The sequence below is a fragment of the Callithrix jacchus genome, chromosome X (assembly GCF_049354715.1).
Source record: "Callithrix jacchus isolate 240 chromosome X, calJac240_pri, whole genome shotgun sequence".
NCBI classification, from domain to species: domain Eukaryota; kingdom Metazoa; phylum Chordata; class Mammalia; order Primates; family Cebidae; genus Callithrix; species Callithrix jacchus.
Genome location: NC_133524.1, coordinates 55503838 through 55575926, shown reverse-complemented (window position 1 = coordinate 55575926; position 72089 = coordinate 55503838). Strand labels below are relative to the sequence as shown.

Genomic DNA, 72089 nt, shown 5'->3' with positions numbered 1-72089 from the left:
TGCTTGCTCCAGGTCTGAGTTCAAGCCCTGGATATCCTTGTTGATTTTCTGTCTGGTTGATCTGTCTAATATTGACAGTGGAGTGTTAAAGTCTCCCACTATTATTGTGTGGGAGTCTAAGTCTCTTTGTAAATCATTCAGAACTTGCCTTATGTATCTGGTTGCTCCTGTATTGGGTCCATATATGTTTAGGATCATTAGCTCTCCTTGTTGTATCGATCCTTTTACCATTATGTAATGGCCTTCTTTGTCTCTTTTGATCTTTGTTGCTTTAAAGGCTATTTTATCAGAGATGAGAATTGCAACTCCTGCTTTTTTTTTTTTTTTTTTTTTTTTGCTCTCCATTTGCTTGGTAAATCTTCCTCCATCCCTTTATTTTGAGTCTTTGTGTATCCTTGCATGTGAGATGGGTTTCCTGGATACAGCACACTGATGGGTTTTGGATTTTTATCCAATTTGCCAGTCTGTGTGTTTTGATTGGTGCATTTCGTCCATTTACATTTAGGGTTAATATTGTTATGTGTGAATTTGATACTGCCATTTTGAGGCTGAGTGGCTGTTTTGCCTGTTAGTTTTTATAGATTCTTCATTATGTTGATGCTCTTTAGCATTTAGTGTGATTTTGGAATGGCTGGTACCGGTTGTTCCTTTCTATGTGTAGTGCCTTTTTCAGGAGCTCTTGTAAAGCTGGCCTGGTGGTGACAAAATCTCTGAGTACTTGCTTGTTCGCAAAGGATTTTATTTTTCCTTCACTTCTGAAGCTTAGTTTGGCTGGTTATGAAATTCTGGGTTGAAAGTTCTTTTCTATAAGAATGTTGAATATTGGCCCCCACTCTCTTCTGGCTTGTAGTGTTTCTGCCGAGAGATCTGCTGTGAGTCTGATGGGCTTCCCTTTGTGGGTGACCCAACCTTTCTCTCTGGCTGCCCTTAGTATTTTCTCCTTTATTTCAACCTTGTTGAATCTGACGATTATGTGGCTTGGGGTTGCTCTTCTTGCAGAATATCTTTGTGGTGTTCTCTGTATTTCCTGCATTTGAGTGTTGGCCTGTCTTGCTAGGTCAGGGAAATTTTCCTGGATGATGTCCTGAAGAGTATTTTCTAGCTTGGATTCATTCTCTTTGTCCCCTTCTGGTACACCTATCAAACGTAGATTAGGTCTTTTCACATAGTCCCACATTTCTTGGAGACTTTGTTCATTCCTTTTTGCGCTTTTTTCTCTGATCTTGGTTTCTCGTTTAATTTCATTGAGTTGTTCTTCGACTTCAGATATTCTTTCTTCTGCTTGGTCAATTCGGCTATTGTAACTTGTGCATTCTTCGCGAAGTTCTTGTATTGTGTTTTTCAGCTCCTTTAATTCATTCATATTCCTCTCTAAGTTATCCATTCTTGTTATCATTTCCTCAAATCTTTTTTCATATCTCTTTTCAAGTTCCTTAGTTTCTTTGCATTGATTTAATACATGTTCTTTTAGCTCACAAAAGTTTCTCATTATTCACCTTCTAAAGTCTAATTGCATCATTTCATCACAGTCATTCTCCGTCCAGCTTTTTTCCCTTGCTGGTGAGGAGTTTTGGTCCTTTCTAGGAGGCGAGGTGTTCTGGTTTCAGGTGTTTTCCTCCTTTTTGCGCTGGTTTCTTCCCATCTTTGTGGATTTATCCACTTGTCATCTGTGTAGTTGCTGACTTTTCGATTGGGTCTCTGAGTGGGCACCCAGATTGTTGATGATGAAGTATTTCTGTTACTTGGTTTTCCTTCTACCAGTCTAGCCCCTTCGCTGTATGACTGCTGAGGTCCACTCCAGGCCCTGCTTGTCTGGGGTGCACCTATAGCGGCTGCGGAACAGTGAGGGATGCTACCCGTCTCTTTTTCTGCTATCTTTGTCCCAGGATGATGCCTGCCAAATGTCAGTCTTTTGGATATAGAGGGGTCAGGGAGCTGCTTGAGGAGACAGTCTGTACTTTATAGTAGCTCAAGTGCTGAGCTGTGAGCTCTGTTATTCATTCAGGGCTGTTAGGCTGCTATGTTTGATTCTGCTGCAACAGAGCTCATTAAAAGAACCCTTTTTTTCTCAAATGCTCTGTCTTGGGGGGTTCTGGCTTTATTTTTGGATGTCCGTTGAGGTGTCCTGCCCAGCTAGGAGGCAGTCTAGTCAGTGTTTGCCTGCCGAGGCTCCACCCTGCTGTTGTGTGGTTCGTCCTGTTGCTGCAGGCTCTGTTCTTCTGGTGCGGTCTCTACCACGGCCTATGCCCTGTGGCAGAGTCTCTCTGTTTTAGTGGGTTGCCTCGGCAATGGCAGGCTGCATCAGCAGTGGTCGTGTATCTCAGTAGGGGCGGGTTGCCTTGGCAACAGCAGGCTGCATCAGCAGTGGGCATGTATCTCAGTAGGGGAGGGTTGCCTCGGTAATTGTGGACGCCCCTCCCCCACAGATCTTCTCAGGGACCATCTGCACAGGGAGCGTTTGGAATCGCAGTTTTGTCCGTCCCACTGGGCTACCCCAAACGCTGTGTCCCTGCAATCCCCTGGGCTGGCCCACTGTCCAAGTCCCGTTCAGTCTCAAGTCCAGCCCTCTTAAGTCTCAGGTTGCCGGTTCAACCGGGCACCCGGACAAGTGCGCCCTGTGGGGAGCGCTGGGTAGGGCCGGCTGCCGCCACCCCGGATGCCGGCTTCTCCAGGCAGTACCTCTGCCTGGCGTCCCGCGTCTCCTTTATACTTGGGAATTTCCCCATTCTGTGGGCAACAAAGATCAGTCTGGAAATGCAGCTCTGACTGACCTCTCCGCGGATTCAACGAGAGCTTCAATCCTGGGTTGTTCTCACCGCGCCATCTTGAGTCCTCCGTTATCAGCTGTAAATAGTCTTTTTAAAGCATTAGGTTGGTGCGAAAGCAATTGCTGTTTTTGCCATTTAATGATAAAACAAAAGCTTTAATGGCAAAATGTATTGGCAATAACAGCAAATACTGTTGTACCAACCTAATAGATGTTTTATGTAAGCCTCGTGGTAACCAAAAAGCAGAAGCCTGTAGTAGATATAAAAAATAGAAAAAGGAATCAAAGAATACTACAACAACAATAAAAATTATCAACCCACAAAGGAAGGTAGCAAGAGAGAAAGAAAGGAAAAAAGAATCTATGAAACAATCAGAAAACAATTAACAAAATGGTAGTAGTAACTTACATGTTTATGATTACTTTGACTGTAAATAGATTATATTCTCAAATCAAAAAAAATGGGGTATAATGGATAAAAAGGAAGGCTCAACTATATGGTGTCTATAAGACACTTCAATTTAAAGGACACACATAGATTGAAAGTGAAGGGAGACCATACAAAAATCAGTAGTATTTCTATATGCTAACAATAAACTATCCAAAATGAGAAATCAAGAGAATAATCTCATTTACAATAGCTGTAAAACAAAATTACTTAGGAATAAATTTAACCAAGGAGGTGAAAAATTTGTACCCAGAAAACTATAAAACAATGATGGAATAAAGAGAAAAATGCACAGATAAATTGGAAGATATTTCATGTTCATGGATAGAAAGAATTAAAAATATTAAAATACCAGATTCAATGCAATCCCTATCAAAATTCCAATAGCAATTCTCACAGTAAAAGAAAAACTAATCATGAATTTGTATGAATCCACAAAAGACATGAAACAGCCATAGAAATCTTGAGTGAATAGAACAAAGCTAAAAGCATCGCACTGACTCCAAAATAAATCCATAGTAATCAAAACAGCATGGTACTGGCATTAAAAACAGACACATAGACTAATAAATAGAACAGGATAGAAAATGTAGAAATAAACTCACACATTTATGGTTAATTTATTTTCCTTTATTACATTTCTTTTTCTTTTTTAAAGTTTTTAATTCCTAATTTTTGTGGGTACATAGCAGGTATACATATTTATAGGGTACATGAGATGTTTTGACACAAGCATGCAATGCATAATAATCACATCATGGAAAATGGGGTATCCATCCTCTCAAGCATTTATCCTTTGTGTTACAAGCAATCCAGTTATGTTATTTTAGTAATTTTTAAATGTCAAATTAAATTATTATTGACTATAGTCAACCTGTTGTGCTATCAATTACCAGATCTTATTCATTTTTTCCATTATTTTGTACTCATTAACAACCCCTACCTTTCCCCTGACCTCCCCAGTACTCTTCCCAGTCTTTGGTAACCATCATTCTATTTTCTGTCTCTATGAGTTTAAATCATATTGATTTTTGGATACTACAAATAAGTGAGAGGTGTGATGTTTGTCTTTCTGTGCCTGGCTTATTTCACCTAACATAATGACTACCACTTCCATCCATGTTGTTGCAAATGACTGAATCTCATTCTTATGGCTGAGTAGTATTCAATTATGTATAAATACCACATGTTCTTTATTCATTCATTGTTAAGATTCACTTGGGATGGCTGGCAAAATGTTAGCAAAATATTAAGGAAAGTTATAAATCAGTCTCAAACTTTTTGGAAGACTGAAAGGTTTTATTGGGACAGGCTGAAGGCAGCTGGTCCATTATGTTAGGGAAAAGATAGGGATGATAAAAGGCTTTCCCAGTTTAAGTCTGTTTACCCCGCATCCCTTTGTTTCTGTTTACTTGTGTAAACTTTGGTGCTGTACGGCCCTCTCAGGGGAAGAATACCTCAAAGGGGAATTACCTGTTAATAGTGTTTACTCTAGGCCCAGAACCTAAAGCTTTTATCATTTGTAAAACCACTCTTTTAACCATGTTTATTATCCACAAGCGTGTTGACTTAGAACCTCTGTTATGAAATACTTTACTGAATAAATGTGTGGATGTACAGGGGGTCTTGATCGATTGGCTGCATTTTGCCCTCTAAAAGCAGCCAATGACCATTCCTAGTCCACTTGAATCACTGAACCAGGTGTGAGAGTGCATTTATTCATCCGTTGTTAAGTCAGGGTCTGCAAGACAGACGTCCGCAGGTGGTGGTCAGTGTCTCAGGTGGTGACCTCGACGTGATACCCGTCACAGCAGGCACTCCATTACGGAGCAAACTGACTTGATCATCATTGCAAAGAAGGAATGACAGACCTCCCAAGAACTGGAAAGTAAAGAGATCCACGCAGTCAGGTCAAGTAGTCAGTAAGTCATTGATACCCACTGGAGATTGCCAAGCTTGGGAGGAATTGTTTCAGGCTAGGGATTCATCATGGGACAGCAGTTATCAGCTAAATAGGTAAAACTACAGAACATAATTCAAGCTGCTGTTTCCCAAGGCCCATGGTTCTCTGCAAAGAACATGCTGGATGTAAAGTTCTGGGAACAAGTGGGGAGAAATCATACACAAAGTCATCCAACGAATAGGAAAAGGGGAAAAAAGAAATGCTACAGCTACAGGAACTTGTCTTAAGCAAGCAGTATTACAGAAGAAACTCTTAGCCTGCCCAGTAATTGATGATAGGCAAGGCAATCAGGTGCATGTTTATTTTTTAAAAAATAAGAAAAAAGGCATTACAGGCCAGAGCTGCATGGCCAAGCAAAAGAAAAAAAAAGGAAAAAAATGCTCTGGTAGGGAAGCTCTGCCCAAGCCGGCTACAGCACGGGTAGGGGGAGTGAGCAGCACCAGCGGAAAGCAGCAAGCAGCACCTGGGAGGGGCCAGCATGGCTACTGTCCCCAACCGTGCCACTGCTGCTGCTCTCTGCAGGTGTCCCACAGTGAAATTTTGTGTGTTCTTTGTGTGCAAGCAGCATCTCAAATTGTAATTCTCTGCTAATATTTTAGTTAAATTTAAAATTATGATAATGGCCCTTGTTACTTCTCTCTTACCCTTAACGTGGCTCTTAAAATCCAATTTAAGTAAAACAGTAAATTCTGAAGGGAGAAAAATTACTGAGAGTCCATGAATTAGTAAGAAGCAATTAAAAGTCAGCCATATAGTTTTGCTCCTCAGTAGAAAAACATTTCCTAATTAACTGATAAGTTGCAAAACATGTTTTCTATCTTAAAAAGCAACACTACTAGCACAAGCCTTATTTACCCTTAATTTTGTAAATTTAGATAATAAATTTCATCAGCTGTAAAAGAAGGTACACAAATTAGTTAAAATGCAATTAAAATCTAAGCGTGTAAAACCACACATTACCTTTAAAGGAGAACTTTAAATCCAATTAAATAATAGTTGTTAAATTAAGAAGTAGAAATGTTGTGCCCATTCTCAAAAAGTGACAGAAATTTGTATATGAGTGTGGTAAAAACATGTGTCAAAGACTGATTAAAGATACTCTTTGCTCAGCTGGTAAGTCACTGTTTTTAAAATGGTTTACTAGTTTAAGGTCCATAAACCTGGTCAGCCTGAAAACTCAATTGCAAGATTTAAGCTAGTCTACCTGTAGCTTAAAAAGCACAAGGTTAAAGTATATTATTTAAGTCTCTGCTTCTAGAAATATTTTCAAATTTCCTTTTAAGCTTCATGTTACCAATTTCATCTTGCCATCTTAACAAATTAGGCAGTCAACTGCTAAGTTATAATCCTAATATCAAAATTCCTTTAAGAAAAAAGCAATTCGAAGCAGTATTGCTCTTCTCCATACCTAATGCTTTGATCCTGTTTACTAATGGATCAGGTAAACAAAGAAAAGCAGCAGTCTGATAGAGACCGCATAATTCAATCACCTGATCTAAGTTTACTAGCAGTTAAAGAACTGACATTGGAGCCCTCATTCTGGCATTACAAACTTTTTCTACTCAGCCCATAAATATAGTAAGTAACATGGCTTACTCAGTTCATCTATTATAAAATCTTGAAACAGCTTCGATTAAGTCTAATCTTGAGCCCACAGCTCACTGCCTAGCCCATTAGCTTATGGCAATAAACCAGCAAATTTACAAGTGATAACATCACTGCTTGACCAAGACAGCCAGAAACAGAAAAGATTTAAAAAGATAGCGTAATAAGAAAGAGAAGCAGAGAGAGAAACTGTTCTCCACATGGTTATACTAATTTACATTCCCACCAGCAGTGTAAGAGGGTTCCCTTTTCTTCACATCCCTGTCAGCACTTGTTATTGCCTGTCTTTTGGATAAAAGCCATTTTAACCGGGGTGAGATGACATCTCATTGTAGCTGTGATTTGCATTTCTCTGATGATCGATGATGTTAAGCACCTTTCCATATGCCTGTTTGTATGTCTTCTTTTAAGAAATGTCTATTCATACCTCTTCACCATTTTTAATTAGAGCTATAGAGTTGTTTGAGCCCTTTATATATTCTGGTTATTAATCCCATGTCATATGAGTAGTTTGTAACTATTTTCTCCCATTCTGTGGGTTGTCTCTTCACTTTGCTAATTTTTCCCTTTGCTGTGCAGAAACCTTATAACTTAATGTGATCCATTTGTCCATGTTTGCTTTGGTTACGTGTGCTTGTGGAATATTACTCAAGTTTTTGCCCAAACCAATGCCCTGGAGAGTTTCCCCAATGTATTCTTGCAGTATTTTCACAGATTAATGTCTTAGATTTCAGACTTTAATCAATTTTGATTAGATTTTTGTATATAGCGAGAAATAGGGGTCTAGTTTGATTCTTCCGCATGTGGATATCCAGTTTTCACAGTGCAATTTATTAAAGAGTCTGTCTTTTCCCCAGTGCATATTCTTGGAGCCTTTGTTGCAAATTAGTTAAATGTAGGTGTATGGATTTGTTTCTGGGTTCTTTATTCTGCTCCATTGGTGTATGTATGTGTGTTTATGCCAGTACCATGCTGATTTGGTTACTATAGCTCTGCAGTATAATTTGAAGTCAGGTAATATGATTCCTCCAGTTTTCTCCTTTTTGCTTAAGATAGCTTTGGCTATTCTGGGTCCTTTATGGTTCCATATACATTTTAGGATTGTTTCTTCTATTTCTGTGAAGAATGTCATTGGTATTTTGACAGGAATTGCATTGAATCTGTAGATTACTTTGGGTAGTATGGACATTTTAGCAATATTGAGTGTCTAAACCATGAACATGAAATATCTCTCCATTTTTCTATGGCCTCTTCAATTTCCTTCATTAATGTTTTATAGTTTCATTATAGAGATTGTTCACTTCTTTGGTTAATTACTACATATTTTATTTTATTTGTGGCTGTTGTAAATGGGATACCTTTCTTGATTTTTTTATAGATTGCTCACTGTTGGCATATACAAGTGCTACTTATTATTCTATATTGACTTTATATCTTGCACCTTTACCAAATATTTTCATTATTTCTAATAGTTTTTGTGAGCCTTTAGGTTTTTCCAAATAGAAGATCATATCATCTGCAAACAAGGATACTTTGACTCCTTCCTTTCCAATCTGAATGTCCTTGATTTCTTTCTCTTTTCTGAATTGTTCTAGCTAGGACTTCCAATACTATGTTGAATAAAAATGGTGAAAGTGGGCATCCTTGTTATGTTGCAGGATTTAGTTTTTCCCCATTCAGATTGATACCAGCTGTGAGTCTGTCATATATGGCATTTATTATGTTGAGGTATATTTCTTCTATCCCCAGATTTATGAGGGTTTTTATTATGAAGTAATGTTGAACCTCGGATGCTTTTTAAGTATCAATTGAAATGACTATGCATATTATTTTAATTTTTATTTTAAGTTCTGGGATACATGTGCAGGATGTGTAGGTTTATTACATATGTAAACATGTGCTGTGGTGGTTTGCTTCACCTGTCAACCTATCACTTAGGTATTAAGGCCAGCATGCATAAGCTATTTTTCCTAATGCTCTCCCTCCCTTGACTCCACCCCGTGATGGGTCCCAGTATGTGTTGTTCCCTTCCCTGTGTCCATGTGTTTTCATTGTTCAGCTCCGACTTTTAAGTGAGAACATGCAGTGTTTGGTTTTCTGTTCCTATATTAGGTTGCTAAAGATAATGGTTTCCAGCTCCATCCATGTCCCTGCAAAGGACATGATCTCATTCCTTTCTATGGCTACATAGTATTCTGTGGTGTATATTTACCATGGTTTCTCTTTATCTAGTCTATTGTTCATGGGCATTTGGGTTGATTCCATGTCTTTGCTATTGTGAATAGTGCTGCAATGAACATATGCATGCATGTATCTTTGTAACGGAATGATTTATATTCCTTTGGGTATATATCAAGTAATGGAATTGCTGGGTGAAATGGTATTTCTGGTTCTAGATCTTTGAGAAATTGTCACACCATCTTCCACGATGGTTGAACTAATTTACACTCCCACCAACGGTGTAAAAGTGTTCCTATTTCTCTGCAACCTCGCTAGCATCTGTTATTTCTTGACTTTTTAATAATTGCCATTCTGACTGGCATAAGATGGTATCTTGTGGTTTTGATTTTCATTTCTCTAATGATCAGTGATGTTGAGCTTTTTTTCATGTGTTTGTTTGGCTGCATGAATGTCTTCTTTTGCGAAGTGTCTGTGTCCTTTGTCTACTTTTTAATTGAGTTGGTTTTTTCTTGTAAATTTGTTTAAGTTCCTTGTACATTCTGGATGTTAGACTTTTATCAGATGGGTAGATTGCAAAATTTCCTCCCACTCTCTAGGTTGTCTGTTCACTCTGATGATTTCTTTTGCTGTGCAGAAGCTCTTTTAAAGTTTAATTAGATCCCATTTGTCAATTTTGGCTTTTGTTGCAGTTGCTTTTGGTGACTTCATGAAATCTTTGCCTGTGCCTATGTCCTGAATGGTATTGCTGGGAATTTCTTCTAGGGTTTTTATAGTTTGGGATTTTACATTTAAGTCTTTAATCCATCTTGTATTGATTTTTGTTTAAGGTGTAAGAAAGGGGTCCAGTTTCAATTTTCTGCATATGGCTAGCCAGTTCTCTCAGCACCATTTATTAAATAGAGAATCATCTCCCCATTCCTTGTTTCTGTCAGAGATCAGATGGTTCTAGATGTTTGGTCCTACTTCTAAGTTCTCTATTCTGTTTCATTGGTCTAAATGTCTGTTTGGTTACTGTATGTAGCCTTTTAATATAGTTTGAAGTCATGTAGCATGATGCTTCCCACTTAGTTCTTTATGCTTAGAGTTGTCTTGCTGTACGGGCTTTGTTTTAGTTACATATGAATTTTAAAATAGTTTCTTCAAATTCTGCAAAGAATATCAATAGTAGTTTAGTGGGAATAGCATTGAATCTATAAATTACTTTGGGCTGTATAGCCATTTTCACAATATTGATTCTTCCTATTCATGAGTGTGGAATATTTTTTCCATTTGTTTCTGTTCTCTCTAATTTCCTTGAGCAGTGGTTTGTAGTTCTCTTTAAAGAGGTCTTTCAGTTCCCTTGTTAGCTGTATTCCTAGGTATTTTACTCCTTTTGTAGCAATTGTGTATGGGAGTTCACTCGTGATTGGCTCTTTCCTTGCCTGTTGTTGGTGTATAGAAATGCTTGTGACTTTTGCACACTGATTTTGTACCCTGAGACTTTGCTGAATTTGCTTATCAGCTGAAGAAGCTTTTGGGCTGACATAATGGAGTTTTCTAGATAAGGATCATGTCATCTGCAAACAAAGACAATTTGACTTTCTATCTTACTATTTGAATACTCTTTATTTCTTTCCCTTGCCTGAGTGCCCTAGCCAGATTGCTTAAATACTATGTTAAATAGGAGTGGTGAGACAGGTCATCCTTGTTTTGTGCCACTTTTCAAGGGGAATGCTTTCAGATTTTGCCCATTCATTTTGATATTGGCTGTGGGTTTTTCATGTATCACTCGTTATTTTGAGGTATGTTCCTTCATTACCTAGTTTATTGAAAGTTTTTAACAGGAAGGGATGTTGAATTTTATCAAGGACTTTTGGCATCTATTGAGACAATCATGTGGTTTTTGTCTTTAGATCTGTTTATGTGATAACTTATGTTTATTGATTTAGGTATATTGAAACAGCCAAAATTGCATCACAGGGATGAATCCCACTTATTGGTGGCAGATAAGTTTTTTTATATGCTGCTGGATTCAGATTTCCAGTATTTTATTGAGAATTTTTGCATCAATGTTCATCAGAGACATTGGCCTGAACTTTTTTTTTTTTGTATCTCTGCCAGGTTTGGTATCCGGATGATGCTGGCCTCATAGAATGAGTTAGGGAGGAGTGCCTCAATTTGAATTGTTTGGAATAGTGTGGGAAGAAAGGGAATCAGCTTCTTTTTGTATTTCTGATATACTTCAGATATAAGTCCATCTGATCCTGGGCTTTTTTTGGTTGATAGGCTATTGATTATTGCCTCAATTTCAGAGCTTGTTATTGGTCTATTCAGGGATTCAACTTATACCTGGTTCAGTCTTGGGAGGGTGTATGTGTCCAGTAATTTATCCATTTCTTCTAGATTTTCTAGTTTATTTGAATAGAGTTGTTTATAGTATTCTTTGATGGTTGTTTATATTTCTGTGGGGTCAGTGGTGATATCCCCTTTATCATTTTTTATTGTGTCTATTTGATTCTTCTCTTTTCTTCATTAGTCTAGGAGTCATCTGTCTATTTTATTATTTTTTTCAGAAAACTACCTCCTGGATTCATTCATTTTTTTGAAGGGTTTCTTGTGTCTCTATCTCCTTCAGTTACCCTCTGAGCTTGTTTATTTCTTGTCTTCTGCTAGATTTGGGGTTGGTTTGCTTTTAGTTTTCTAGTTCTTTTAGTTGTGATGGTAGGGTGTCAATTTGGGATTTTTCTAGCTTTTTTTATGTGGGCATTCAGTGCTCTAAATTTTCCTCCTAACACTGCTTTAGCTGTGTCTCAGAGATTCTGGTACATTGTCTCTTTTCTCATTGGTTTCAAAGAACTTCTTGTTTTCTGCCTTAATTTCATTACTTACCCAGGAGTCATTCAGGAGCAGGTTGTTCAATTTCCATGTAGTTGTGTGATCTTTGAGTGAGTTTTTTAATCTTGAATTTTGATTTGATTGTGCTGTCTGAAAGACTGTTTGCCATATTAGTTCTTTTGCATTTGCTGAGGGTGATTTACTTCCAATTATGCAATGAATTTTGGATTAAGTGCCATGTGGTGATGAAAAGAATGTATATTCTGCTGTTTTGGAGTGAGAGTTCTGTAGATATTTATCAGGTCTACTTAACCAGAGCTGAGTTCAAGTCCTGAATATCTTTGTTAATTTTCTGTCTTGATGATTTGTCTAATATCGACAGTGGGGTGTTAAATTCTCCCACTATTATTGTGTGTGAGTGTAAGTCTCTTTGTAGGTGTTTGTTTGTTTGTTTGTTTTGACAGTCTTGCTCTGTCACCCAGGCTGAAGTGCAGTGGCATGATCTCAGCTCACTGCAACCTCTGCCTCCCAGATTCAAGCAATTTTTCTGCCTGACTGCCTGAGTAGCTGAGACTACAGTCATGTGCCACCATGCCCAGCTAATTTTTGTACTTTTAGTAGCAAATGGGTTTCACCATATTGGCCAGGCTGGTCTCGAACTCCTGACCTTGCGATCTGCCTCCCGAAGTACTGGGATTACAGGCGTCAGCCATCATGCCCAGCCTCTCTGTAGGTATCAAAGAACTTGTTTTATGAATCTGGCTGTTCCTGTATTGGGTGTATATATGCTTAAAATAGTTATCTCTTCTTGATGAATTGACTGTTTTGCTGTTATGTAATGTCCTTCTTTGTCTTTTTTCATTTTTGTTGGTTTAAAGTTGGCTTTTTCAGAAACTAGGATTATAACCCCTGCTTTTTTCCAATTGCTTAGTAAACTTTCCTTCATCTTTTTATTTTGAGTCTATGTGTGTCTTTGCATGAGATGAATCTCTTGAATACAGCACAGTGATGGATTTTTGGCTCTTCCTCTAGCTTGGCATCCTTTGTCTTTCAATTGGGGCATTTGTCCTATTTACATTTGAGGTTAATATTGCTCTGTATGAATTTGATACTGTCATCATGATTTTAGCTGGCTGGTTATTTTGAAGACTTGATGTAGTTGCTTCATAGTGTCACTGGTTTCTGTACTTCAGTGTGTTTTTATAGTGACTGGTAATTTTTTTTTTCATATTTAGTGCCTCCTTCAGGAGCTCTTGCAAGGCTGTCCTGGTGGTGATGAATTCCTTCAGCATTTGCTTGTCAGAAAAAGATTTTACTTCTCCTTCACTCATGAGAACTTCACTATGCAAACACAAGTATCAAGAGCTGAATAGACCACACAGAAGAAAGGATATCAGAGCTTGAAGACTATTTGGATGAAATAAGGCAAGCAGACAAGATTAGAGAAAAAATAATGAAAAGGAATGAACAAAACCTCCAAGAACTATGGGATTATGGTAAAAGACCAAGCCCATGACTGATAGGGATACCTGAAAGAGATGGGAGAATGGGATCAAATTGGAAAACATACTTCAGGATATCATCCAGGAGAATTTCTCCAATCTAGCAGGACAGTCCACCATTCAAATTAAGGAAATCAGAGAACCCCAGTAAGATACTCCATGAGAAGAACAAGCCAAAGACACATAATCATCAGATTCTCTAAGATCAAAATGAAGGAAAAAATGTTAAAGGGAACCAGATAAAAGGCCAGGTCACCTATAAAGAAAAGTCCATCAGACTAACAGAAGACCTCTCAGCAGAAACCCCTGAAGAGATTGGGGGCCAAAATTCAACATTCCTAAAGAAAAGAATTTCCAATCTAAAATTTCATATTTGGCCAAACTGACTTTCATGAGTGAAGAAGAAGTAAAAATTCTGCTGCCAGACATATTGGAGCTCCATTGTATGTTATTTGTTTATTTTCTCTTCTTGCTTTTAGGATCCTTTCTTTATCCTTGACCTTGGCGAGTTTGGCTATTAAATACTCTTTGGGTAAATCTGCTTGGTGTTCTATAACCTTCTTGTATTTGAATATTTATGCATTTCTCTACTTTTGGGAAGTTCTCTGTTATTATCCCTTTGAATAAATGTTCTACCTCATCTCTTTCTCTGCCTCCTCTTTAAGGCCAATGACTCTTAGATTTGCCCTTTGAGGCTATTTTTAAATCCTGTAGTTGTGCTTCATTCTTTTTTGTTCTTTTTTCTTTTGTCACATCTAACCGTGTATTTTCAAATAGCCCATCTTCAAGCTCACTAATCCTTCTGCTTGATCCATTCTGCTCTTAAAGGACTCTGATACATTCTTCTGTATGCCAATTGCATTTTTCAGCTTGAGTATTTCTACTTGATTCTTTTTTAATTATTTCAATCTCTTTGTTAAATTTTTTTTTTAATTTTTTATTGGATTTTAGGTTTTGGGGTACATGAGCAGAGCATGTAAGACAGTTGCGTAGGAACACACATGGCAGTGTGCTTTTCTTTGTTAAATTTATCTGACAGAATTCTGAATTACTTTTCTGTGTTATCTTGAATTTCTTCATGTTCTCTCAACACAGCTATTTCAAATTCTGTGCCTGAAAAGTCACATATTTCTATTTCCCTAAGATTTGTCTTTGTTGCTTTATTTCGTTTATTTGGTGAGGTCATGTTGTCCTGGATGGCGTTGATGCTAGCAGATGTTTGTATACGTCTGAGCATTGAATAGTTAGGTATTTATTGTAGTCTTCATTGTCTGGGCTTGTTTGCAGCCATCATTCTCGGTAAGTCTTTACAGATATTCAAAACAGAACTGAGAAGGTCAGGGCCATGTGAGCTGAGTAACTCTATGAGTCTGCAAAGCAGATATAGCTTAGATCACAACACCCAAGTCCTTTTGTATTGTTCAGTTTTTTCTGCTGAGACATTTGAGTTCCTTGTATATTCTGGATATTAGTATCCTGTTTAATGAATAGTTTGCAAATATTTTCTGTCATTCTGTAGGTTGTCTATTCTATCGGTTGTTTGCTAAACAGAAGTTAGTTTGATATAATCCTATTTGTTGATTTTTGCCTTAGTTGTCTCAGAATAACATTGTATTTAATCAATTGCTCTGCTTACTGTACCAATTTGTCAAGAGCTTAGTTGAGCTGCCAGGTGCCAGAGTAGTCAACCAAGACAATAAGCCAAAATTAAAGCATTATTTACTCTCTATGATAGCATAAGCAAGAAACCAAAAAGAAGAAAGCACCAGCTCCCCCATTGGCCTATTTTTCTTCAAGGAATGGTGCAGGTATCAGTCAAAGTTCCGATGTATCAGCACAGATGGTGTAAATCATCTCACTGCAGAGAGGAAGCCCTGAAAGTGAAGATGAGGGAAGGGCCAGCAGTGGAAAAATACTGAGTTCTGAGTCAAATGGGAGGAAAACATCATCAAAGTTTTTCTTTTCCCTCTGATGAGGAACTCTCAGTAGAGGTGCCAATGAAAGACCCTGGCTGGAGCCTTTCAATAGTCATCTGGATGTAGGTGCCTGCGTTAAAAATGCATTTATACACAAGAGCATGGTTATCCAGAAAGTTCTGATGCTTGAATGGAGCTCCATTCAGAGACTATAATGCACTACTTGTGAATCATCAAGGTTTTCCTTTTTCCTCTAATGAGAAACTCTCAGTAGAGGTGCCTATGAGAGACCCTGGCTGGAGCCTTCCAATAGTCATTTGAATGGAGGTGCCTGAGTTAAAAATGCATTTGTGCACGAGAGCATGGCTGTCCAGAAAGTTCTGAGACTTATATGGAACTCCATTCAGATACTATAACGCACTACTTGTGAACCAAGTCTAGGTTAGGAGGGGAACTTTCTTCATAAGGCCTGCGGGTATTTTTGTACTTGCCTATCGTTGTGCCAGAAAGATCACACATACGTTTTTGGCTAAGCAACAGACTCCTCAATGTAAGCTCCATGAGATCAAAGACTACATCTTGTGTCCCTGAACTCTCAATACTTATCACCAGGCATAGCATCTAGTTCGCAGTTATCTTTTAACAATGCCTAAATGGTTGAGCCTCTCTTCAAATTGAGAGGGAGAATTTTCAATTACACTCTACTTCACATTAACTAAGCATGTATTACAAAAATGATTGGAGGAAAGTTGGACAGTTTTCTTCACTTGTAAATCCAATCCCAGATGTATAGAAGTAGGCATGTATACCTACACAGTTATACTAATTGCTGGGGACACTAGAATGAACTCTTGTAAAGAGTCTGAAGTCCAATATAGGAGAGGTGTGTATCCCCCATGACATATATTAAACTGATATTTAATTGATTAATTGCCTATTTTTCCAGTAGATATGGAGTTTCTTAAGAATGGAATGCAATTCTTCCCCCTTGTCTCTCTATGGCATGGCACCATTGAGATAGAGAATGTCTTCTCAGTAAATAAGCATGGCCAGCAGAAGGATATAGAAGCAAGATGCCACCAAGGGACCGGGCATGGTGGCTCGGTAATCCCAGCAATTTGGAAAGCCAAGGTGGTGGATCATCTGAGGTCAGGAGTTTGAGACCAGCCTGGACAACATGATGAAACTTAATCTCTACTAAAAGTACAAAAATTAGCTGGGCATGGTGGCGGGTGCCTATAATCCCAGCTATTCAGGAGGCTGAGGCAGGAGAATCGCTTGAACCCATTAGGCAGAGGTTGCAGTGAGCCAAGATCATGCCATTGCACTCCAGCTTGGATGACAGAGCAAGACTCTGTCTCAAAAAAAAAAATTACCACCAAGGGATTTAATCTAAACTAAATCACATGTCATTAACTACCCTTGTTATGAAAAATAGGCCTATACCAACAGAATTTCCAATATATATATAGATTGCTACTTCTCCAGTTAAACTAATTAAGGAACTATGATAAAAGGCTTCAGTTTAAGATGTATGGTTCTTGCTGAATTTTTTCAAGTTCTTCCAAATGTACAAGGACTGTTGTATATCCTGGATCTGCAACATCTGCCTCCACTAAATGTGACCCTACCTGACAGGAAGGGCTCCTCTCAGTACAGTAGAAGAGCATATTCCTGGCCCTAGAAAGCTGTGCCTGGCTTTGTGAGGGAGTTGTTCTTGAATGTTCCTTTCTGCTTGCCTCCCTTTTGTAGAAGTTTTGGGTCTTTGACTAGCTGGGTATAGCTCCATTGAGGCCAGGTCTCTGGGCTTAGCTGTTTCTAGGGACTTTCTGAGATCTGAAGGAGCATCCTTCTAATAAAAAACAAATGTGTGTGCATATTTGTGTACACATGTGTGTATGAACAAGTGTGTGTTTGTGTGTCTATGTGTTTTGAGGCTGCTAATCTATAAAATGGGATTACAACATCTATTGTATAGAAGAGGTACTTGTATTTGCAATAATGTATATAAAGAACCACGGCTTTGTATGATTATGCGTTCTACAAATAGCAGCTATTGTAAGGTGGATAAAAAGTCATTTGTAAATTCAGTCGGGAGTTATTGGATACCTGCAATGTCAGGCACTTGTCCTAATTCTACACAAAAAGAAGTAAATGAAATCACCACATTTTCTACTTTTCTGCAGTTGACATTCCAGTGAGGCGTAGGGGAACAGACAATATCAAACAAACTTTAAGTTAATTTCTAAGAGCAGTGAATGTTATGAAACATTATGAACCAGGGTTGTGTGATAGAGAACAAGTGATGAGGTGACTGGTGGAGGAATTGACCCTTTGAGGAAAGCTGGTCAGGGAAGGCCTCTGAGCAAAGGGACATCTGAATAAAGGCTGATTGATAATGTAGGGCAGGCTAATGAAGGACTTCAAAGAGTAGTGCCACAAGGAGGAAGATAAATGAGCTGGGGAGAACCATAATGCTGGTGATGATGAGAAGAAGGAAGACAAACTGAATGTCTAGGTGCAAATAAACAAGTTCATTCATTCCTCACCATTAATCCTTTTATTCCTTGGATAAGCATGTATTGAGCATATATTCTGGCACTCTGTGCTAGGCTCTTTGAATCAGACACATTTCTGGTTCTTAAGGAAAAATCAGCAAAATGAAAAGGGAACTTATGGATTGGGAAAAAAATACTTGCAAATCATTTATCTGATAAAAGGTTAATAGCCAAAGTGTATAAAGAACTCATACAACTCAATAGTGGAAAAACAATTTAGGAAAGGGCAAAGGACCTGAATAGACATTTCTCAAGAGAAGACATACAAATGACAAATAGGTGTATGAGAAAATGCTCAACATCAGAAAACCTCTTCTATACATTGGCTTAGGCAAAAATTCATGGCAAAGAACCAAAAAGCAAATGCAACAAAAATAAATCGATGGGACCTAATTAAACTAAAATGTTTCTGCACAGCAAAAGAAATAATTAGCAGAGTAAACATACAACCCTCAGAATGGGAGAAAATAGGTACAAACTAAACATCTGGCAAAGGACTAATATCCAGAATCTACAAGGAACTAAACAAATTAGCAAATAACAAACAAATAATCACATCAAATGAATGAGTTAGGGAGAAAACCCTCCTCCTCCTCAATTTGTTTGGAATACTTTCAGTAGGATTGATATCAGTTCTTCTTTGTATATCTGGTAGAATTTAACTGTAAATTCGTGTGATTCAGAGTATTTTTTGGTTGGTAAGTTCTTTATTGCTGATTTCATTTCAGAAGTTGATGTTGGTTTATTTAGGGTTTCAACCTCTTTCTGTGAATCCATATTTTTTTGAAGTTCCAGCAAAATAATGCCAGGCATAAATGGATTCTGTCAAACCCTTAAAGAAGGAATATTGACAATTCATCCAAACTCTTCAAGAAAATAGAACAGACAAAAATACTTCCTGTGATGATTAATATAGAGTGTCAAATTGATTGGATTGAAGGATGCAAAGTATTGTTCTTGGGTGTGTCTGTGAGGCTGTTGCCAAAGGAGATTAACATTTGAGTCAGTGGACTGAGAGAGGCAGACCCATCAGACCCACCCTCAGTCTGGGTGGGTACCATCTAATTAGCTGCCAGTGCAGCTAGGAAACAAAAAAAGCAGGCAGAAGATGGTGGAAGGAGCCGGCTTGCTGAGTCTGCCAGCCTTCATCTTTCTCCTGAGCTGAATGTTTTCTGCCCTTAAACATCAGACTTCAAGTTCTTCAGCTTTTGGACTCAGACTTACACCAGTGGTCTGCCAGGGGCTCTTGGGCCTTCAGCCACAGACTAAAGGCTGCACTGTTGGCTTCCCTACTTTGGAGATTTTTGGACTCAGTCTGGCTTCCTTACTTTTCAGTTTGCAGATAGATGGCCTATTGTAGGGTTTCACCTTGTGATCGTGTGAGTCAATACTCTTTAATAAACTTTCCTTCATAGATACATCTATCCTATTACTTCTGTCCCTCTAGAAAACCCTGACTTGGGGAACAATCCAAGATGGCCAATCGCTAACATCTTGGGATTGCAGCTCTCAGTGAAAGTGCAGAGAACTAGAGGACGCCACACTTTCAGACAAATTCTGGTCGCTCACGGAGCAGAAGATCCCCAGTGGAGGAGTCACACGGGTCGCCAGCACAACTCTTGTGGCCAGCGCAGCAGTTTCTCCAGTACCTCGGTGCGGCAGCTCTCGGAGCAGAGGAAATAGGGCTGGCTCCCCTTCTGACTGAGGTTTGGAGGACCCACATGGGTCCCCAGCACGACTCCTGAGGCCGGCACAGCGGCTGTGATGGCACCTCAGCGCGGCAGCTCTCAGCGCAGAGTAAACAAGACTGGTTCCACTTTTGACCAAGGTTTGGAGCCCCAGGAAGGCACAGTCGCCTATTACAGACACAAGAAGGAAGCCAGACAGGAGAATCCTGGGCAGAAAAGTACCATCAGTCTTAACGCTTCTGTTCTGGCCCTGGGAACTAACAACTTGGACGTCCACTCAAGAGACCTAATCTGAAAGTTGGTAATTTCAAAGACGACAGGAGGATAAATTTACAATGATGGGAAGAAACCAGTGTAAAAAGGCTGAGAACACTCAAAATCAGAACACCTCTCCCTCTAAAGATGATCACAGTTCCACATCAACAATGGAACAAGGCTTGATGGAGAATGAGCGCCTCCTGATGACAGAATCACTCTTCAAGGAATGGATAATAACAAACTTCGGTGAGTTAAAAGAACATGTTGTAGCCCAACGTAAAGAAACTAGGAACTTTGAAAAAAGGTTTGATGAAATCCTATTGAGAATAGACAACTTAGAGAGGAATATAAGTGAATTAATGGAACTGAAGAATACAATACAGGAACTCCGAGAAGTATGCACAGGTTTGAACACTCGAATTATTCAAGCAGAAGAAAGGATATCAGAGGTCAAAGTCCAACTTAATGAAATAAAACAAGAAGACAAGATTAGAGAAAAAGGATAAAAAGGAATGAGCAAAGTCTCCAAGAAATGTGGGACTATGTGAAAAGACCAAATTTATGTTTGATAGGTGTTCCTGAATGCGACAGAGAGAATGAATCCAAGCTGGAAAATACCCTTCAGGATATTATTCAGGAAAATTTTCCTAAACTAGCAAAGCAGGTCAATATTCAACCCCAGGTAATACAGAGAACACCACAAAGATATTCCTCAAGAAGAGCAACCCCAAGGCACATAATTGTTAGATTCACCAGGGTTGAAACAAAGGAGAAAATACTAAGGGCAGCCAGAGAGAAAGGTCAGGTTACCCACAAAGGCAAGCCTATCAGACTTACAGCAGATCTCTCAGCAGAAACTCTACAAGCCAGAAGAGAGTGGGGGCTAATATTCAACATCCTGAAAGAACAGAGCCTTCAGCCCAGGATTTCATATCCAGCCAAACTAAGCTTCACAACTGAAGGAAAAATAAAATCTTTTATGAACAAGCAAGTACTCAGAGATTTTATTACCACCAGGCCTGCTTTACAAGAGCTTCTGAAAGAAGCATTACACACAGAAAGAAACAACCAGTATTAGCCTTTCTAAAAATATACCAAAAAGTAAAGAGCACCAACATAAAGAAGAATTTACATCAATGAATGGATAAAACAGCCAGTTAACATCAAATGGCAGTAACCCTAAATTTAAATCGACTAAATCCCCCAATCAAAAGACACAGCCAAAACCCAACGACATGTTACATCCAGACCTGTTTCACATACAAGGATACACAAAGACTCAAAACAAAGGGATGGAGAAAGATTTACCAACCAAATGGAGAGCAAAAATAAATAAATAAATAGATAGATAGATAAATAAAAAGCAGCAGTTGCAATTCTCTTATCGGATAAAATAGATTTTAAAGCAACAAAGACATAGTGGTAAAAGGATCAATGCAACAACAAGAGCTAACGGTCCTAACACCCAGATACATAGAGACTTAGATTCAATGAGGCAGAAAATTAATAAGGATATCAAGGACTCGAACTCAGATCCAGAACAAGTAAACTTAATAAATATTTATAGAGCTCTCCACTTCAAATACCAATAAATATTTATAGAGCTCTCCACTTCAAATACACAAAATATACATTCTTGTCAATACCACATCACACCTACCCATAGGTTTAAATGAAACATTGATTGGCCATTATTAATGATCATTTTTTTCAGAATAAAGCAATATTTCCGTTCACCCTCCCTCTTTCTCTTCCTCTTTCTTCCTCTCCTTTACTCATTTTTTTCTTTCCTTCTTTCAAAAAAAAAGAAAACCCTGACTTATATACTTCCCAACTAATTTTATGAATCCATCATTATCCTGATACAAAAACAATATAAAGACATTATGAATAAATGAAATTACACACCATATTTCTTATGAATATGCACATAAAAATTCTCAAAAATATTGGCTAATTGAATCTAGCAGTATATTAAAAATACAAAAGTACAATGAGGAAATGAGGCTTATACTGAAAATTCAGGGTTGGTTCACATTTACATGTCATATGATAGTCTCAGTAAATGAGAAAAAAAGCATTTCATAAAATTCAACATCCATTAATGTTAAAATTGCTCAGTACCTAAAATGTGAAGAAAAATATTTCTTAAAAAATTGACAATACCAAATATTACCTAGGATATAATGCAACTAATACTTGTATACATTGCTATTGGGAATGTAAAATAACCAGACATTTTGTAAAACACTTTGGCAATTTCTAATAAACTGTCTTAGTCCATTTGTTGTTATAACAAAATATCATAGATTAGATGGCTTATAAACAACAAAAATTTACTTCTCACACTTCTAGATACTACAAGTCTGAGATCAGTGTGCCAGCATATTCGAGTTTTGGTCAGAGCTTTCTTCTGGGTTCATTCTGACCCATTCATAATGGTCCCACCCTCAATATCTAATTACTTCCCAAATATCTCATCTCTTAATACCATCACATTGGGATTTCCACATATAAATTTGGTGGTGACACATTCAGTTCATTGCATAGACTTAAATATACCCTTGTTAGATGATTTAGCAATCCCTCTCCTAAATATTTATTCAAAAATGCCTTCACAATAGTCTCCCAAAGTCTTAACTCATTCTAGCATTAACTCAAAAGTTCCAAGTCCCAAGTCTCATCTGGAGTTGAGTTCCTTCTTCCTATGAGCCTGTGAGATAAAAAACAATTTATTTACTCCCAAGATGCAATGGTGGTACCAGGCATTGGGTATACATTTCCATACCAAAATGGGGAAATGGAACAAAAAGGGGGGCTACAGGCCCCAAGCGAGTCTGAAACCCAGAAGAGCAGTCATTAAATATCAAGGCTCCACAACAATCTCCTTTGTCCAACATCCAGGACACACTGGTGCAAGTGGTGGGCCCCCAAAGACTTAAATAGCTTCATCCCTGTGGCTTGCAGGGTGCAGCCCCTATGGCTATGGTAATGGATTGGAGTTGAGTGTCTGCAGCTTTTCTAGGCCCAGCATGCAAGCTGCTGGTGGCTCTACCATTCTGAGGTCTGGAGGGTGGCCTCCTTTACACAACTTCACTAGACAGTTTCCTGGTAGGGACTCTGTGAGGGAAAGACTCTAACCCCATATTTCTCCTCTGCACTACTCTAGTAGAATTCTGTAAGGGCTCTGTTTCTGTGGCAGGCTTTTGTCCAGGTAGCCAGATGTTCTTGTACATCCTCTGAAATTTAGAGGGAAGCTGCTAAGCTTCCTTCACTCTTGCATCCTGTGTACCCACAGACTTAGCACCACATGGAAACCTCTAAGGCTTATGGCAGTTCGTGCTCTTCAAAACAGTGGTCTGAGCAATATCTGAGGGCCTTTTCACTGAGGCTGGAGCTGGAGAAGCCAGAATGTGGGCAGAAGTGTCCCAAGGCTGCGCAGGGCAGCAGGACCCTGGGCCTGGCTGTCAAATCATTATTTCCTTCTAGACCTCTGTGCCTGTGTTGGCAGAAGCTGTCTCCAAGATCTCTGAAATGCCTTCAAGGCCCTTTACCATTGCCTTTGATATTAACACTTGGCATCCTTTTAGCTATGCTAACCTCTCTAGCAAGTGGCTGCTCCGGAGCCTGCTTCTGTTCTCTGCTGGAAAATGCTCTTTTCTTTTCTACTATGTGGCCAGGCTGTGAATTTTCCAAATTTTCATGCTCTATTTCCTTTTTAAATATAAGTTCAAATTTAAGTCGTTTATTTGCTCTTGCATCTGATCATATGTTGTTAGAAGCAGCCAGACCACATCTTGAACACTTGGCTGCTTAGAAATTTCTTCTGCTAGATACTGTAAGTCATAGCTCTTAAGTTCAAACTTCCACAAAGCCCTATAGCATAGACACAATGCAGCCAAGTTTTTTGCTAGGGTGTAACAAGGGTGGGCTTTGATCCAGTTCCCAATAAATTCCTCATTTTCATCTGAGACATTTTCAGCCTGGCCTTCCCTGTCCATATTTCTATCAGCATTTTGGTCACAACCACTTAACAAACCTCTAAGAAGTTCTGAATGTTCCCTTGTCTTCCTGTCTTCTTCTAAGACCTACAAATACTCCCGACCTCTGCCCATCACCCAGTTCCAAAGCCATTTCTACATTTTCAGTTATCATTATAGCAATGTCCCACTCCTTGGTACCATTTTTCTGTGTTATGCCATTTTACATTGCTATAAAGAAATACCTGAGGCTGGATAATTTATAAAGGAGGAGGTTTAATTGGCTCATCGTTCTGAAGGCTATAAAAGAAGCATAGTGCCCACATCTATTTCTGGGGAGATCTCAGGAAGCTTACAATCATGGCAGAAGGCAAAGAGGGAGCAGGTGTTAACACCAGGTGAGAGGCAGCAATACAGTGAGAGGGAGGACATCCCAGGCTTTTAAACAATCTTGTGTGAACTGAACAAGAACTCACTTATCACCAAGGAGATGGTGCTAAACAATTCAGAAAGGATTTGCCTCCATGATCCAATCACCTCCCATCATAGCCCATCTCCAACACTGGGAATCACATTTCAACATGAGATTTGGAGTAGACAATATATCCAAACCACATTATAGATCTTTACAGTGGTTTTATCTCCAAGAAAGGAAAACAAATAAAATGTCCTTCAATTTGTCCTTTAATAAAATTATGTTAAATCCATAGAGAGAAATGCTATTCATCAATAGAGGAGAACAAAGTACTTATAGACAGCATGAATGAATCTCAAATGGATAGTGAAAAGTAAAAGAAGCCAGATGTGAAAAAATTAAATATTCCATGATTTTATTTCTATGACATTCTACAAAAGACCAAACTATAGTGATGGAGAACAAATCAGTGGTTGCTAGGGGATAGAGATAGAGGAGGAGGTTGACTGAAAACGGGTAGAAGACAAAATTTGAGGCTAACAACTATTCCGTAGCTTGATTGTGGTAGTACTTATACACTGCATGCATTTGTCAAAACTCGAACTGCAGAACAAGAGTGAATTTTTCTGTAATTGAATTATGGCTCAATACTAAAAATATTGTCATAGAGTAAACTGAGGCACTACAAAGTAATTCAGATGTGACCCAGCTGATTGAACTATTGCACATCAAAGAATCTCATGCCAACAAATCCAAGATATGCTTGAATGAACACATCTTTACTCTGGAACAGCTAAGAGTGTTGGAAGATATGTTCAGGAAGACAGCATACTTCAATTGGGTTACCTTGGAGGAACAGGCTTCAGTCTTCAATGCTGATGAATCACTGGTAAAGCTTTGGCTTAAGAACTATTGAATTAAGTGAAAAAAGCAGCAGTGGAAAATTAAGCAATGGCTGTTACCAGTACCACCAATGCATACTTTTTGTGAAGGAAGCCCCTTTACAAAACTGCAGCAAACTGTCATCCTGTGAATCTTGGAATTTTAGGTGCCTATGACTCTGATCTGAGCTGAACATGGAGGGGCTGCTGCCTCATCATTGGATTCTTAGCCTTGTGTTGCCCAACAGATACATCTCATCCTCCTGAGGTTTTCTTTCCCTGTGTCATAGACTAATTTGTATAATTATACTCCTCATCCAGAGAAGATGATCCCAGCAGCTGAAATAAATATCTCTTAGACCTCAAGGATCCCTCGCTGATGGAGGCAGAGAAGGGGGGTGGAGGGCTGGCATCCATCTTCAGTATGGCTTCTGACCCAGCACATAGTTCCTGACAAAAGTCTATAACCCAAAGCTTGAGCAACAGAAAAACATTTTCAATCACCTTTAATGGGCAGACTTGAGAACAAATAGGACAGACTTTATGGGTTTATCTTTATCAGTGGAGAAAACAATAATCTCTCTATTTTTACTCATTCCCCAAGTTTTTCTTCTTCCCCAGACCCAAAGTTCTGAATCAAAGACAGTCATCAGATGACTTGGAAAGAATAGCAGAAATCAGTTTTCCCTGAGTTTCAGCGTGCCCCAAATTGAACTTAGTTAATTTAAAGCACTCCAACCAAAGTCCGTACAACTTAAGAATCCCTGCTCCCCATGGACTATCTTTTTATCCTTTTAAAAAAATTTAGGTTGTTGTCAAAATTGATGAGGGGGTGGCAGTGCTTACAAGTCTATGGGCAACATGCAACTCCAGTGCTGTGTACATCCTTCCATAGCAGAGGAGGAAAAATGAGTATCCAATATGTTTTAGGAAGTTGCCTTCACTTTGGTATCAACAACGAGCACTCAACTGGTTAAGCTGTATACTTATATTTTAGCTATCAATTATGAAAAAGTAGTTTTAAAGACTCTTAGAAATTAGGTAGCAAATAAAAAAGCATTCAATAAAAGACAACAGTGAAACAATTTTAAAAGTTTTAATAAAGGTGATATAGATTTAGATTAAGAAAATCTCTGGATACTGAGAACAGTGAAAGAGGCAGAAGAAATTATCATAGAAATTATGCAAAGAAATGCCCCTAAACAAAGAAGGGCATGATTATCCAACATAAGTGAAGAGCCTCAGACAAAGGTGTTTTACTGTACACTTTCAGAATACCAAGAATAAATATAAATAGTAAATTCTTAAAATACACACATGCACACACACACACACACACACACGCACACACAAGACAACCAACCCAATAAAATATGTACAAGGCATTTGAGAATATGTATGGATGATAAATGAACACAACAAATGTCTTCAATGACCAGGCATGGTGGCTCACACCTGTAATCCCAGCACTTTGGGAAGCCAAGGTGGGTGGATCACAGGTCAGGAGATTGAGACCATCCTGGCCAACATGGTGAAACCCCATCTCTACTAAAATACAAAAAAATTAGCTGGGTGTGGTGGCTCATGGGGCTCCTGTAGCCCCAGCTATTCGAGAGGCTGAGGTAGGAAAATCGCTTGAACCCGGCAGTCGGAGGTTGCAGTGAGCTGAGATCGCACCACTGCATTCCAGCCTGGGCAACAGAGTGAGACTCCATCACAAAAAAATATGTTCAACATATTGAAATGCAAATTAAAAGCAAGAGGATATACTACTACACAACTACTAGAATGACCAGAATTGAAACAACTGACTATACCAAGTGTTCATGATGGTATGGAACAACTATAGCCCTGATTTACTGCTAGTGGGAATGCAAAGTGGCACAGTCCACTTTTAAAAATGTTTTGCCTGTTTAGCGATGAAGTTCTACAACTGCAAATGAACTCAAGAAAAATAATTTATGGGACAAGGAAAGCAAAGTATACACAGCATGTGAATGTTAATTAAAATATAAAACAGTATTAAGAACGAAAAAATTGTTATTTAGGTTGGTGCAAAAGTGATTGCAGTTTTTGCCATTACTTTTAATAGCAAAAACTGCAATCACTTTTGCACCAACCTAATATAATAAAAGATGCGTGTAAACTGAAAGCGCTGAAAACTGGCTGTTCCACTGGCCAAAGATTTGAACTTGAATAAGATCCTTCAAGTTCACCTTCTCTGATCCTCAGCTACCTCATCTATTAAAAAGAGATAATTGAGTGGAGATAGATATATTTTTTATGGAAAGGGGAATAATGACCAGAGAGATTAAAAGTTATTTACAGAGAAACTATCTAGAGCACACACATCACCCCCTGGAAGAAGCTACTTCCAACAACCACTTTGGTTTACAGGGCCAGCCTCTGTGTTCTGAGCATCCCCTGGCTCATCCCTGTCATTGCTTGTTTTACGTTTGTATTGTCATAATCTTCTGAATGGTTCTTTACTAATTAGACTCTGAGCTCTAAGAGCTCTTACCCTGCATGAACCATTCCTATGTCCTTAGCATCTGTCTAGACTAATGCCCAGAGCCCGATTCCCAGGTTATCAGACAAGTTTTGGGTTTTTGTCTTCATGTTTGTGACATATGCTACTCACTTAACCAAATATGCCATTATTAAACCAGCAATTTGTTTACTGTGAATAATACATTGCAAATCACAGAACTATCTTTCCAAACTTATATTCTCTTAGGCAGGTGTTTCTGGCCTTCATCCCACACTGTCTGGAAGTACCTAGTACTAGCACATTTCCTATCTTTATGTTCATAACAAATCTTGGACATCCTGGTCAGATTGGCCCTCAGTTAAGGGCTGTATTGGCCAATTCACTGATCTTATCCAAAGGGGCTGAAGAACAGACCAGTCCATCAGTGAACATTTTTTGAATCAACATAAGACTGTCTATCTGATTATTTTAGTATTTATGAGTGTAAGGCATAAATGTCACTCAACCTTATGGCAATAAAGAATCAAGAATATAAACCCAGTAATCAACAGATATGGGAAGTCCAATCTAGTTATTTTACTCTCACAATCATTCTTTCCCTTTGACTCTTGATTCTAGGCTACAGTATTCATTGCTTTTGTTGTTTTATGGGCCCCTTGCCTGTGTTCTTCTACTCTTCAACTGCTTTTCTATTTATGTGGCTGTTTCTCAAACTAGAGTGTGGTATCTCTCATGGCAAGTACTTTTCAATTTCAGCATCGCAAACACTTTCTTAACATGGCAGGCATTAATGCATGTGTATCAATTAATATATTCAATTTAAAAAAGAAAAAAGCAATAAGGAAAAAAAGAAAGTTTAAATCAGTTTAACTCAAATTCATCAAAAAAGTTAATTTGATATCCCCTACTTGAAATTCAAAAGCAATATTGTTTGCTAGAAGTATAATTGTAAAGGTTAAAAAATGCAAAAAAGAAAATTTTAATGAAAAATGGAATCTAACTAATGAAACAAATCTATTTATAATGTAATATCTCCTCCATATAGGTTTGCTCACTTACTCATGATAGCAGTGATTTAGATACACATTACAATTCTATTTAGAAATATGGAAGCAGATCAGAATAATTTAAGTACATTTTCCAGCCAGTATATTTCAGGACCAGGATGAAAACCCACAGCTGTTTCATACCGTGGCCAAAAAGAGACAGTACAGATATGACGCAAGAAACTTTACCTCAGCTTATGGACGCCTCACATATTTTGTGGCAAATTGGGATACCTTTAAATTTAGGTTCATTTTTTAATTTGGACCACAGATTTTAAATCTTTTTGGATCAAAGAAATATACTTAAAACTCTGTATGGGGTAAAAATCATTAACATATATAATCCCCTGGCATTCCCTAAGCACTGTGGACACTGAATGAAGTCCTTTGTTGAAGAACTGTTTTATTGGGATGGTAAGATAAAAATGGGAGCTCAGCGATGTAATGTAGAAACGTGTCAATGTAATTTACCACATAAACCAATTAATAAAGAAAAGTCCTGTGATCATCATAGTAGATGCACTACAAGTGTTTGATAAAATTCAACATATACTGAGGATAACTACTTATAGCAAACCAGGAATAGAAATTCCTTACTCTGATAAACTGCACCTACAAGAAAAATACAGTAAACATTATGGTGAAATGTGGAAAATGATCTGTTTCTGATCAGAATCAAGACAAGGATGTCTACAATCACCAATTATATTCAAATTGTACTGGAAAATTCTGTCCACTAACATGAATGAGAAAAGTAAATAAAAGGAATAGTATTAAAAATGGCAAAAAAACTGTTATTATTCAAAGGTTATATGATTGTATATGTTAAAAATCCAAAAGGATCTAGAAGTAAACTTTTGGAATTAATAAACATAGTCAGCAAGGTTGCAGGATAGAAAATCAACTTACCAATATATTATCTCTATATACCATTTCAAACACAGGATTTAAACCTTCAAAATAGATACGATTCTCAAGAGTATTAAAAACCTAGAAATAAATTACAAAACTGTGCAAGAATTCTTTGCAGGAAAATGTAAAATTTTATTAAAAGAATGTCAGCAGTAAAATTTCCAGCATAAGAGCAACATTCTTGGTTTCAGTCCTCATTTGTCTTGGTTTAAACCTCGGATTGCCCTTCACCTATAATACAAATAAAAAATTAGGGCATGTTATTCAGCAGATTTTTATTTAGATGACACTAGAGGTGAACAACTACAGTGTTGATTAGCTAAAATCAGAACCTTAAGGGTGACCCTTAAGCTTACATCCAGTTAGCCTTTAAATAAACTCTGAAAGTAGACTTCCAGGCATATTAGCAATATATTTAATTCATGCCACTTTTTCTAGTACAATAAGGAAACAAAGAGACTATTCGAGTTCAGAATGAATCAAATCAACTGAATCTATTTTTTATGTATAAGTAGAAAGCAAAAACATGCATACACTTTCAGTAAAAATTCAACTAAACAAAAACCTAAGAAAAAAAGAATTTTTTAAAAGTACCATTTAAATATTTTGATATGAAATAACACTCCGAATATAGAATATGCCTAGAACTGCCTAAGTGAAGTAAACAGAAAAGTCAGTATTACATTTGTTTTGTGTCTCTTGTGGAAAAGTGTAGAAATGTTACTTTGGACTAGTTTACCCATTATACAGCTGCTTTAGGTAGGGTAACCATTTGTCACTATTTTCACTGGTACTTTTGCGTCTTGACATGCTTGAAAGCATTTCAGTTTATTCAGTAAACTAAATACCCATGCTAGCTTCAAGCCATTACCATCACAGTTAATATCACAATATAAACTGATGATTATTATAAACATGTTATGTATTTGTTAAAAACAGGCCTTTATCAAAATATCTGAAAACTATTGGCTGTTGGTTGAATGACTTACATTCGAAAGTCAGAAAACATTTTCATATCTTTCTTTTAAAAATGACACATAAAATCATATATATTTATCATGCACAACATGATACATTAAATATATATATATTGTGAAATGGCTAATTAATATGTGCATTACTTCACATAGCTGTGAAGACACTTGAAATCTACTCTCTTAGCATGTTTCATATCTTTCATATTGTAATTCAATTAGCTTTGTCCCAATTTTTCCCTATCTCTTGAACTCCTGGCCTCAAGTGAACCTTCTGCCTCGGCCTCCCAAAGTTCTGGGATTAAAAGCGTGAGCCACCACACTTGACCCTCTATCTCTGATAGTGTGTAAGGCAACCATTTGGGGTCTGAGCTATCTTCAAAGACTCGTTATATGTGAAGCATGATATTAAAATAGCAGTAATTTTACCTGTGTCTTGCAAAATATACTGTGAAAATAGAAATCCTATAATTTGCATCTTAATGAATAACATACCTTCTTCCAACACAGTAGTGAGATCAAAAGTGGGCAGAAACCCCTCTCTGACATCTGGACCATCTCCAGGCTCATCCTCTATCTTAAGCAGAGCTAGCTCCTGTTGAAGAGCTTCCATATCAAGCTCTTAAAGATAAAAAGATCATCAATTTACAAATTAAAATGTGAACTATGAACGAGGAAATGATAATATTTGTTCCTTCATCATTGTGAAATAAAAACCTGTAGGCTAATTTTTTCAGGAGTCTGTTGCCAAAAAACAGGAAAGCAGAGATTTTCAAAGATTGCCCTTTCCTTTCCCAAAGTTGGCCTTAGACACCTTATTCATCCCTTTTGTACTCATTATACTTAGCACATTAAATCAGTGATTTCTTTGAGTCAGTCTTACTAGACTACTAGTTTTATGCAGAAATTTAGCACTGGCATCTCCAGCACTTAGTCTATTATGTGGCATGAGGAAGTATTAATAAATGTGTGAAAAAAGTATCTTTAAAAATACATGAGCTGGCAGCAAATGGCAGACTAGGAAGCTGCAAGCTGCCATTCTTCCACAGAAACATTAAAAAAAAAGGCAGAAACTGGTGGAGGAAAACCATACAGGAGCTGTGGAAAATACTCAGAGTTTTATGGCAACCATGCAAATATCCAATCAATAAAAAGCCCCTGTCAAAACGGTAGAAAAGTTTTGTGGTTTGTATGCATCCTTGTCCCACTCCTCCCCATAGCAGCAGTAGGAAATGTTTAAGATTCCTTCCCAATGCTTTCTTTCCTCCTGTTACGGGTATGTCATAAAATATAATACATAAGTACACCTCCACCACCCATAATCATTATTCTTCACTCTCCCTTTACCTTGAACAGCAGGTGCTCCTTTACTTTTGATCTCCTCACCCTGATTTTCAGTTGGCGGCTCCACTTGACGTTTTTCCTCAGTGGGCTGCTGGACCTAAGGGTATAAGTTTGTATGCAAATAAAAAGTCAGTAATATTAATACACACAATGCATAGGTGCATAATAAGTCAATCATAAGTCTAATGACATTTTCCACTATATATACATATGTATACATAGTGAAATATCCACATCCATACAGGCAACACCAGAATATAATACTCCTGAACCAAAGTTTCCTTCATGAGATGCCATTAATATTTTTTATCAGCATGGAAGATGTGTATCAGTTCATGTACACTAGCTCAGAAATATTTTTAAAACTCCATTGTGTTAATAGAAAACATCAAATGTTGAAGGACTCACAATCGCAGGTCCAACCAGCTGGGAAGACTCTTCGTCATTTCCTCTTTCTGAGGATTGGGGTCTTGTTCTCACATGCTCACTCATAGTTCCCACTGAAAATAGAATATTGTTATATGAAAAATGTGTGTAACAACTTAGCTATATATATATGAACATTCCATAGCAAAATAATGATTTGTACTTTTTTAATTTTGAAAGTATTTTCAAAATGAGTCACAGGGCAATGATAAGCACGCATGCTTTCCAATCAAAATAGTACAGATTTGTTTATATCATAGTGAAACAAGCATAGAAATCACCTTATGCCATAGTAAAAAGAAAGGGGCCTTTTAAAATTTTAAGAGTTTTGGTTTCACAATTAGACTCGCCATCATGAACACGTTTATGAAAATATGGGCCAAGAACTGAAACTGAAGTGACTACTGCTTTCGCCCAACTCTGACTTACTAGGCTCATTTCTCCTCCACATGCCAACCCCCGTCTCCCAAAAAATCGTGGTTTGTTGGAATGCACAGCTTCGCCCATTCTTTCCCATGATGTCCATGGCGGAGGTGAGAAGTTGCGACACAGTGAAGGTCATGCTCCTCACAGGACACCTCTGCCAGGCACTCTACAGACCTCAGGGCAACAGTCACCAGCCCACAGCATTCCCAGTTCCCAGGCCCCTTCCTTACCACCCACAACGTCCCTACCGAGGAGTCTGGAAACTGTCCTCCCTCAGAGAGTTCCAGGAGTTTTCGGGACTCAATCACCTCTAACAGCATTCTCAACACTCGCCCCATCTTCACGTGTCTCTCTCCTCCGCCGTTCACCTTCCTCCCTCATCCTAGCCCAGCAACAAGGCCCATGGCGGGGTCACGACCTGAGAGGAGCCAGATGACTGCCAAGAGGCACGTTTCCTTCAAAAACCACGAACTGTGCCACAGGACCTGTCCGAAGCTCTCTGGCTCCTGACATTCACTCACAACTAAATTCCCTGAAAGACCGATCTGTGGACCTACCTGCTGAGTCTCAGTCAGTAAGAAAGAATGAAGATGGCAGAAAGAATGAAGACAAGACGTTTCCTTACAGAACTCTGCGCGGACAAAGCTGGGCGACAAGGCGCAAGCGCAGCAACAGACATGCGTAGCAACAGACACGCACAGCAACAGGTCTGTGCAGCATGCGCACTGAGTGAGGCATTCGCCAAGGGACTGAAGTTTTCCTGCCTCCGTGGAGAACCTAAACCACAAGCTCTCCTGACAATGAAAATGAACTTGCAAAGAAAGCACTTTTCTTTTCCCCCACCCAACCTTTCTTTCACTTCCAATGGCTTTGGAGAATATGAGCCCCAGGTTACTCTCAGGGAAGAATGTGTTTCAGAAAAACTCACCATGATAGAAATAAATATTACATATTTTAATACCTATTTTACATATGCTCTCATAAATCATTTTCTTGCCTCCTTCATGAGTTTGCTGTCATGCTTGCAATGATCTTACCCACTCCAATACAATAAAAGATTCATAGTTTTTTGTTACATTATTGTATCTTCAAAATCATGGATCTAACTGGACAACGTTAAAGTGGTAGAGAATCACCATTATTTGTGGAATCCCTGTTTCACCCACTGTTTTGAAATGGCTCTTTTATCATCTCCTACATCCCCACTGAATTTGTATGTAACTGTCTTTTAATTATTTTCATTGAGTTATTTATACCTGTACCACTACTGTACCATTTTAATCACTATTGATTAATTATATTAGAAATGTGACATAATGCTAGCCCTCCCTCATTGCTTTCTCCTTTTCTAACTATTCTAACACTTTTGTCTTTCAGATGAACTTTGGAATAATTTGATCAGGTGCTAAAATATTCTTGTTGATATACTAATTATTATTTTTAAATTACATCTTAACTGAGGGAAAATAACTGTCTTTTTATTTTAGAATCTCTCTATCCAAGAAACAGCCACTCCTCAATTCCTCAAGTCTTTTTATGTATCCCTCTCAATGATTTTATTTGCTTCATATTAGTTCTTCACATTCAAATTAAATTTATTCTTGGGCATTTTTATTGTTCTCTTCCATTGCGGACAGATGTTTTCTTTCACTCCACTATGTTTTTCAGAGAAGTCAAACAATCTCTGTTTGCAAACAATATGATTCTATACCTAGAAAATTCCAGACTCTCTGCCCAAAAGCTCCTTGATCTAATAACTTCAGGAAATTTCAGGATCCAAAATTAATGTGCAAAATCCAGGAGCATTTCTATACACCAATAACCTTCAAGTTCAGAGCCAAGCTCAGAAACACGATCCCATTCACAATTGCCACAAAGAGAATAAAATACCTAGAAATGCAGCTAACTAGGGAGGACAAAAGTCTCTACTATGAGAACTACAAAACACTGCTCAAATAACTCGGAGATGATACAAACAAATGGAAAAACATTCCATGCTCATGAACAAGAAGAAGCAATGTTGTCAAAATGGCCAAATTGACCAAAGCAATTTATAGATTCAATGATATTCCTATTCAACTACCAATGACATTCTTCACAGAATTAGAAAAAAAAAACTACTTTAAAATTCATATATAGAACCAAAAAAGAGCCCGAATAGGCAAGGCAATCCCAAACAAAAAGAATGAAGCCGGAGGCATCATGTTACCTGACCTCAAACTGTACTAGGAGGTCATGGTACCCAAAACAGCATGATACTGGTACCAAAATAGACATATCACTCAATGAAGTAGAATACACAGCCCACAAATAATGCTCCACAACTCACACCTATTACCATCTGATCTTCAACAAAGTTGACAAAAACAAGCAATATAAAAATGGTGCCGGGATAACTGGCTAGCTATATGCAAAAGATTGAAACTGGACCACTTCTTATACAAAAATTAACTAAAGAGGGATTAAGAACTTAAATGTAAAACCTAAAACTATAAAAATCCTGGAAGACGACCTAGACAATGTCATTCCGGACATAGGAATGGGCAAAGATTTCATAACAAAGATGCCAAAAGCCATTGCAACAAAAGCCAAAATTGGCAAATGGGATTTAATTAAACTAAAAAGCGTCTTCACAGTAAGGAGACTATCCAGAATGAACACACAACACACAGAATGGGAGAATATTTTTGCAAACTATGCATCTTTCTAAGGTCTAGCATCCAGCAACTATTAGGAACTTAAACAAATTTACAAAAACAGAAAAAAAAAAAAAACAGGCGCAATGCCTCACAACTGTAATCCCTGCACTTTGGGAGGCTGAGGTAGGCAGATCACTTGAGGCCAGGAGTTCAAGACCACCCTGGCCAACATGGTAAAACCCTGTCTCTACCAAAAATACAAAAATTAGCTGGGCATTGTGGTGCATGCCTGTAATCCCAGCTACTAGGTTGGCTGAGGCCAGAGAATCACTTGAACTTGTGAGGCAGGGGTTGCAGTGAGTGGAGATCACGCCACTGCACTCCAGCCTGGGCAACAGACTGAGACTCTGTCTAAAGCAAAACAAAACAAAACAAAGCAAAACAAAAACAATACCATTAAAAAGTGGACTAAGGACATGAATAGACACTTTCGAAAGAAGACATGGATGCAGCAAACAAGCATATGAAATAAAGCTCAACGTCTCTGTTCATTACAGAAATGCGATTCAAACCACAATGAGATATCATCTCTTACCAGTCAGAATGGCTATCACTAAAAAGTAAAAAATAATAATAATAATAATAATAATAACATGCTGGTGATGTTGTGGAGAAAAAGAAACACTTATTTACTGTTGGCGGAAGTGTAAATTAGTTCAACAACCATGGGAAACAGTGTGGTGATTCCCCAAAGACCTAAAAACCGAACTAACATTCAATCGAGCAATCCCATTACTGGGTATATAGCCAAAGGAATATAAATTGTTCTATGATAAAGAGACATGCATGCGTATGTTCTCTGCAGCACTGTTCACAATACCAAAAACATGGAATAACCTAAAAGACCATCAATGGTAGACTGAAGAAAACGCAGTGCATATATACCATGTAATAGTATGCAGTCATAAAAAACGAATGACATTATCTCCGTTGCTGGAACATGGATGGAGCTGGAGGTCATTATAGTTAGTAAAGTAATGTAAAAACAGAAAACTAAATACTGAATGTTCTCACTTAAAAGTGGGAGCTAAAAGTTAGAAAAAAATGGACACACAGAGGAGAACAACAGACACTGAGGCCTACCAAAGAGTGGGGGTTAGGACGAGGGAGAGGATCAGGAAAAATAGTTCATGAGTACCAGGCTTAATACCTGGAAAACACAATAATCTGTACAACAAACCCTCAGGACACAAGTTCACCTGTAAAACAAATCTGCACCACATGTACTCCTGAACTTAATATAAAAGATTTTTTAAAAAATAAAGAAAAATGGATTTCAAAACAAAAACTTTGAGAGGAGACAAAAATGTCACTATATAATAATAAAGGGGTCAATTCATCAAAAGCCTATAACAATTTTGAATATATATGCACTCAACACTGGAGCACCCAGATATACAAACCAAATACTATTATAGAGAGAGATAGGCCCCAATGCAATAATAGACGGACATTTCAGCACCCCACATTCAGCACTGGACAGATCTTCCAGACAGAAACTCAACAACAACAACAACAAAACAGACTTAATCTGCACTATAAACCAAATGGAGCTAATAGATATTTACAGAACATTTCACCTAATGGCTAGAGAATATACATTCCTTTCCTCAGCACATGGATTGGTCTCAAGGACAAACCATATGTTAGGTCATAAAAAAATTCAACAAAAATAAAATAATATCAAACATCTTGTCAGACCACAGTGGAATAAAACTAAAAATTAATAACAAGAGGAATTCTGGAAACTATACAAATACATGGAAAGTGAACAAGCTGTTCCTAAATGATTAAGGGGTGGATGAAGAAGCTAAGAAGGAAATTGAAAAATTTCTTGAAACAAATGATAATGGAAACACTACATACCAAAACCTATGGGATACAGCAAAAGCAGTACTAAGAAAGAAGTTTATAGCTATAAGTGCCTACATCAAAAAAGGTAAAAACTTCAAATAAACAGTCTAATGATGCATCTTAAACAGCTTCAAAGAAAGGGCAAACCAAACCAAAAATTAGTAAAAGAAATAATAAAGATCAGAGCAGAAATAAATGAAATCGAAATAAAAAAAAAACCTACGAAAGAGTAATAAAACAAAACGTTGCTTTGTAATAAGTTAACCAAATTTGACAAACCATTAGCCAGACTAAAAAAAAAGAGAGAGAGAGAGAGAAAACCCAAATAAATAAAAGCAGAAATGAAAAAGGATTTGGGAGGCTGAGGCAGGAAGATCACTTGAAGCCAGGAGCTCAAGACCAGCCTGGCCAACATGGCGAAATCCCATCTTTACTAAAAATACAAAAATTAGCCAAGCATGGTGGTAGGCATCTGTAGTTCCAGCTAGTAGGGTGGCTGAGGCAAGAGAATTGCTTGAACACAGGAGGTGGAGGTTCTAGTGAGGTGAGATTACACCATTGCACTCCAGTGTGGGCGACAGAGCAAGATTCTGTCTCAAAAGAAAAACCAAAAAATAGAAAAGAAATGAAAAAGGAGACATTACAAAACTTATGGTGCAGAAATTCAGAGGATCATTACTGGCTCCTATGAGCAACTATATGCCCATAAAATTGGAAATCTAAATACATACAACCTCTCAAGATTGAACCAGAAAGAAATCAGTAACCTGATCAGACCAATAACAAGTTACAGGATCGAAGCCATAATAAAAGGTCTTCCAATAAAGAAAACCCAGGACCTGATGGCTTCACTGCTGAATTATACCCAATATTTAAAAAACTAATGCCAATCCTACTCAAACTATTTTGAAAAATGGAGGTGGAGGGAATATTTCCAAACTCATTCTATGAGGCCAGTATTACCCTGATACCAAAATCAGACAAAGACACATCAAAAAAAGAAAACTACAGGCCAAAATCATTGATGAATATTGATGCAGAAATCCTCAACAGAATACTAGCAAATCAAATTCAACAATACATTAGAAAGAATATTCATCATGACCAAGTGAGATTTATCCCTGGGATGCAAGGATGTTTCAACGTATGCACATTAATTTATGTGATAAATCATATCAACAGAATGAAGGGCAAAAGCCATACAATCATTTCAATTGATGCTGAAAAAGCATTTAATAAAACTCCTTATGTCATCATGATACAAACCCTGAAAACACCAAGGATAGAAAGAAGATCCTTCAATGTAATAAAAGCTATATACCACAGACCCACAGCTAGTACTGAAGTGGCCTGGTTGCCTCAAGTAACAGCCAGAGTTCTTGGTCTAACGACCAAGGAAATCAAGGACACGGACCCACCAAGAGTGAGGTTTAGAGCAGAAATTTAATAGGAGAAAGAAAGATAACAGCTCTCTGCTACAGAGAGGGATCCCGGAAAAAGCATTGCCATCCTGCAGTGAAATACAGGGGTTGTTATTGATGAGCTAGTGGGGAGGAAGTATCTGATCCACATAGGGTACAATTAGTTAGGACCAGGTGTGTCATCTGCATGGGTGGTGAATCACTGGCAGCCTCTACCCTAATCTTTTATTATGCAGGCGGGTCCTCAGCCTGAGCCACTCCGTGTTGCTCATTTCTTTCTTACTATGCATGTGCTAAAAAGGGGGAGGTAGAATCCCCATGGTGGAGATGCCTGACCCTACGTGGCCTTTTCTATCTGTGCAGCTCCTTGCATCCCCCTATGAAAGCTTCCAGCTTCCTTATCTATGTTTGACCTTCAATCTTCCAGGCTGCTTTTGTTAGAAAAGAAGTGATTTATGGAGCTGCTTTTATTTAGAAGGGAAGTACTTCCTAGGATTTTTGCCCTCACTATCTACCAAAATAGTTACTTTCTGAATGAGGAAAAACTGATATCCTTTCCTCTAAGTTCTGGAACATGACAAGGACTCCCTCTGTCACTGCTGTTATTTAACATAGTACTGAAAGTCCTAGCTAGAGCAATCAGAGGAGAAAGATATAAAACGCATCCAAGTTAAAAAGGAAAGAGTAAAATTATCCTTGTTTGCAGATTATACTCTCTTATAAGCCTAAAGACTACACAAGAAAACTCTTTCTTTTTTCTGAGACTGAGTGTCACTCTGGCACCCAGGCTGGAGTGCAGTGGTGCAACATCGGCTCACTGCAACCTCCACCTCCTCGGTTCAAGCTATTCTCCTGCCTCAGCCTTCTGAGTAGCTGGGATCACAGGTGCCCACCACCACACATGGCTAATTTTTTGTATTTTTAAAAGAGATGACTTTTCACCATGTTAGCCAGGATGGTCTCAATCTCCTGATCCACCTGCCTTGGGCTCCCAAAGTGCTGAGATTACAGTCATGAGCCCAGCCAAGAAAACTCTTAAAACTCATTTTTTTTAATTCAGTAAACTCAACATACGAAACTCAACATACGAAAATTAGTAGCACTTTTATATACCAAAAGTGAACAAGGTGAAAAAGAAAAAAAAAAAAAGTAATCCCATTTACAATAGCCACACATAAAATTAAATACCTATGAATTAGCTTAATAAAATAAGTGATAGAGCTCTATAATGAAAACTATAAAACACTGATGAAGGGAACTGAAGAGGATACCACAAAATGGAATAATATTTTATATTCATCAATTGGAAAAATCAATATTGTTAACATGTACATACTACTTAAAGCAATCTACAGATTCAGTACAATCCCTATCAAACTACCAATGACATTCTTCACAAAAATAGAAAAAAAAATTCTAAAATTTATATGAATAAATTTTTTTGTTGTTGTTGTTTTGGAGATGGAGTTGGGCTCTTGTTGCCCAGGCTGGTATGCAATGGCACGATCTCAGCTCACCGCAACCTCCACCTCTGGGGTTCAAACAATTCTCCTGCCTCAGCCTCCCAAGTAGTTGGGATTACAGGCATGCGCCACCATGCCTGGCTAATTTTTTGTATTTTTAGTAGAGACGGGGTTTCACCATGTTGGCCAGGCTGGCCTCCATCTCCTGATCTCATGATCTACCCACCTTGGCCTCCCAAAGTGCTGGGATTACAGGTGTGAGCCACTGCACCTGGCCGAGGATAAAATTTATATGGATAAAAGACCCAGAATAGCCAAAGCTATCTTGAGCAAAAAGAGCAAAACTGGAGGAATCACATTACCTGACTTCAAATTATATTACAGAACTACAGTAACCAAAACAGCATGATACTGGCATAAACACACACATATAGACCAATAGAACAAAATAGAGAACCCAGAAAAAAATCCACACACCAGGCCAAGCGTGGTGGCTTATGCCTGTAATCCCAGCACTTTGGGAGGCCGAGATGGGCTCATCACCTGAGGTCGGGAGTTCGAGACCAGCCTGACCAACATGGAGAAACCCTATCTCTACTAAAAATAATAATAATAATACAAAATTAGTTGAGTGTGGTGGTGCATTCCTGTAATCCCAGCTATATGGGAGACTGAGGCAGGAGAATTATTTGAACCTGGGAGGCAGATGTTGCAGTGATCTGAGATCATGCCATTGCACTCTAACCTGGGCAACAAGAGCAAAACTCTGTCTCAAAAAAAAAATCCACACACCTACCATGAACTCACTTTTTACAAAAGTGCCAAGAACATACACTGGGGAAAAGAGATTCTCTTCAATAAACTGTGCTGGGAAAACTGGATAGCCATCATAGAAGAATGAAACTAGACCATAAGCTCTGGCTACATACAAAAATCAAATCAAAATGCATTAAAGACTTGAATGTAGGACTGAAAACTATGAAACTGCTACAAGAAACATTGCAGAAAATCTCTAGGACATTGGTTTGGGCAAAGACTTCCTGAGCAATACTGCATAGGCCAGGCAACCAAAGCAAATATGGGCCAATGTGATCACATCAAGCTTCTGCACAGCAAAGGATACAGTCAACAAAGTAAAGAGACAACCCACAGACTGGGAGATGTTTGCATCCTCTGACAAAGGATTTCTAACCATAATATACAGGAGCCCAAATAACTGTATAGGAATAAATCTAATAATTCAATTAAAAATAGGCAAAAGATTTGAGTAGACATTTCTCAAAAGAAGATGTAGAAATGGCAAACAGGCATATGAAAATGGATCATCAGATAAATGATGGATCATCAGATAAATGTAAATCAAAACTACAATAAGATATCATCTCACCCCAGTTAAAATTGCTAATATCCAAAAGAAAGGCAATAACAAATGCTGGTGAGGATGTAGAGAAAAGGGAGCCCTTGTACGCTGTTGGTGGGAATGTAAATTAGTACAACTACTATGGAGAACAGTTTGGAGGTTTTTCAAAAGACTAAAAATGGAGTTAACATATGATCCAGCAATCCCACTGCTTGGTATATACCCAAGAGAAAGGAAATCAGTATATGGAAGAGATATCTGCATTCCTACGTTTGTTGCAGTACTGTTTATAATAGCTCAGATTTAGAAGCAACCTAAGTGTCCTTCAACAGAAGAATGGATAAAGAAATTGTGGTACATATACATAATGGGGTACTATCAGTCATAAAAAATAATGAGATTCACTCATTTGCTACAACATGGATGGAACTGGTCATTATGTTACGTAAAATAAGCCAGTCACAGAAAGACAAATATTGTAGGTTCTCACTTATTTGTGGAATCTAAAAATTAAAACAATTGAACTCATCAACATAGAGAGTAGAAGGATGGATACCAGAGTCTGAGAAGTGTAGTAGTGGGGGGGCTGGGGGTAGGTGAGAATAGTTAGTAGGTACAAAAAATCTAGAAAAAAAGAATACTATTTTATATCACACTAGGGTGACTATAGTCAAGAATAATTGTATATTCTAAAACAAATAATGTTTTTATATTAAAATACAAAGAATAAGTGCTTGAGGGGATGGATACCTCATTCTCCATGATGTGCTTATTTCACATTGCATGCCAGTATCAAAACATCTCATGTACCTTGTAAATAGATACACCTACTTTGTACTTACAAACATTTAAAATAAAAATAGATTTTCAAAAATTCAGTGTATGTTGCATCAAGTTGGTCTGCATGGTTATTCAGGTTCTGGAATCCAAATTATAAAATACCAAAACAGTGAGTAGATTGCTTTAAATTAATGGTCTGTCCTAAAACATAAGAAAAGTTCCAGTGGAGGTAAGTACTTATGAGCAATGAGTGTAACATGGAAAAAATGATATAATTAGAGTGAATTACTAAACCAAACCTAAAACTAGGCATAGAGCAGAAGTGCTGTCATAGTCTGACAGGTTGAACACTGTCGTAGGAACCAGAGGCTCCTTATTCACAGTGGTAAACATAGGCTTTTTGTAGCTTCTGCCCTTAGTTGAGCTACTTCAAATGCCAGTGCCTGTGTGAACACACTCCCTTGTGTGATTGTATGAATACCGTTTTCATACCTGCTGCATAGGAGTTACAGCACATACAAAGTATGTTGGCATTCAGATGTGTATCTTTATTTTTCTGATACATAGTGGATTATATTGAATACCTAGCTCTTAGTAGAATCCTCTGACAGGCATTTAACACAAATCATAACATTCTGCTGACGGGACAATTCTGCAGAGTCAATATCCTTACGACATAATTTGCAACACTGTGTTTTTAGTGACTCATACTACTTTTGTCTCAAAATAAATTATAAAGCTAACTTAACATGGGTTGGAAAGCACCCTTGTGACTTCATCAGAGAAAATTAGACTTAAAATTTACATCCATCTATGCATGCAAGAAGTCATGACACCACCCATCCATCAATTCAAGAGATATGATTTGAGATCCTCCATAGGTCATAAACTGAAATATAGTTCACATACCTTTAAAAGAATACAAAATTACAGTTAGATAGGGAGAATAAGTTTATGAGACCTTGAAAAATGCTGAGTGGATGTTAAGTGTTCTCACCACAAAACGATAACTATGTGAGGTAATGCAATGTTAATTAGCTATATTTAACCATTCCAAAACACATATATATTTCAAACTATCATGTTGTGCACAATAAATACATACAATTTTATCTGTTAATTTAAATACAATAAATACATTTGAAAAAAAAAGTGTTCAGCATTAGGGCAAGGGAGTCTCTGAAGGAACCTTCTTCCTAATTTTGAAACTCTGGTCCTCTCTAGCCTTCTCTGAGCCCAGTTACTTCCTTTGGATGTTCTTTGACATATTTATGTCCAGCTCAGACATAAAAGCTCTTATAAAAACCATGGGTTTTATGCATCTTTTTAGATGGTGTAACACTGAGGTTCTCCCCACTAGCCAAGGGCAAATTGCTACAAAATACCCAAATGACCAAAGTGCTACTTATCCACCCATATGCATCCCAGAGCAGGAACTGCAACATCTAAACCCTTGTTTACAATGTAAAATTTTGAGGTCAATTTTTAAAATATGCAGGTTAAGCATTTGACTTATTACTAAGCAAATTTCTAGCTCAATTTATCTGAAGAGAGGACATGTCAGTGATTCTTTTTGTTCCTAAATTGCTAGAAATATGACTGAACTTCTTTCAGATGAAGTAGGTTATTGGTAGAATTTGCTATAAATAACTAGTTGTAGATATAGCTTTAAACATAATGTAAATGTCAAAATGAATCTTGGTGGATAACCACATACAAAAAAAAAAAACCAATCCAGACACAGTCCATATACCTTTCATAAAAATGAACTCAAAATGGATCTTAGATCCAAATGGAAAACTGAAAAACTTCTAAAAGACAATGTAGGAGAAAAATCTAGGTGATTTGGGGTTTGGTAATGACTTTTTTTTTTTTTTTTTTTTGAGACGGAGTCTTGCTCTGTTGCCCAGGCTGTAGTGCAATGGTGTGATCTCGGCTCACCGCAACCTCCACCTCCTAGGTTCAAGTGATTCTCTTCCCTCAGCCTCCCAAGTAGCTGGGATTACAGGAATATGCCACCATGCCCAGCTAATTTTTGTATTTTTAGTAGAGATGGGGTTTCATCATGTTGGCCAGGCTGGGCTCGAATTCCTGACCTCATGATCTGCCCACGTCGGCCTCCCAAAGGGCTGGGATTACAGGTGTGAGCGACCACACCTGGCCTGGTGATGACTTCTTAAAAATAAGTCAAAAATTACAATATGGGGATGGTGTGAAAGCAGTAAGATGGCGGCGGCGGTGGTGGTAGTGGAGCTCCAGAGAGCCCAGTCTCTACTCAGCACCCACCGGGAGGCCTCCATCCACCTCCTCCACTCCATCGTGAATACATTTGAAAAAAAAGATTTCTTGACATTCAAGAACTCGATGAAGAGGCAGTGAAAGTCAAAGAGCAGAGCATCCTGGAACTGGAATCTCTCCTGGAGAAGACTGAACAAGCTGCAGAGCTTGGGGGACTCCTGAAGTATGTATGCGTGACCCTTCTTGAATTCTATCAGCAAGGCTAAAGCAGCTCGCCTGGTCTGATCTGTTTCTTGATATGGAAGCAGCTACAGGGCAGGAGGTAGAGCTGTGTTTAGAGTACATCGAATGGGCCAAATCAGAGAAAATAACTTTCTTACGCCAAACTTTGAAGGCAAGACTGGTGTCTTTGTAATTTGATACCAAGAAGTACCAGGAACCATTGCACTTGGGTTCTCAGCTGCTGTGGGAATTGAAAAGATGGACGACAAAGCCCTTCTGGTGGAAGTATAGCTTTCAGAAAGCAAAACTACCATGCCTTGAGCAACCTGCCGAAAGCCCTAGCTGCCTTAACTCTGCTTGAACCACAGCAAATGCCATCTACTGCCCCCCTAAATTGCAGGCCACCTTGGACATGCAGTCATGTATTATCCATGCAGCAGAAGAGAAGGACTGGAGAACTGCGTACTCATACCTCTACGAGGCATTTGAGGTTTATGACTCCATCGACAGCCCCAAGACCATCATATCACTGAAGAACATGTTGCTGTGCAAAATCATGCTCAACACCCCAGAAGATGTCCAGACTTTGATGAGCAGGAAGCTTGCACTTCGGTATGCAGGGAAGCAGACAGAAGCATTAAAATGTGGACTCAGGCTAGCAAGAACAGATAACTGCCAGATTTTGAAAAGGCTCTGACAGATTACTGGGCAGAGCTCCAGGATGACCCAATCATCAGCACACACTTGGCAGGGTTGTATAACTTACTGGAACAGAATCTGATCCAAGTCATTGAGACTTTTTCTAGAGTACAGATTGAACACATATCTAGTCTCATCAAACTGTCCAAGCCCGATGTGGAAAGGAAATTATTACAGATGATTCTTGACAAGAAATTTCATTAGATTTTGGACCAGGGGTAAGGTGTCCTGATTATTTTCAGTGAACCCCCAGGAATAAAACTTATGAAGCTGCTCTGGAAAGAATTCAGAACATGAATAAAGTAGTAGATTCCCTCTACAACAAAGCCAAGAAACTGACATAGAGTTGGATGTGTCCTTTCGAGAGTGTGTGTGGCGGGAGGGTGAAATCTTGGGGGAAATTCTAGGAGATTCTTTTTTCTTTCTTTCTTTTTTTGCTTTTTTTTTTTTGATCTTCGACCTCTGATATCCTTTCTTCTGCTTGGTCAAGGAGATTCTTTTTCTTCTTGTTCTACTTTTCACTCAGACACTTTATAAATCCTCATTTGGTCCTCTGTAGTCCAGCCAATACATGTGCTGGTTATCATGTAATCTTTACTGGCCCAACTTGGGAGTGGAGAAATTGCTTTAAAAAAAGAAAAGATATTCGAAATAAAAGGAAAAAGGCTTGCACTACCTAAAGCTGTGTTCTCTGCCTCCTGGGAGAGGGCCGCAAAGCCAGGCACCTCGCCAACCACTGGGGGGCCTAACCCACCTGCTGGACGTCGCCTCTCCTCCTCACAATTGGGTGTTGGCTGACCATCAAAAGCAACGACTTCTTATTGTTTGTACCGAACCAAAACAAACAACTGTGTATAGACTGCTGTTTTCTTTTTTATTTGAAATGAGGTGTTTCAGTGTTATTTCCCCTGCCATATGGACTGTCCACCCTTCTGTCCCCCACACTGGCTCCGGCAGAATAGCTGGAAGTCCTGCCACCACCACCACCACCACTGCAGCAGCAACAGCACCTGCAAAGCTCCGCTCTGACCTGTGAAGGAATGGGGTTGAGGCCAGGAGCTAGTGTCTACCACGGCCATATGGGGAGCAGTGTGGGCTCTTAGCTTCCAGGGGGCCTGCTATGCATGTGACTTTTTTTTTCACACAGTAAACCAGATTACCCATCAGTGTTTTAATTGCTCCTCCTCTCCCGTCCCCTCCTTTCTCCTTTCCTCTCTTCTCCCTTCTCTTCCCCTTTCAACCAGGAGACTGTCATGTCTCTCTGCCTTCTCCCTCTCCCCTTCAGGGGAGTCAGGCTGTCTGAAATCCATGAGCTTCTCTCCCTCTCCCACTCCTCCTCTCCTGCTTGCAGATGGATTTATTCCTTTTTTAAACAGTGAACATCTAAAATGAGAATGTGGGGTGCAGTTCTGTTTTTTTTTCCCTTTAATTTTCTTTGTTGGGTTTTTGAGCAACCTCATGTCCCCTTCCCAGGGAGCTTCTTTATTTACCTGTTAGAACTCGAGTGAATGGGAAGTAGAGCACTGTGTCTCAGCATGCTTTGTTTTCTGACGCGATTACACAGCAAGGCTTTAATGCCATTTGGGTAGGTGAGCTTCTGCACCTTTGTTGTGCTGAACTGTGTTTTCTTCTCACATCTCCTCTTTGTCTTTTCTTTTTTCCTCTTCCTCTCTTCCTGCCTCCTTCCTGCTGGTCTCTTTTTCTCTTTCTTTACCTTCCTTGGATTATCCTTCCAGGTTTTCGCAATACATTTATATTTTGTACAAGGATTTTGTTGTACCAGGTTTTGCATCCTCACTGAATATGGCTGGCTTTTATTTTCCTCTCCAAAATCAGGATTTTGTTCTCAACATCTCTCCCCACTATGCCCAGTCACTGGTTTTGGCACCATCAACATCAAATGTACAAACGGTTCTTGCTAACCAACACCATGTGTATCTGATGTTCAGATGAGTTCCAATAAAAATATTTTTTTCAAAACAATACTCTATGAAAGAAAAAAATATGATAAATTGGACTTTAATAAAATTAAATGCTTCTGCTTTCTGAAAGACACTGTTCAGAAAATGAAACAAAATGAAGAACACTAGGAGAAAGTATTGGTAAAACACATATAATGAAGGTCAGGTATCCAAATATGCAAAGAATTCTGAAAACAATAAAAAAGGAAGAACCCAATTAAAAAATAGATTTAAAAAAATTGAACAGACACCTGACCAAAGAGGATATACAGATGGCAGATAAATGCATGAAAAGATGTTCAGCATCACATGTCACTAAGGAACTGCAAATTAAAACAACAGTGATATACCAATACACACCTAGTAGAATAACTAAAATTTATAATACTGTCTATATCAAATTGTCACTGGTAGAGGGTAGTAATTGCAAGTTATCCAGGTTCTTGGCATTTTGAAAACCAAATTGGACAAAATGCACCCCGCAAATCAAAGAAAGAATGAATGGTATGTGTTTCATCATTATGTAAGATTTTCATAATTCTGTTATGTCTCAGTGTAATTATGATTGCCATGTTAAATTATTGTGTGCCACAGAGATGACCAGTCTTTATCATGGCTGTTCTTGGGACTTTTGTCATCCACAATTGTTTCACTTTCGTTATTTTTAAGGTGGTTTTATAATCAGCTGTAGGACTATGACAGATGTTCTTGAATGCAGGTTTCTGATAACTGTGGAGATTGTGACACTAGAATAGAGGAAAACAACTTTCAAGACTCCCATAGAGAGCTAATGTGTTCATGAATATCAAGCAGAACAGGAATTAATTACATAGACTAACTAATGGAAGACTAAAATAATCTTTTTATGGCTTTTTGTTTGAAATATTGCTGACTTTTGGTTTTTCAGAGTTCAGAAAACCTTTATTTCCTTAGAAATACTCATAGATTTTAACAATTGGGTAAAGTAAACCCCTGTAAGCAAAACGTGAAGTGTATTTCTTTCTCCCTAGCTGATTTCTCCAGAATTTGAAAACTATTCATAAGTATACCTAATTTATAGTGGTAGAGTTATTTGCGTATGTTCAATAAGCACCTGTTTTCTTTTGTAACAGGACGCAATTGGAGACACTGGCTATTTTACCCAGGCTTTCACTGGAATGGCATACTTTCAGACATAAATAGATTGAAACAAAGTTGATTTATAGAGCCAATGAAAGCCCCTTGGTAAAGCTGGCCCCGTATCTTGTCTACACAGTCACTGTACAGGGTTCCTGACCTGTGGTAACTAAAGAGTGTCACTCTTTGACACTCCTTCTGACAGTGTCAGTTTCTGACAGGCCCGGGAGCCCCAAATTACCTTGGGACTTCAAGGTGAGGAATTAACCCAACTAATACAAGTATTTGTAGGCACAGATAAATCCATGGCTGGCCTCAAAGTTTCGAAGTCTAATCTGAGATTCTTTATGGAACAAAGTTCCAGCAAAGCCAATTTTTAAAAGAACCTATATGGCAAATAATATGCTGACTTTATGCAAATACTCAGGCCAAGCACAATAAAATTAAAACTTATTTTGCAAATAAATTTGTCCTACTGTGATTTATCTTTAGTAAAAGCAGGAACTGGAGAGAGAAAAAAATGGTTTCAAAAAAAAAAACTATAGTATACCTGTTGTTCGATTCTAGTCTCATCTGGGAGTTTGTATTATTTTCTGCAATTGAAGCCACCATTGCAAAATTATAACTGAGACAGTGAAAGAGATCTAACCTAAGCAACTCTGTCTTACTTCTAACCTTCAGCCTGCCCTTGTTCATTCCTGAGTGTAGGCTGAACTAACTGGGAGGAACTTAGTTTATACTTTAGCTTTGAAACAAAGGGGATAGCAGTTCCTTCCCAAAACAAATCCCCTTCCTGCCTGGGGGACTAGACTGCCTTTGCAGTACTAATAAATTAGCCACAAGATTAGAAATTATGATTTGGAACATGAGGAGAAATGCCAGATATAGTATACATCTAAAGTAAAATAAATAAATTCAAAAAGAAATTATGATTTGGTAGCCATGCAGCTGCATATTGCAAGATTCTAAACCTCCCCAAGTTCCTCCCAGGGATAACATCACTATTGTCAAACCTAAGACCAGAGCTTGAGATATTTTGCAAACCCTGCACTCAATGAACTAGTTAGATCCATCCAGATACATAAACTGGCTCATCTGGTCTTGTGGCCGCCCTTCCAGGAATTGAATCAGCACAAGGGGACAGCTTCAACTCCCTGTGATTTAATTTCTGACCCAACCAATCAGAACTCCTGATTCACTGGCCTCCTACCCACCAAATTATCCTTAAAAACTTTGATCCTCAAATTCTCAGGGAGACTAATTTGAGTAATAATAAAACTCCAGTCTCCCACATAGCCAGCTCTGCATGAATTACTCTTTTTCTATTACAATTCCTCTGTCTTGATAAATTAGCTCTGTCTAGGCAGTGGGCAAGGTGAACCCATTAGGCGATTACACAATTTGGGCTGAATCCTGAATTCTTTTTGGGCTACAAGTCCCCATACTAATGCTTTCAAATTTTTCTTTTGTTTTTCTGATTTTTCCTCAATGAAATTGCTACTACCTCTTTCTTAAGACCCTGCAAGCTGAAGCTTATGCCTTGTAATATAGGCAAGAGAAAAAAATGTCAGATTGCCACTGCCTTCCTCTTCTGATACTAAAGATATCTGGATAAATTGTGCTCAACATTAACCTTTGTTTTTGTTCTGTCTCTATAGAAATGCCTCTTATTAAAAATCTGTTTGTCTTCATGACATACAGAAACCTTGCCCATTTGCAATGCCACTTCCTAATGGAAGTTTAGCTGGACCAATCTAGTCTCAGGACTACAATACTGACTAAAAAGATATGAAACAGTATATTTAAATTTGCTCATTCCTGTTTATCCTGTAAACCAAAAAGTATCTGAAACAAGTGTCAATCAATTTAGAAAGTTTATTTTGTCAAGGTTAAGGACACACCCATGACACAGCCTCACAAGTTCCTGAGACATGTGCCCAAGGTGGTCAGGGCAGAGCTTGGTTTTATACTGTGAAAGGAAAATCTTGGGGCCCCTAAATTACTAAGCTAAGGGAATAGTCAAGCTGGGAGCTGCTCAGGACAAACCTGCCTCCCACTCTATTCAAAGTCACCCCTCTGCTCACTGAGATAGATGTGTATTCTGATTGCCTCCTTTGGAAAAGATTATCAGAAACTCAAAAGAATGCAACCATTTGTCTCTCATCTACCTGTGACCTGGAAGCCCCTTCCATGCTTCAAGTTGTCCCCGCCTTTCTGGATGGAATCAATGTACTTCTTAGATATATTGATTGATGTTCATGTCTCCCTAAAATGCATGAAATGAAGCTGTGCCCCAACCACCTTGGGCACACGTTGCCAGGACTTCCTGAGGCTGTGTCACCAGCACACACTGTCAACCTTCACAAAATAAACTTTCTAAATTAACTGAGACCTGTCTCCAATATTTGGGGTTCACATTTGGTAACCACGGAGTGATTCTGAGTGGAGATGCCCCTGACATTTGACAAATCTCTTCTTGGTGCTTGGTACCACCTTGAGCTAACTTTATGGCTCAAACAAAAAGGACAGTTTGCTGAGGTCTAAGAGCACCATTTCCAGAGAATCCCTCATCTCCCAAAATTTGGTTAAGATCTAAAGTTTCTTTTACTGCCTAACTCCTCTTTTTTTTTTTTTTTTTCAATTTTACTTGCTTCCAATGAGGAAGGCAAGATTTCCTGTTTCTGTAACTATGGAAGGCAGGTAACTCCTTGATGGAGTTTGAGCTTGATTCCAACATGGAAGATGAGTTGTTTTTTATTTTCCTTCTTCTACAATGGTAGAGAGCAGTCTACAGCTTGAGACCCATCCCTAGGTAAGTAACTGAATTGGGGTTTGTCTTGGCTAAAGTTAAGATTAACAGCCGACTGGTCTTAATTTCTCCTTACCATTAGAGCACTCAGTAATTATATAATTTGTGCAATAATTTATTTTGCTTGCCTGTTTTTTTTTTTTTTTTTTTTTTGCTGTTTGTTTGTTTCTGGTTTTGTTGTTTATTCCATCTTTTTCCCATTGGTTTTGACCAACTCTATCTCACTTGATCATATCTGAAGGAAAGTTCCTAATGAGGGGGAACAAGACCTCTAAAGTGGCTAAATTCCCACTAAATGAAAGGTGATATAGTGCAGGGAGAAAAACAGCCAGCAAAAGAAAATAGACAAATAAAAGGGAAGATTTTTGATTTTGACTACGTAAGGAGCTTTATTTACACAACAAAGCTTTTTTTTTTTTTTTTGCTAACCATGCCAAACTGAAAGCAATGACTGTCCTTTCTCTCCCCACCACCATGCTGTAGTTCAATAGCTAAGGGTCTCACTTCTTTTTTATTCCCCACCATGACATCCTACGTTTGTTCTTAAATCAAACCCTTTCTGGTTTGATACTTGGTACTTCTGAAACAGCTGCAATTTGTCCTAGCTGAAATATAGTAATGAAATTTTAAAGGATTTTTTTTTTTTTTTTTTTTTTTTTTTTTTTTTTTTTTTTTTTTTGAGACGGAGTTTCGCTCTTGTTACACAGGCTGGAGTGCAATGGCGCGATCTCGGCTCACCGCCATCTCCGCCTCCTGGATTCAGGCAATTCTCCTGCCTCAGCCTCCCGAGCAGCTGGGATTACAGGCACGCACCACCGTGCTCAGCTAATTTTTTGTAATTTTAGTAGAGACGGGGTTTCACCATGTTGACCAAGATGGTCTCGATCTGCTGACCTCGTGATCCACCCGCCTCGGCCTCCCAAAGTGCTGGGATTACAGGCTTGAGCCACCGCGCCCGGCCAAGGATTTTTTTAAAAGAGCTCAATGGTTAAAAGTCCACTGAATTAAAAGCAAACATCCATCGTGTGTGTGTGTGTGTGTGTGTGTGTGTGTGTGTGTGTGTGCCTGTTTGTATTTAAGGCCTTCATGCTTTTGTATTGGTTTGTTTTTTGTTTTCTCTCCTAGGACCTTGTTTTTTTGTTTGTTTGTTTTTGTTTTGTTTTGTTTTTGAGCAAAAGTTTTTTTTTAATTTCTCAGTTGACTGAATTCTGTTTTCTTCATTAATAGCTAGTGTAACAGAGGCTACTCCCAAGTTTTTAAGAGTACAGCTTAGACACTTAGAAATGTCTTTGAAGTGCACTGTACAAGCGTCATGTGGTCTAACTTCAAGATGATTATTCCTTTTTTTGGAGACCCGGGATTCAGACTGGTAGGCTCTGCCCAAAGCTCAGAGATCCAGTTAAAAAGATAGGTAATCCCTATCTAAATAAAATTGGTCTCCCTATACAATCCTACGGTAAATTTTTGTAATTTTATGTGTAATTTGGCTCAAAGAAAAATAAGTGTCTCCCTCTAACACCACCAGACTTTTTTTTCTGTACCTTATGATGTAAATTTTGCTATTTGATTTTCACCTGAATTGTTTCCTTTAATATAAAAATTTGAGGCTATTTAGCTAACAATTGCCTAGGGTTGTAAAACAGGTTATTAAGAATCTGAAAGTCTAAAATAGGAAAAAAAGAAGGGATCTTCATGAATCTATAAGATGTATTTCCATCTGCATGCTTAATATGTCTATGCATTTATGTGTTGTTTATACAATGTTTCACTACTTTTTGGTTGCATTTATTAATTCAACCAATTTCACACTTATCCCTGCCAAATACTATAAAGTGACAAAATTTGGAATAGCGGTTACAAAACTATAAACCCAGCCCAAACCAGAATAATCTTTTCTTGTGCAATGTTTAATAAATCAGACATTGATATTGGTTTAATAAAAACAGCTGCATCTTGAGTTTAGTAAGATTACCATAACTTCTAATCCTGTGGATTTAGGCAGTCTAGTCCACAGGCAGTAAGGAGCTTTGTTTTGGAAAAGGAATGTTATTGTATTTGTTTCAAAGGAAAACTATAAACCATGTTCCTCCCAAAGTTTAGGAATGAACAAGGACAGTTTGGAGGTTAGAAGCAAGATGGAGTCAGTTAGGTCATATCTTTTCACTGTCTCAGTTATAATTTTGCAATTGTGGTTTCATAATTTTAAATCATGACTATCACAGCTTTCATAAATAATCTAGGTAAACTATTAAAACAAAATAATTAGGCAAATGTAATGGGATGAATACTGTAAACAAATGACATAATTCAGAATATAAAGTTATATTACATTAAATAATAGACATTTCATTATTTGGGTATTTTCCAATAAAAAATATATGTGGGAAAACATTCTTGCCAAAAATATATGTTCTTTTTTAAAAAGGTGAACAAGTTTTGTCTAATTCAAAGCTTATTTAAATGTTATGTGTAAAACAAGGTAAAGGAACCAGGAAAAAAGATGTAAAGAAAGTTATAAAATAAAGAGGATTTTGTGGTAAGAAAGAAAAGAGAAATAATTTTATGTCATAAAGAATCTTGTATGGTAAATTTAGTCCTAATATAAATGACTGGTTCTTTAAGAGGAAGGATGCTTAGAACAAACAAGAAAGTACAAGCATGTCATGAATAGTCTGTGTGAGTAATGATAAGAGAATTTATTTTTTTTAATTATATGACCAAATTATTTATAATTAAAGGAAAATTAAATGCTCTTTCTAGAGATTGGACTTAATGTAAAACAACACTTATTCACTAAATTATTGGCTAAAACAGTAAAACTTTCTTAACAGGTTAATTAATTAATTAATTTGTTTGTTTGTTTTTAATGAGACAGAGTCCTTCTCTGTTGCCCAGGCTGGAGTGCAATGGCAGGATCTCGGCTCATTGCAACCTTCACCTCCCAGGTCCAAGTGATTCTCCTGCCTCAGCCTCCTAAGTAGCTGAGATTACAGGGCCATGCCACCACATGCAGCTAATATTTGTGTTTTTTTTAGGAGAGATGGGGTTTTTCCATGTGGGCCAGGGTAGTCTCAAACTCCTGACCTCAGGCGATCCACCCTCCTTCACATCCCAAAGTGCTGGGATTGCAGGCATGAGTCAATTTTACTCTTAACGAATTATAAGAGATTTTAATTTTTTTAACCCAAAGTTTAACTTTTATTGCATTTCACCACTTTTCAGCTTTCCCTTCCCTTTTAAAAGGCATGTTTTCTTAAAGGTCTAAAGGAAATGTTTTCTTCCAACATAACATTCTGTGCACTGCCAAAGGTTTTTTCTTTTGCCCTTTGGTAACTGGCATAATAGATTTTCCATTTTATTAAAATAATTTCTATGACATTATTATTAAGTTTGATTTTGCTTACAAAAAAGCTGAGATTTCAAAACTTTTAAATTAAGGTTATTACAACCCTGTATCTTTCTGTATGTGCTTTTAAAGTACTTGTGACATTAAGTTACAGGGCTTTAACTCTTGGGTCTAAAAAGAATACCAAGTCCTGATAAATATTAAATACTGATAGCAATTAAGCCCTCATCTTCAGGCCCTGTAGAAGACACCAACCAAAATAAACTGCGTTTCTAAGACACAAAGCCAGAAATTAAATCCATTCAACTCCTCAAGGCCCAGGTACTATTACAGAATAGGTGGGCATGTGAGATTGTGAGGGTCAATTTTAAAAGATAAAATAAGTTCATTTTCTCTAAATTAATCATTAATGTCAAAGGGAAACTGATGCAAGACCAGCATATGGACCCCTGTGTCAGATTAACAAGGTTTTCTGGAAGCATTAATTAACTCCTTAATAAAGGTTATAAAAGGCTTATGGAAGTTATATTTTATCATCAATATTAAATTTCATAAATTGTTTACAGAATTTTTAAAAAAACAAATTTAATTGGCTTCATGATGTTTTTATTAGGGCTTCTGGTTTGAAAAATTGTCTCATCTCTCAAAGAATGAAGATTTCCACTTTTTCAGAAATCTTTGAGTTACAACTTTGGTTAAATGGATGACTTTACAATAACCTGTAATCTTATTTTGTAATATTGAGTGTTTTAAACCTTTAATATTTAACAAGCGTTATAAAACCAAATTATAAATTATGTCTTTTTCTGACCAAGTTAATCCTTTAAGATATTAGGTTTCCTAAAGTGCAAAAATGATATAATCTGGCTAATTTCACATAAAAATATACAGGAAGCATTGTAAAATATGAAATGATGTTTGGTTTTCTTTGGGCTGTATTTGTATAAATATGTTATTGGTATGTGTGTTACAAAATTATGGGAAACTTCTATAATTCTAATATGACTTATTGTACATTATCTGTAATAATCATAATTGTTATGTTAAAATTATTGTTTGCCACACAGGTAACAAATTTCCTTGTCAATTGTATCTTTGACTACGGCTTCCCTAAAACTTTTGGTCATCTATGGGCAATTGTGTTGTTTCTGTCTTCTTTTGAAGGTGGTTTTATAATCAGCTGTAAAACTCTAAAAGGATTTATATGCAGGTTTCTGATAACTTTGAAGACTGTGACATCAGAATAAAGGAAAAACTCTCAGGACTCATGGAGAAATAAAATGTTTATGAGTATCAAGCAAAACAGCAATTAACTGCACAAACTGAACTAATATTTTGGCTTTTTGCTTAAAATGTTGCTGATCCTTTGGGGTTTTTTTTTCAGTCTTGAAACTTCTCTTTTGAGCTACTGACAGCTTTTAACAATTTAGTATACTCCTATGAACAAAATTTGGAGCATATTTATTTCTGTCTACCTGATTTCCATATTTGTTTCTCTCTACCTGATTTGGAACTATTTATAAGTATTCCTAACTTATGGCAATTCAGTATTTGCATAAGTGCAATAAGAATCTGTTTCAATCGTTCTACTACAAGGACACATGCACACGAATGTTCATTGCAGCACTGTTTACAATAGCAAAGACCTGGAATCAACCCAAATGCCCATCGATGATAGACTGGATTGGGAAAATGTGGCACATATACACCATGGAATATTATGCAGCAATCAGAAATGATGAGTTCGTGTCGTTTATAGGGACATGGATGAATCTGGAGAACATCATTCTCAGCAAACTGACACAAGAACAGAAAATGAAACACCGCATATTCTCACTCATAGGCGGGTGATGAAAAATGAGAACACATGGACACAGAGAGGGGAGTACTAAACACTGGGGTCTATAGGGGGAAAAGGGGAGGGCCAGTGGGAGGGGGAGGTGGGGAGGGATTGCCAGGGGAGAAATACCAAATGTGGGTGAAGGGGAGAAAGCAAACAAAACACACTGCCCTGTGTGTACCTATGCAACTGTATTGCATGCTCTGCACATGTACCCCAAAACCTAAAATGCAATTAAAAAAAAAAATCTGTTTCCATTTGTAACAGGCTACAATTGGAGAGACTGATTATTTTACCAAGGCTTTGACTGGTATACTGTGCTTTCCTTTAAAAAATCAAACTTGACTTACGGAGCTAATAAAGCTCTTGGAAAAATTGGCCTCATATTTTGTGTACATAGTCTCTGTACAGAGTTTCTGACCTGTGATAAGTAAAGAATGTCACTTTCTGACAGGTTCAGAAGCCCCAAGTTTATCTTGGAACTTCAAGAGGGAGGAAATTAACCCAACTCATTGATATTTGATGCCGCAAATCCATGGCTGGGCTCGCCTTTTTAAAAATCTTATCTATAATTCCTTCTATGGAACAAAGCTCCATCAAAGCCAATTTAAAAGACTATGGAAAAATTAATTATTCTTGCTGTGCTATGTACAAATAATTAGGTCAAATATAATAAAGTGAACCAGTCCTACCATGATTTGTCTTTAACAAAAATGGGAAACTGGAGAGAGAAAAATTATGTTTCAAAAAATTATAGTACACCTATTGTTAGTTTCTAATCTTGCCCAGTGTTTTTTAATTTTCATTATTCTCTACAGTTTGGACCAAACTTTAATTTTTTCTTGGCTATAGTCTTCAAAAATATGTTTTCAATTTTTTTCTTTTTTTCCCCTATTTCCTAATTTTAAGTCATGAAAACTAAGCTGTGCTTTCATAAAGCCCTGCAAATTGAAGCCAGACAACTTAAACATGAGAAGAAAATAACAGCAACCTATTTACATACATAAGCCACTTTTATACCTGCCTACTGATGTGGGGACTTCAGAGTAATGTGGCCTATGTCGATTTTCCAGAGTTGTTTTTATTTTTTTTCATAGGACATGAGACTTCACGATCTTCTACAAATGAGCTTTCCTAATAAATCTGGACCTACCTATACAGGAATAAACCATCCTGGCCATGACAGATCAATAAAACCTGAGACCAGAGACTCATTTTCTTCTAAAATGCTTTCTCCAAAAGACATCTTTAAAAAGTGGGAGGGAAATGTGAATAGAAATTAAATCTTGGAACCCCAAACTCATTAAGCCAAAGGGAAAAGTCAAGCTGGGAACTGGGTCACAAAGACCTGCCTCCCCCTTTTTGTTCCTAAATAAGATGGCTACAAGATGAAAAGCTACATGCCTCCCCCACATTTTGCCCACGAGGAAATTCCTAGTGAGCTGCAAAGTCTTTCGAGATGTTTCTGTTAAAATTCCACCATAACAAGGTAAATTGATAGCTTATTTTTAGAGGTGCAGTAACCCCCAGCCCACAAGATATAAATGCATATCTGATTGTTCCCTTGCCCCATTTTTGTCTATGTTATCTTACGTAAAACTCATATTCCCTGAATTTTTCCTCTGTTCCGTTTGTCTATGTCATCTTATGTAAAAAATACAGATTCACTGAGCCAGACAAAAGCATAAATGGCTATTTTTCCCCACCCCTCTCTTTCATTAAATTGTGTACTTCTCAGTATCCCATCCTTTCCCCTTCAAATTTGGGACCCTCAAAATCATCTTCCGAGAAAGGCAAGACCTATCTCCCAGGCATGCATCTTTAACTTTGGCAAATAAATCTCTAAAAATGATTGAGACTTATCTCATCATTTGTCTCAATTGACAGTCTTATTACATTCCCAGATGAAGCAACATACAAGCCTCCCTCAGTTTATAGGGAGTGACATATATCGAAAGTCCAGTTGTTTTAAGACTCTGGAAAAAGACATTTGCCTCCCTGTAACCTTAAGCCCTCAAATGCTGGTAACCCCTGCCAATCATTCCAACAATCAAAGTTGTCCTTGAAAACTTCTAAAATGTCCCAAAGTAGGTGATGATATTCTGCTTACAAGCCACAAGTATACAATTTAAAAGAAGTACCCTCAAACTTTGTACTTACATCCAAAGAATAGAAATGTTTCCATCAGAACAGAAGAAATAATATGGCACCGGGAAGATCAAATTAAGCCAATCGGGAAAAAATAAAGAAAAAAGAATAAAAATAAATAAAGTCTCCAAGAAATAAGGGAATATGTAAAATGGCCAACCCAAAGAATAATTGATGTCCCTGAGGGAGAAGAGAAAATAATGTCTGGAAAATTTATATGAGGGAATAATTGAGGAAAACTTCCTGGACCTGGCTAGAGATCTAGATATCCAAATCTAAGAAGTTCAAAGAAATCATGAGACGTTCACTGCAAAAATATCTTCACCGAAGTATACAGTCTTCATGCTAGCTAAAGTCAGCATGAAGGAAAGAATTCTAAGAGCACCAAGAATTCTAAAAGTAGCAAGTAATATTCAAAGGAAAACTATCAGACTAAACAGACTTCTCAGCAGAAACCTTACAAGCCAGAAGAGATTAAGACCCTGTCTTCAACCTCCTTAAACAGAACAGCTGTCAGCCAAGAGTTTTGTATCCCACAAAACTAAGTTTATAAATGAAGAAGAAGTAAAGTTTTCACACAAACAAATGCTGAGGGAATTTGTCACTACCACTACAAGAAATTCTAAAAGGAGAGTGAACTCCCATTCCCAATTGCTACAAAGAGAATAAAATACCTAGGAATACAACTAACAAAGGATGTAAAGGACCTCTTCAAGGAGAACTACAAACCACTGCTCAAGGAAATAGGACAGGATACAAACAGATGGAAAAACATTCCATGCTCATGGTTAGGAAGAATCAATATCATGAAAATGGCCATACTGCCCAAAGTAATTTATAGATTTTACACTATCCCCATCAAGCTACCAATGACCTTCTTCACAAAACTGGAAAAATCCACCTTAAACTTCATATGGAAACAAAAGAGAGCCTACATATCCAAGACTATCCTAAGCAAAAAGAACAAAGCCAGAGCATCAAGCTACCTGACTTCAGACTATACTACAAGGCTACAGTAATCAAAACAACATGGTACTGGTACCAAAACAGAGATATAGACTAATGGAACAGAACAGAGGCCTCAGAGGCAATGCCACACATCTACAACCATCTGATCTTTGACAAACCAGACAAAAACAAGCAACGGGGAAAGGATTCCCTGTTTAATAAATGACGTTGGGAAAACTGGTTAGCCATGTGCAGAAAGCAGAAACTGGACCCCTTCCTGAAACTTTACACTAAAGTTAACTCCAGATGGATTAAACACTTAAACATAAGACCTAACACCATAAAAACTCCAGAAGAAAACCTAGGCAAAACCATTCAGGACATCAGCATAGGCAAATACCTAATGACTAAAACACCAAAAGCATTGGCAACAAAAGTCAAAATAGACAAATAGGATCTAATTAAACTCCAGAGCTTCTGCACAGCAACAGAAACAATCACTAGAGTGAGCCAGCAACCAAGAGAATGGAAAAAGAATTTTGCAATCTATCCATCTGACAAAGGGCTAATATCCAGTATCTACAAAGAATTAAAACAGATTTACAAGAAAACAAACAAACAAACCTATTCAAAAGTGGGCAAAGTATATGAACAGACACTTTTCAAAAGAAGACACATATGAGGCCAAGAAACATGAAAAAATGCTCATCATCACTGGTCATTACAGAAATGCAAATCAAAACTACATTGAGATATCATTTCATGCCAGTTAAAATGGTGATCATTAAAAAATCTGGAGACAACAGATGCTGGAGAGGATGTGGAGAAATAGGAACTCTTTTACACTGTTGGGAGTGTAAATTAGTTCAACCATTGTGGAAGACAGTGTAGTGATGCCTCAAGGATCTAGAAATAGAAATTCCATTGACATAGCGGTCTCATGACTGGTATATACCCAAAGGATTATAAATCATTCTATTATAAAGACACATGCACATGTATGTTCATTGTGGCATTGTTTACAATAGCAAAGACCTGGAACCAACCCAAATGCTCATCAATGATAGACTGGACAAGGAAAATGTGGCACGTATACACCACGGAATACTATGCAGCCATAAACAATGATGAGTTTGTGTCCTTTGTAGGGACATGGATGAATCTGGAAACCATCACTCTCAGCAAACTGACACAAGAACAGAAAACCAAACACTGCATGTTCTCATTCATAGGTGGGTGTTGAACAATGAGAACACATGGACACAGGGAGGGGATCATCACACACTGGGGTCTGTTGTGGGGGGCCAGGGGAGAGATGGGGGTGGGGAGGTTGGGGAGGGATAACATGGGGAGAAATGCCAGATACAGGTCACGGGGGGTTGGAGGCAGCAAACCAGCTTGCCATGTATGTAACAATCTTGCATGATCTGCACATGTACCCCAGAACCTAAAGTACAATTTAAAAAAGAAATTCTGAAAGGAGTTCTAAACCTCAAAACACACCAAAATAGAAGCTCTTGAAAGTTTAAAACTCACAGGGTCTATGAAACAGTAACACAACGAAAACAAATCTAGGTAATAACTGACATGATAAAGAAAACAGTACCTCACATCTCAATATTAACATTGAATGTAAATGGTTTAAACCATCCTCTTAAAAGATACATAATGGCAGAACAGATAATAAATCACAATCCAAATATCTACTGTCTTCAAGAGACTCACCTAACACAGAATGTTCTATACATATTCAAGGTGAAAGGGTGGAAAAAGGTACTCCATGCAAATGGAAACCAAAAGTGAGCAGGAGTAGCTATTCCTATATGAGACAAAACAGACTTCAAAGCAGTGACAGTTAAATTAAAAAAAAAAGACAAAGATGATCACTATAAAATGATAAAAGGATTAATTCAACAAGAAAATAATAAAACCTTAAAGTTATATGCACCAAACCCTGGAGTTCCTAGATTCATAAAACAGTTACTATTAGACCTCAGAGGGGAGACCCCCTTGCCTCCTATTTTACCTCCTCCCTCCCCACCTTGCAGATGGGAAGAAGAGGGAAGAAGGAAAAAATAAAATAAAATACCAAAGAGCTGGGAAAATGACTCCCTTCTTAGTTCCCAGGGTCTCTGCTATCTGTTAACCTTGAAAGAGTTGCAAATGAATGTTATCCCTGCTGGTTGGAGCCTAAAACTGGGTCACATCCCCACATCTCCACGGACCAGGCTCCCTACTGGAATCACCTCTACCAACAAACAGCTTGTTGCTTTTGTCTTATCTCTATAAGCCCCCTCTGCTGCCTGTCCCCACTCATGCTGCATATGAAATAGCAATCAATAAAGCCAAAAGATTGTAAGGTTGGACATCCAGCAAATGGACAACGACATAGTTCCACCTCAGTTTCCCCTTTAGGGTTGTAAGCCTATAAAAAGGGAGAGAAGCTGCAACGCGAGGAGCTCGGTGAATGAGGCTGTAGACCCCGAAGCTCACAGCCAAATAAAAAGCCACTTCCTCAGTTTAGTGTTCTAGAGGTTTCTTCCCCACCGCTCCTGCTTCATTTTTGGTCCCTGAGTGGGAAACAAGTTTTGGTTGCAGACAGCCAGGACAGCCTTCCAGGCAGTTTTGCCCTGCCCTGCAGAGCATCCCTATGGAGACTCCAGCCCACTTGGGAAAGGGGATCCTGAGAGGGCTCCCACGTAGGCATTGGACCCGGTGGACCCTTCTCCCACAGCACAGCCAGGCAGGCCCACAGAGATCTGGCACAGAGGCTGAAGCCTGAGAAGGAACTGGTGTGCTCAGATCCCAGATGTCAGAAACTTGTTAGGATTAATTCTGAGAAGCTTCACTGGCCCACCCCACTGGGTGAAAGTGTGGCCTGATTACCCATGGTGTGCCAAGGTAGGCACTTGGTTTTGGTTCTTTTCTTGTGTGTGTGTGTCCTGAGAGCCAGCAAAGAGTAGGATAGGGCCTGCTGAGCTGGCAGCTGACATAGTGCAGTGGGGAATAGCTTACCTTTTGCCAGGGCAGTCATGATAGAGTATGCTGAGTCAGCACCCTGGTTCTGGTTTTGTTCCTGTGTGTGTGCCAAGGTAGGCACCTTGGTTTTAGTTCTGTTCTTGTGTGGATGTATCAATCTCAGAACTTTGGTTTTAATTTTGTGACTCTGTAAGCCAGTCTTGGTGCCTTAAACTTGTTTCTGTTTCTAACTTGGCTAGAGGGAGATGGGTAAAATGCAGAGCAAACCCACTCCATTGAAAACTATGCTAAAGAATTTCAAGAAGGGATTTAGTGGAGATTATGATGCCACCATGACACCAAAAAAAATTAAAACTCTGTGTGAAGTAGCCTGACCAGCATTAGAGGCAGATTGGCCCACAGAAGGGAGCCTGGACAGTTCCCTTGTCTCCAAAGTGTGGCACAAGTTTGCAGGAAAGCCATGACACCTTAACCAATTTCCATACATAAATACTTGGTTACATTTAGTTTTAAACCTCCCACAGTGGTAAAGAGGCCAAGCAGCCACAGTGTAAGTAGCAAAGGGACAAGCAGTTAAGAAAAAATTTTACTCCACCTGCCAGGGGACACAGGCTTCTAAGATCTTGGCTGACTCAGCACCAGAGGACTCTCTTCCAATAACACCCCCTCCTTACCAGGAGGAGAGGCCCCCCTCTCCAAAGCCAGAGATCTCAATGCCTCCACAGGGTCTGAACCCTCCTAGACAGCCCAGAGTAAAAAAAAAAAAAAAGAAAAGAAAGTGCAGCATCAAGAGGCACTCCTCCCATAGCGGCCCTCTTCTCAGGGGGATCCTCTCCCCTGGGGGCTCATTTGCAGCCCAAGACTGGAATGCAAATGCCCCTGAGAGAGTAGTGGTATACAAGAGTAAATGGGGATGAATATATGGTGGAAAGGCATGTCTTCACATACATACCATTCACTTCGTCCAACCTCATCAACTGGAAGAATAACAACCCATCTTACACTGAGAGACCAAAAGTTTTAATTGACCTGATCCAAACTGTCATCCTAACTCATAACCCTACTTGGGCTAATTGTCACCAGTTGCTCATGTATCTTTTTAACACTGATGAGAGGTGAAGAGTGCTCCAGGGGACATCTAAATGGCTGGAAGAGCATGTTCCAGCTAATTACCAAAATCCCCAGGAATATGTAAGAACCCAGTTACCAGGAACCAACCCTCAGTGGGACCCAAATACCCCTGAGGGCATGCAGAGGCTAACTCAATACAGAGAGGCCTTACCGAAGGGAGAAAGAAAAGGAGCACAAAAAGTTACAAATATACACAAAGTATCTCAACTTAAGCAGGGGTAAAATAAGAGTCCAGCCCAGTTTTATAAAATACTGTGTAAGGCCTACCACATGTATACTCCTTTGAACCCTGAGAACCCTGAGAATCAGTGCATGGTAAACTTAACTTTGGTCAAAGTGCAAATAATATCAGAAAAAAAAGTTACAAAAACAGAATGGGTTTGCTGCCATGAGCACTGCATAGTTTTTGGAAATAGCCCATCAGGTGTTTGTAAATAGAAATGCAGTAAGCTATCGACAGAATAAGCAAAAGAACTGGTGAAATATTGATTTGCTGGCCATGGCTATCAGAGGAACCCCTTTAAAGGGGCAGGGCAAGGGGGGCCCTGGAAAAAACACCCAGTTAAATCAACCATGTCTACAGTGCAACCAGTGTACCCATTGTAAAGAAATGGGGCACTAGAAAAGTAAGTGTCCTCAGTTGGCAGGGGAACAGGGTAACTCCAAGCAAGAAGCCTCAGGAAGGGTGAGACTACCCTGTTTAGCTTGGCAGGGGGGGGCAATGGACTGAAGGGCACCAGGCTTGGATGCCCCCAAAGAGCCCATGGTCAGGATGAACATGGGGGGCAAGGACACTGATTTTTTAATCGACATTGGAGCAGAGCACTCGGTGGTGACCCAACCCATGGCCCCTTTGTCCAGCAAGACAATAAATATAATTGGGGCAACTGAAGTTTCAGAAAAACAGAGTTTTTGCCTGCTACTCACCTGCTCAATGGGAGGCCGAGATTATACGACAGTTCTTGTGCAAGCTGGAGTGCTTTCTACCCGTCTTGGGAAGAGGCTTGCTGAGCAAACTAAGAGCTACTATCACTTTTACTGATAAGGGCTCTCTGCAGCTCAAACTGCCTCAGGCAGGAATAATTATGGCTCTCACAGTCCCAAGGGCAGAGGAGTGGAGACTCTTCCTGACAGAGCCAGGAGGAGAATTAACCCCTGCACTGACCAAGTGATGGCTACAGGTCTCGGCAGAAGACAACCCCCCAGGTTTGGCAGTAAACCAAGCCCCAGTGGTTATCAAAGTAAAGCTGGGGGCACTACCAGTTAGACAGAGGCAGTACTCAGTACCAAGAGAAGTTCTTGAGAGCATCCAGGTCCCTCTCAGACACCTGAAAGCTTATGGTATTATGGTTCCCTGCCGGTCTCCTTGGAACACACCTCTCCTGCCTGTCCCCAAGCTGGACACCAAGAACTTTAGACTGATGCAGGATCTGCATTTGGTCAATCAGGCAACTGTGACCTTGCACCCCACAATGCCCAATCCCTATACGTTGCTAGGACTGTTGCCAGCTGAGGCCAGCTGGTTCACTTGCTTAGACTTAAAGGATGCTTTCTTCAGTATCTTGTTAGCCCCTGAGAGTGAGAAACTGTTTGCCTTCCAGTGGGAAGATCCAGAGTCAGGTGTAACAACACAGTACACCTGGACTTGACTTCCACAGGAATTCAAAAATTCTCCAACCATCTTTGGAGAGGCATTGGCCCAGGACCTCCAGAGGTTCCCCACCAAGGAGCTAGGTTGTGTGCTGCTTCAGCATGTGGATGACCTTTTGCTGGAACACGCAGTAGCAGCCAGATATGCCCAGGGAACTGACTTGTTGCTCAGACACCTGGAGACCTGTGGATACAAGACTTCCAAAAAGGAAGGCCCAAATTTGCCAACAGCAGGTGCACTATCTGGGATTTACCATCCAGCAGGGGCTGCGAAGCCTAGGAATAGAAAGAAAGCAGGTTATCAGTAACCTGCTGGTGCCCAAGAATCAAAGGCAGGTACGAGAATTCTTGGGAACAGTGGGATTCTGCAGACTGTGAATTCCTTACTTTGCAGTTGTGGCTAAACCCCTGTATGAAGCCACAAAGGTGGCAGGGATGGAGAGCCATCTGAGTGGAGCTCAGAGCAGCATGGGGCCTTCTTGCTGTTAAAGGCTAAACTGATGTCTGCCCTGGCTCTGGGACTGCTGGACTTGACAAAACCCTTTATGCTGTATGTATCTGTATGTAAATGGCAGTGGAGGTCCTGACCCAGACTGTGGGCCCATGTCCTTGACCAGTTGCATACTTGTCCAAACAACTGGATGGAGTTTCCAAGGGATGGCCTCCATGTCTAGGAGCCTTAGCAGCCACTGCCTTATTGGCACAACAGGCTGACAAGCTAACTTTGGGACAGAATTTAAAGATAAAAGCCCCCACACTGTGGTCACCTTAATGAACACGAAGTGACATCACTGGCTCACCAATGCCTGCTTCCCTAAGTACCAGAGCCTACTGTGCAAGAATCCACACATAACAATAGAAGTTTGTAACACCCTAAATCCAGCCACCTTACTCCCCAGTGTCTGAGGACCTGGTAACAGATAACTGCTTAGAGGTACTGAACTCAGTTTACTCCAGTCAGCTGGATCTGCAGGACCAGCCATGGTCTCAGGCTGACTGGGAACTGTATGTGGTTGGAAGCAGTTTTGTTAACCCTCTAGGGGAAAGGTGTGCTGGATATGCAGTGGTGACTCTGGACTCAACTCTAGAGGCCAAGCTATTACCTTAACGCACCTCAGCACAGACAGTGGAGTTAATAGCCTTAACTTGTGCCTTGGAATTAAGTGAATAAAAAACTGTTAACATTTTCACTGACTCAGTATGCCTTCCTCACTCTCCAAGTACAAGGAGAAGTACCTACTTAACTCTGGGGGCAAAGAAAATACCAACAGTAAATTTTGCAGCTACTGGAAGCAGTATGGAAGCCCCAAAAAGTGGCAGTCGTGCACTGCAGAAGACATCAGCAAACCTCCACCACAATAGCACAGGGAGATGCCCGTGCAGATGCAGAAGCCCAGAGGGCAACATCCATGCCATATCAGGCATCAGTTGTGGCCCCCCCTACTGCCCCAGGTCCCAGACTTGGTGCCAGTTTGCTCAGAGGGAGAACAAAATCTCCTCCAAGCTGAAGGTGGACAGGAAATAAAAGGAGGATGGATATGCCTGCCAGATGGAAGGGTAGCAGTGCTGCAGCTCTTAGGACCTGCAGTGATCTTAGCTGCCCAACTAACCTTCTCCCACCTTGGTCAAGAAACCCTTGAAAAATTGTTAGGCTGGTATTTTCACATCTCTCATTTATCTGCAATAGCAAAAACAGTGACACAATGGTGTGTTACATGCAGACAGCACAAGGCCAGATAAGGACCTATGATCCCACCAGGAATCCAGGCTTATGAAAGTACTCCTTTTGAAAAGTTGCAAACAGATTTCATTTAGATGCCTAAGTGCAGAGGTAACTGATATCTGCTGGTTCTGGTATGTCCTTACTCCAGGTGGGTAGAAGCCTACCCAACACAGACTGAGAAGGCCCATGAAGTGACTCGTGCTCTTTTAAGAGACATCATCCTTAGATTTGGACTGCCTTTGAGAGTTGGCTCAGACAATGGGCCTGCATTTTAGCTGACTGGTGCAGAGTACAGCTAGAATGCTAGGAATAAACTGGATACTACATGCTGCCTACTGGCCTCAGAGTTCAGGCAAAGTGGAGCGAATAAACAGAACTATAAAGAATAGCTTAGGGAAGTGTGCCAGGAGACGGGGTTAAAGTAGGTATAGGTCCTTCCTATGGTTTTGTTTAAGATTAGCTGTATACTTTCTAAAAAAACTGAATATTCCCCTTATAGGCCGGCCTCCTCCCACTCTCTGGAGACTCCCAGGGACTCCCTGTGAATTAGGGGAAACCGAATTATGTCAGCAATTACAGGCTTTGGGAAATGTGGCAGAGAAGGTGTCTGAATGGGTTAATGAAAGATGCCCTGTCAGCTTATTCTCCCCAGTTCACCCTTTCTCACCAGGTGACTGAGTGTGGATCAAGGACTGGAACGTGGCCCCCCTACGACTGAGGTGGAAAGGACCCCAAACTGTCATTCTGACAACTCCAATTGCCGTGAAGGTCAAGGGAATTCCTGCAGCATCAGACACCTGGGAAGTGAAGACAGATCTCGATAACCCATGTAAGATCACCTTAAGGAGAACCGAGACAACAAGCCCTATTCCAGTCACACCCCGGAAGCTGACTGGTCTACGAATGGCCAAAGCACGAGGACTGCCTCCATGGGACAGGTACGCCTTCTCTTTGGACTACGGATTTGTGTCTTTGCTACCCTAGTAGCTATAAATCCCCCATCCAAGGATTGTTCCCAGTGCATACCTAAGGTTACTATGGTAGTACAAAAGGTTACCACAGTTCTCTTGTTCTACAGTTATTATGAATGCACCAGAACCCTCAAAGGAACTTGTTTATATAATGCCACCCAGGACCTCATGGTTGAAATTATTGTAAGGGACATGACAAAACTGACATATGTACTCGTACAGGTCCAGCATGGGTTCAACCCTGAATCAATGTTTGGGAATTTGTTTCCTGCTATAGGAGGACTCAAGACCATTATCATAAGTGTGTTACTGATGATAGGAGCATGAATATTGCTCCCCTGCTTAATGCCCTTGCTCCTTCAAGTGATAAAAGGATTTATTACTGCCATGGTTCAAGAAAAAACATCAGTGCAGACCTATTACATGAACCACCACCAATCTGTCTCACCAGAAAACCCTGACAGCAAGGCTGAAGGTAAGAGTGAGAATTCTCACTAAAAAAAAAAAAAAAGAGGTAAGTGAGATTCTCAAAGGGAGGGAAAGGACCCCTTTGCTTCCTTCTGTTTTACCTCCTCCCTCCCCAGCTCCCACATGGGAAAGAGGGTGAAGAAGAGAAAAAGTAAAATAAAATAAAATAAAATACAAAAGATCTGGGAAAATGACTCCCTTTTAGTTTCCAGCGTCTCTGCTATCTGTTAACCTTGAAAGAGTTGCAAATGAATGTTATCCCTGCCGGCTGGAGCCTGGAACTGGGTCACGTCCCCACATCTCCAAGGTCCAGGCTCCCTACTGGAAACACCTCTGCCAACAAACAACTTGCTGCTTTTGTCTTGTCTCTCCAAGCCCCCTCCGCTGCCGGTCCCCACTCATGCTGCATATGAATTAGCAAATCAATGAAGGCAAAACATTGTAAGGCTGGACATCCAGCAAATGGACAATGACAAAGTTCTGCCTCAGTTTCCCCTTTAGTGTTGTACGTCTATAAAAGGAGAGAGAAGCTGCAGCTCAGGGAGCTTGGTGGATGAGGCTGTAGCCCCCCAAATAAGAAGCTCCTGGCCAAATAAGAAGCCACTTCCTTCCTCAGTTCAGTGTTCGAGAGATTTGTTCCCTGCCACTCCTGCTTCAGACCTAAGAAATGAGATAGATAGCAAAAAAAATAATAATATTGGGAGACTTGAATACACCACTGATAGCACTAGACAAATCTTAGAGGCAGAAAGTCAACAGACACAATGGACTTAAATGACACACTAGAACAAAGGGACTTCACAAATATTTACGGAAAATTCTGCAAAAGATTTGCAGAATATACACTCTTTTTGTCAGCTCATGGAACATTCTCCAAAATAGACCATATGGTAGGCCACAAAACAAGTCTCAATAAATTTTTTTAAATCAAAATTGTATCCAGTATCTTCTCAGACCACAGTAGAATCAAACTAGAAATCAACTCCAAAAGGAACCCTAAAAACTACATGAATATATAAAAATTAAATAATCTGCTCTTAAATGATATGTGGGTTAATAATAAAATCAAGATAAAAATTTTTAAATTCTGTAAGTTGAATAATATTTAGACAAGTTATCAAACCCTCTGAGATACAGAAAAAGCACTGCTAAGAGCAAAGTTTACAGTGCTAAATGCCTACATTAAAAAGTCTGAAAGAGCACAAATTGACAACTTAATGTCACCCCTCAAAGAACTGGAGAAACAAGAACAAAGTTAATCTAAAGCTAGGGGAAAAGCAATAACAAAGATCAAGCTATGGATGTTTCTGACCCATACATTGTCTAAATGACCTACAGATTGCTCTAGAATGGGGATTAGAGGGTTGGGACTTTCAGCCCCACCCCCAACCCTCAGGGAAGGGAGAGGGGCTGAAGGTTAAGTTGATCACCAATGGCAGGCCAATGCTTTAATCAAACATGCCTACATAATGAAAACCTCTATCAAAATCCCAAAGGACAGGGTTCATAGAGCTTTCAGCTAGCTGAACATATGGAGGGTACCATGCCCTCTATGGGCATGGAAGCTCCCTACCCCTTCCAACATACCTTGCCCTATGTATCTCCTCATCTGCATCCTTTCTTGGGGTATCCCATTTGCCAAAAAATATGTGAGAAGTCCCTAGGCTGCAGAGCTGGGTGACAGAATTAGGGCATAGGTAGAATAAAGGGGAAAGCAACCGGGCAACTTGCTAAGGCAAGATGACTTGGGCCCTACCTACACTGTCTTTTTATAGGCTATGGCATGGAATAGCCATGGGTTTCCATCCCACCTCTCACACACTGGCTTTGAGGTGTTGGGCAAGATACATGTATCCTTTGGGACAGTTTCCCCATTTCTAAATTAGAAATGAGAATATTTATACTAAATTATTCCTATGAAGAATCAATGAAATAACATACCAAGTAGGCATTACAGTGCAGATAAATTTGGTTTACTAGTTATATTTCCTTTTTTCCTTTAAAATTTCCATTTTTTTTCATTCCAGTTTTCTTTACAACCACATCTCTAGTATGTGATAACTGCTTTTGAATGTCAACAGGAATATCTATTTACCTTTTTAAATGAATTTCAGTTCAGAAACTTATTTGATTTAAATAAATATGTTAATTAAATAGCAGTGTAGCTGATGTCAGACACAGCATCAATTCTAAAGTTGATTTGTAAATAACCAAGGTGTGACAAGGCCAACCCTAAGTCAATAGTATGTGCTGAAATCTTACTTGGTGTGTGTGATGCCATGAAGAATAGGCCAATATTCTGGTCAGGCAGCACCACAACTGAATACAATAGTGTGTCAAGTGTTCAAGCATTCCCTAAGCAGCCCTGTGATGGCAAACAGGGCCGCAAGGATTACCACTGCAGCTGTTAGTTTGGATTGTCACATATCCACAGATTTGGCCTATAGGGAGACAATGAGCCCAAAAGGATCCAAGTGGTTGACTGCTTCAAGACACAGCAAAAGCAAGAAAAGCATCATGTCCCATAGTATGACACTAATTTGGAGGTATTCAGTGACAGACAGCACAGATGGTGGGTCTCTCTGCCTATGAGGAGCCCACAGATATGCCCTAAGGCAGTGAGCACTTTTATACTTTACAACTGTACCTTAAGACGAGGAAAGGCCTGGGCTTAACTAAAACTAGGAAGATGAATGAAGAATGGCCTAGTGTCAGCCTTCAAGAAGATAGGGAGCTGGCAAGAAAGTACCTTTGGCAGCTCCCACCATGTGCATCTCCCTTTGTTCCAATGAGATTCGAGGTATTCTGCCAAGAATCAGGTTAGCCTGCAGCCTGGCTTTGCCTATGTGGCCTATATGGTGACCTGCAAGAGCTCCAGGGCACCATGGCAGAGCTATTACCCTAGAGTGTCTGGCACGAAACCAAATGCCATGTGTAAGGTGCCTAGAAACATACCATCTCCACTACTGAGTCCCAAATAGAAGAGATGCTTATCTATTAGGATCATTACAGAAGATTGATTAATCAATTCAGTAGACATGTATTGATGTCTGCCATATTACAGGAAATATCTGGAATGCTGGAAATAGGAAGACCAACCAACAACACGTGGTATTTGCTGTGAGGGCTATCACACTGTGATGGGACAGACCCTTCAACAGAAGAGCAGTTGAAGTGCAAAGGGGAAACACAGAGAAGGGATGCAGAGGAATTTAAAAAATGATGAATGATGTAGTGGCCAAGAGGCAGGAAGAAAACAACAATATTTCTTGAAAAAACAATTTTTCTCCATCACCTTTGAACCTTTTCTGAAAATGAATTTACCATCTCTGTGAGTCTGTTGCTGGATTCTATTCTAATCTGTTAATTTTTTCTCCAATAGCACCCTGTGTTGATTCCTATAGAATGAACATAATTGACATAAGCGGCTGGATGATTAAGAATCATATTAATAAAATAATAAATAAGATATAATTAATGTGAATCTTGACATTATGCAGTATGAATTCCCCAAAGTTATCCTTCAGAATTGCTTTGGCTGCTCTGATTCATTTTCCTTTCCAGACAATTTTGAAAATTGATTCCAATGCAGTGAGTTGTTTATGTTGATGCAGTTTTGCTTTCAGTGGCAGCAGATAAACCTCTTAGTAGCTACACAGGACATGGGG

At 38.9% G+C, this 72089-nt stretch overlaps 1 protein-coding gene and 1 pseudogene across 2 annotated transcripts; one reads left to right on the top strand and one right to left on the bottom strand.

The window, feature by feature from the left end:
- Positions 1 to 29533: 29533 nt before the first annotated feature.
- Positions 29534 to 64665, bottom strand: LOC100414863 (putative G antigen family E member 3). 2 transcript variants are annotated; one of them, XM_008989370.5, is made up of 5 exons: positions 64537 to 64665; positions 32152 to 32243; positions 31747 to 31840; positions 30895 to 31020; positions 29534 to 29656 (listed from the first exon to the last, which is right to left on the bottom strand). In XM_008989370.5, the coding sequence occupies exons 2-5, from the start codon at positions 32233 to 32235 to the stop codon at positions 29634 to 29636; spliced, it is 327 nt and encodes a 108-aa protein (XP_008987618.1). In that variant the 5' UTR covers positions 32236 to 32243; positions 64537 to 64665; the 3' UTR covers positions 29534 to 29633. The 2 variants fall into 2 exon arrangements, with proteins under 2 accessions (XP_008987618.1, XP_035144520.1); XM_035288629.3 differs by lacking the exon at positions 64537 to 64665 and adding an exon at positions 33153 to 33249 and having other exon boundaries at positions 29536 to 29656.
- LOC108589755 (26S proteasome non-ATPase regulatory subunit 11 pseudogene) lies at positions 44399 to 45675 on the top strand (annotated as a pseudogene).
- Positions 64666 to 72089: the final 7424 nt, after the last annotated feature.

Coding starts and splice junctions, on each gene's coding strand:
- LOC100414863 (XM_008989370.5), bottom strand. CDS start 32,235: ATGAGTGAGCATGTGAGAACAAGACCCCAATCCTCAGAAAGAGGAAAT. Junction 31,021..31,746: donor AGGAGCACCTGCTGTTCAAG/GTAAAGGGAGAG, acceptor TTTATCTTTAAG/AGCTTGATATGGAAGCTCTT. Junction 29,657..30,894: donor CACTACTGTGTTGGAAGAAG/GTATGTTATTCA, acceptor TTTGTATTATAG/GTGAAGGGCAATCCGAGGTT.